This window comes from Enhydra lutris, unplaced genomic scaffold (genome assembly GCF_002288905.1).
Source record: "Enhydra lutris kenyoni isolate GAN:26980312 unplaced genomic scaffold, ASM228890v2 scaffoldscaffold17, whole genome shotgun sequence".
NCBI lineage: Eukaryota > Metazoa > Chordata > Mammalia > Carnivora > Mustelidae > Enhydra > Enhydra lutris.
The window spans coordinates 11,170,068-11,231,113 of record NW_019154101.1 but is presented as its reverse complement, the minus strand read 5'-3'; the positions used below and the strand labels follow the sequence as shown (position 1 = coordinate 11,231,113).

The 61,046-nt window shown below is 48.2% G+C and overlaps 1 long non-coding RNA gene across 1 annotated transcript; it reads right to left on the bottom strand.

The window, feature by feature from the left end:
- Window positions 1-36,978: 36,978 nt before the first annotated feature.
- On the bottom strand, window positions 36,979-43,832 carry LOC111147520. Its single transcript, XR_002640635.1, has 3 exons — window positions 43,713-43,832; window positions 42,337-42,430; window positions 36,979-37,128 (listed from the first exon to the last, which is right to left on the bottom strand). It is a non-coding gene; the product is annotated as an uncharacterized LOC111147520 (long non-coding RNA).
- Window positions 43,833-61,046: the final 17,214 nt, after the last annotated feature.

Genomic DNA, 61,046 nt, shown 5'->3' with positions numbered 1-61,046 from the left:
TGTCAAATAAATAAATAAAATCTTTAAAAAAAAAGAAAGAAAGAAAGAAAGAAAGAAAGAAAGAAAGAAAAGGAACGCCTAGGTAGCTCAGTCGGTTAAGCCGCTGCCTTCAGCTCATGTCATGATTCCAGGGTCCTGGGATGGAGTCTCACATCGGGCTCCCTGCTGAGTACGGAGTCTGCTTCTCTTTCTGCCTCTGCCTGCCACTCTGCCTACTTGTGCTCTCTCTTCCCCTCTCTCTCTCTCTCTGACAAATAAATAAATAAATAAATCTTTTAAAATAAATAAATAAATAATTAAATTAAATTAAATTAAAAAAAAAAGAAAAAAAGGAAATTTTAATAACACCTCATCCCTGGAAGTAACCACGGGCGGCCTGTGTCCCCTGTAGTCTGCAAGGCCCGTGTCCACTGCACACGCTTGGACAGCAACTTAAAGTTTACGGGGTGCCTTCCCAGCCATTCTGTCATCACGATGACCCGAAGAGGGAGAGTGGCTTATCCCCATTTCACAGATGAGGAAACTGAGGGGATCTGAGTCTGCTGGCAGGTCAGGGAGCAGATACTCAGAGCCAAGGCTGCTGACTCCACATCCAAGCTTTTCTCACCACACCAAGGGGCATCTCCTCCCCTCCCCCTCAGATGTCCTCAGATACTGCCGGAGTGCTATCACCAGCCCTCTCTGCTGGAAGGTGAACTAACCTCAGCTGACTCCATGTGTTTCAACTTGTCTATTCATCTCGATGTTTTAACACATGAGGGCTGGGCTCACGGGTTTTCTCGTCCATAGTGCCCAGCACACGGAGGACACAGCAGATGCTCCATAGCAGCTGATGGTTCCCAAAAGCAGTTTTTCAACAATGTAGAACCCACATCCCACCGGAGAGTCCAGAATGGACTTCTCGGCAGCTTTGAAAAATTCCCCTGGGAGTCTGATTACATTCCAGCTTGAAAATCAGATACACAGGCGGCTTATCCAGTCCACTCAACTCTCAAAGACACATCTATGAACCAGGAAATAAGCAAAAAATATGTAAATAAGTAACCAAACCGAATCTCATAAATTCCATGCACAAAAGCTAAAGCATGTTTGCCTTTAAAACAAAAGGCAATACAGAAAAAAAACTGCATATGCCTCACTCTGTGCCTATATGCCCTTACTTTACACGTAATTCTAATGAGGCCGGTCACTTGGATTCTCAACCCAGTATATTGGAAGCGTGCAAAGGAACAGGAATGAGAAACTGAAAGCTGATAGTTTGAGAAAGGAAGTTTCAAAACAGTTATAAACATCAATAATCATAATTGTGCCCTTTATCAAGAGGATTTATCAAGACAAGGTTCATTTGGGGCGCCTGGGTGGCTCAGTGGGTTAAGCCGCTGCCTTCGGCTCAGGTCATGATCCCAGGTCCTGGGTTCAAGCCCCACATTGGGCTTTCTGCTCAGCAGGGAGCCTGCTTCCTGCTCTCTCTCTGCCTGCCTCTCTGCCTACTTGTGATTTCTCTCTGTCAAATAAATAAATAAAGTCTTTAAAAAAAAAAAAAAAAAAAAGACAAGGTTAATTTATGTGCAGCAGGAGTTCCAGAAAGAACTTCTAAAGAGAATGGTTTGGGTGTCTAAAGCGAAGACAGCCAGGGACACCTGGCTGGTTTAGTCCATGGAGCAGTGTGACTCTTGGTCTCGGGGTTTGTGAGTTCGAGCCCCATGTGGGCTGTAGAGATTGCTTAAAAATAAAATCTTTTAAAAATATATTTTAGGGGCGCCTGGGTGGTTCAGTGGGTTGAGCCTCTGCCTTCGGCTCAGGTCATGGTCTCAGGGTCCTGGGATCGAGCCCTTGCTCAGCAGGGGGCCTGCTTCCCCCTTTCCCTCTGCTTGCCTCTCTGCGTACTTGTAATCTCTATCTCTCTGTCAAATAAATAAATAAAATCTTTTGAAAAATAAATAAATAAATAAATAATGTATTTTAAAGGGAAGAGTTCCAGTTGTCCTGAAGATTCACCACCTGTGAAGAAGGAACCCAGTCCTCTCTTTGTGCTCCATTGTTGTCAGTCCTGCCCAGAACGATGGCCTCATTGCACTGCACTGAGAAGGTCCATCTCTCCAAAGTGTGTGTTGTGCAGTAATTAACAGCATGAGCTCTGGAGCCAGATTCACAGGGTTCAGATCCTGGCTCTGTCACTTATAAGCTGTATAACCTTGGGCAATTTAGTTAATCTCTCTGTGCTTGTTTCCTCAGCCATCAAATGAGGATAATAATAGTACTCCGCCCCCGTGACCTGATGTCCTGATCAGGTACGTATAGAGAGCTCTTGTGTATGAGTGTATTGAGAGCAGGGACTGAGTCTTACTCAGCTCTGTATCCCCACCTGTCCCCTAGCCCCTTACTCCTCAAAGTGAGGTCCAACAGCAACTGGGAGATGTTAGGAATGCAGAATATCACACCCAGCCCTATTAAATCAGAACCAGCATCTTAAGATTTTTGTGTGCGCATTAAGGTGTGAGAAGCTCTCAATGAATACTGCCAAGTGAACAAACAAAATTTGGCATTATTTTATATAGAAGTCCCAGAAGCATCCAAGGGACAGAGATGAGGGAGGCGTGGGGTTGGGGGCAGGAAGCTCCAGGGGAAAGAAGAGGAACTCAGTAAGGAGAAAGTGGGGGAGGCTGGGCACTTGGAAGGACTTGGTTCAGCCACTTTCTCAGCTCTGTAACCTTGGGCCTCAGTATCCCCATTTGTGAAATGGAAGGGCTAATGCCCACTTTAGAGATTGTGACCAGAAGTCATAAGTACATAAAACATGTGCCGGGGGGGGGGGGCGCCCAGGCTGTCATTATTCACAGCCTTCCACCTGAAACCCTAAGGTCAGACACGTGTGGGTTTTCAGAGCTTTCCAGATGGTTGAAGGGTCATGTGACGCCCATGCTGACGCTAGGTAACACCCCAGCAGGGTCTGGGGCAGCACCTTCAATTAAACCCAGCAAAGTTTCCGTGGTGAAATGTATGAGCAGTAAGAGACATAATAAAGACTTTAAATAACCTCATGGCAGGCAGACCAGATTTGCAGCCAAATCAGTTTATATCAGGCTCATTTTTTTCCAAGTCTGGTTTCTAGAGCTTGCAGATTTCAGAAGTGCAGAAGAGGGAGTGTGAACCTAGATGACAAAAGAGGAGGGGCAGCCTTGGTGGGGACTATGGGGAGAGCCTGTCCATCTTGAAGTGGGGTGCAGGGAAGGACTGATCAGTTGTCTGCTTGCAGGGGTGAGGAGAGGGCAGAAAGCAAGCCAGCAGATGCTTTGGAGACAGGAGGGACCCTGACACATGAACTGTAGGAAATTGTCAAGGCTAGGGTCTGAGCAAGAGTGTGACCCAGTCAAAGACAGAGCAAAAGATTGATCAGACTTGGGGCGCCTGGGTGGCTCAGTGGGTTAAGCCGCTGCCTTCGGCTCGGGTCATGATCTCAGGTCCCTGGGATCGAGTCCTGCATCGGGCTCTCTGCTCGGCGGGGAGCCTGCTTCCCTCTCTCTGCCTGCCTCTCCATCTACTTGTGATCTCTCTCTGTCAAATAAATAAATAAAATCTTTAAAAAAAAAAAAAAAGATTGATCAGACTTGTCAACAAACAGGAAGAGGGCATCCTGGAGTCACCTCTTGGCCTCAGTCAAATTTCCCAACCTAGAAGGAAGACCCCAGCGTGCTCCACCCCTTTCAAAAGCACACAGGGAAAAGATTTTATTTTATTTATTTATTTTTAGATTTTAATATTCTATTAGACCACCAGGGACAGCCCATAGGGTCTTATCAATTACATAGGTACACATAAAATTATCATAATGTAAACAAAAAATAAGCATAATCAGAGTTTCACTGTGTGCCTGGTGTCATCAACAAGTTAGATATGAATTATTTTTCCATTTTACAGAAGAGAACACTGAGGCTCAGATCTCCTAAGAAAGTCCAGCATCACATGGTTTGTTCATCTAATGCCAATGCCTGAATGACTTCCATTAAACCACATGCTCAGGGAACTATTCTGGCCAAAGAAAAGAAAGGGACAAGTCAGAGGGCTGAGGTCTGGGAGAGGGATCATCCCCCTCCTACAGCCTCTGAGACCCTCCCCCAACTTCAGACTGGTTCCCTTGACCTTTCTGAATCCTTCTGATGTTTTGGATGCATCTCTTATAAGCCCCAGATGGTTTGTCCTCTTTCCATTCTGACAATCTGTATCTTTTTGGGGGAGCAATTAGTCCATTTATATTTAATGTAATGATTAATGTATATTTGGGATTAAATCTACTCTGTGCTTTCTATTGGTTCTGTCTGTTCTGTGGGGCTTTTTTTTTTCTATTCTATTTTTTTTCCTTCTCTGGATTTTTATTATTATTACTATTATTATTATTATTATTATTATTTGCCATTGAACGTTTCCCTCTATTAGTTTGGAGGTTATTCCTCTTTCTCTATTTGGCCCCACCCTCAATATTTTGAGGATTAGATTTGATAGATTTGAGGTAGATAGATAGATGGATAGATAGATAGATAGATAGATATAGACAGATAGATATGAAACTGTTTTGTATCTCTAGTAGGATAGCTTGTGATGATCTTGTAAAAACAAGAGCTTTGGAGTTAGGCAGGCCTGGGCTGGAATCCTGGCTCTAGCACTTTCTATTTGTGTGCTCCTTTCTAGCTGCCTTTCCCCAAGTCTCAGTTTCTCTGGCTGTAAAGTGTGTAAAATGTCACAGAGCTCATTGTGACACTTTAGTGAGCTAAGGGATGCCAAGTGTACTACCCAGGATTTGGCACAGAGAAGAGGCTTGATGTTCCCCTGTCCTCTCTGGGTTTTGCTTCTCTGCATCCGGGAAGAACTGGCCTTGGAAGGGAGCTGCTTAAGAGCCTGGCTGCACAGCTGGGCTTGACCATAGGAACCCTTCCCAGAAGGAGTCCCTCTGCCTCAAGATGTTCCCGGGGTGCAGCCAGTCTGCAGCATCATCGATGACGGACAGCACCGCCTCAGTCTGGGAAGTGGGAGGCTGTTGGGAAATTCTGCTAAAACGCGGAAGGGGGATGGGTTGTATTGATCAGCATCCCAGGGGAGCCCTGGGAAGAGGGAGGGCTCCCCAACAGTGTGTATGTCTCCAGCCTGGCCAGGGAAGGGGGCCTGACCAGTGAGCCAAAGCCTCCCCTCCTGGGAGGCAGGTGTGTCCTCTTGGAGAGCAGAGCGGTGACTCACCAGACTGCCACAGCTCGTTATAAATATCCCCCGAGACACCTAACTCCCTCGGCCCTGGTTCTATATTAGCACAAGCATCGCTCCATAATTCCATAATTAATAAGGTTTCCTAGGCACCCCGAGACTGGGAGAGGGTGTCCCAACCTGTGGACACAAATATTACAAACTATATGTGAACTGAAAATGAAGTTTGCTTTCTCTCTTTTCTATTTGCTTGGCTGGTTTCAAAGCCTCGTACTCCTCCTATTTATACTGGGAAGCTGGAATGGACAGAGGAGAATGCAGGGCTCCTCCCATGCCCAAAAGTCCAAACGGAGTCCAGAAGAACAGGTGGCATTGGAACGGGGCTGGAAGTAATGTCCCCTCTTCATCAACTCTGCCGTGCTTTGATCAGAAACGTCTTTATTTTACCTAAAGGTGCTTTGCAAATCCCAACCCTCTCCACTCCAGATCAGTATTGAAATGAGCTGTTTCCTTGTCTGTTTTGTCCATTAAAGTATAACTTTCTGAAGTCAGGGTGGTGTCTGATCCACCCTTGATCACCTGTCCCCAGCACAGTGCTGGCACACAGTAGGCATGTCACCAACACGTTGAATGAAAACACCTGTGTGCGGTGCCCAGCTCTGTGCAATCCCTCCCTGATGCCTATATCAGCCTGGAGAGACAAGCATTATCATTGCCGCTTGTCATCCCCATTTTAAAGATGAGTAGAGGGTCACCTGGGTGGCTCAGTTGGTGAAGCGGCTGCCTTCGGCTCAGGTAACGATCTTGGGGGTCTGAGATTGAGCCCCGCATCGGGCTCCCTGCTCAGCAGGGAGCCTGCTTCTCCCCCTCCCTCTGCCCCTCCTCCAGCCTGTGCTCGCTCTCTCTTGCTCACTCGAATAAATAAATAAATAACCTTAAAAAAAAAAAAAAGAAAATAAATACAGATGAGTAGACTGGGACCCAGGAAACTAAACAGCCTTGTCTGTGGTCTCACGGTTAACAGGTAGCAGATCTGGGCTTTTAATCAACGTCTGTCAAACCCTAGAGCTTTCACTCTTTTTTTTTTTTTTTAACATTTTATTTATTTATTTGGCAGAGAGAGTGAGAGCACAAGCAGGAGGAATGAGAGAAGAGAAGCAGGGAGGGAGGCCGTCACTGAGCTCGATCCCAGGACCCTGAGATCATGACCTGAACTGAAAGCAGACACTTAACCGACTGAGCTACCCAGGTGCCCCAAATAGTTCCATTTTAAAGATAAGGAAACTGAGATTCGGAGAAGTTCCATAACTTGCCCAAGACCGCACATTGAGTAAGTGGTGGAGCTGGTCGTGTTTGAATCCTGATCTTATCTCGCTTTCCAAGCCATGCACTGACCTCTACGGACACCATCTCTTTTGGGGAGACACCGCTGACCCAGCTCAGCTGCACAACCAGCTTACGTTCTCTTTCGGCAGGGCCCCCCATCTGGAATTTTCTCTTGTTTGTCTCTTCTGGGCAGCACCCAAACTTTCCATCCAGCTTTCCAAGCATGGGCTCCTCCTGCTCAGCACCCCAAGGCAGGCCGCCTCTTTACTTGGCCCTCAGTCATGCCTTGAGGCCCCGCAAATCTCCTTCAACAGAGTCAAACAGCCCCGGCTCTGAACTTGCCAACAATTTCCTCACCAAATTTCTTCACCTTGAGAGAGATGTCAGGAGTACAGTGGTAAGAGGCCACTGAGAAAGGTGACAGGGGCCACATGAGGGGATGTGGCCCCCTGAGAGGACTTTGTTTCTTTTGTGGCATCTTTGAGCCAAAGCAAAGATAGCGGCAGGCTTGGCCTGCCTTCACGGCTCACGTGTGTACCTCTAAAGCCACAGGCCACTGGTGACAGCAGCTCTCGGCAGGTCAAAAGCATTGGTGTCCTGGCCCCACTTTGCTTGGTTCTCCAAGGATGACAAAGAAAACACACTCGCTTGACCAATACTGGGTCAATCTTGTAATCAGACTCAATAAGAGCCTTGCTGGAGCAGTGAGAAGAAATTATAATAGTTTATAAAAAGGGAACCTGTTACTCACACCCATTAGGATGGCTACTCTTAAAAAAAGAAGAACGTCACAAGCATCAGCAAGGATATGGAGAGATTGGAACCATGGTGCACCGTTGGCAGGATTGTGAAATGGGGCAACCACTAGGGATAACAGTCTGGAGGGTCCTCAAACAATAAAAAAAACAGAACTACCGTATGATCCAGCAATCCTACTTCTGGCTATCTATTTAAAGGAATTGAAAGCAGGGTCTCAAAGAGGTATTTGCATACCCATGGTTTTTCAGTGTTATCCTCAATTCCACCAAGAGGGTAAGGTAATCCAAACGTCCACCAAGGATGATTGGATAAACAAAAGGCAGTCCACGCATACAATGAAATATTACCTAGCCTTCAAAAGGAAAGGAATCCTGTCACCTCCTGCAGCATAGATGAACCTTGAGGACATTAAGCTAAGTGAAGTAAGCCAGACACAAAGAGGCAAACACTCCATGATTCTGCTTACAGAAGGTAGCTAAGTTGGTCAAGTTCACAGAAACAGAAAGTAGAATGGTGGTTAGCAGGGGCTGGGGGGAGGAGGGGAAATGGGGAATTGTTGTTGAATGGGTATAGAGTTTCAGTTTCACAAGATAAAAAAGTTCTAGAGATTTATTGCACAATAACATGAATATACTTAACACTGCTGAACTGTATACCTACAAGGCTGAAGATGGTAAATTTTACGTGTTTGGTGTGTGTGTGTGTGTGTGTGTGTGTGTGTGTTTTAACCATAATTAAAAATAAATTAGGGGTACGTCGGGGGGCTCAGTCAGTTGAGCATCTGACTCTTGGGTTCAGCTCAGGTCGTGATCTCAGTGTTGTGAGATCAAGTCCCGCATTGTGGGGGGGGGGCACGCTCAGCAGGGAGTCTGCTTGTGATTCACTCTCTCCCTCTCCCTTTGCCCCTGCCTCAACCCTGAGCACTGTGCTCTCTCTCAAATAAATAAATAAATCTTTAAAAATAAATAAAGTTTATAAAAATAAACTAAAAGCAGGGGGGGACCTTGCTAACTTCCTCACTTTGGAGATATTTATGATACTGACTGTGCTAGGCCCTCTAAATGCGTTATTTTCACCCTTACCCTGACTTAATGTGGCAGGCATTTCTTTTTCACAGCCTAGGAAATTGCAGCCCAGTGAAAGAAATGGACTTATCCACAGTCTCTTGGAATTTATTGAGGTGAAGAAACCCATTTGTGCTCAGGTTTGTCTACCTTCAAACTGGGGCTTGTGCTGCCCCACACTCATGACCGGGGGAGGGTCTCCAGATTCAAGTTGCCGGTCACTGACAGAAAGAAGACAGACTTTTCAGGACCTCTGGGTGGCTCAGTCAGTTAAGCGTCTGCTTTCAGCTCGGGTCATGATCCCAGAGTACCAGGATCTCCTCCGGCTCCCTGCTCAGTGGGGAGTCCGCTTCTCCTTTTGCCCTTCACCTCACGCATGCTCTCTCTCAAATAAATAAATAAAATCTTAAAAAAAAAAAAAAGATGAGTGTTCCATTTCCCCAAATTATGCAGAAGTTCCTTGGCAAGAAGGAACTCTTCTATTTCTTGACCTGCTAGGGGAATTAAGTCAAGTACTGAGCACATATAGTTAGTGGGGAACCAACACTTGAGAACTAGCTTAGTTTTTCAAACTTCTCAAAGCGCCAGAAAGGGTCTTCACTGAAAATACGATTTAAGCACTTTAGCTCGCAAAGCATTTTTCACGTACTTCAACCTCTTTGCTCCCAACAGAATCCCTGGGCAAAAGAGATCTCTATCATCTCCATTTTACAGAGGAGGAGGGAAGCACAGCTCAAACAGACACGTTCAAGGTCCCACAGCTGGGATTGCAATTACTGGAGGCATGACTTAACAGGTGTCTTAGGACCCTGAAATCTGTGATGCTTCTGCAGGCGGCTTTGTAAAGTTAGGGCCAGGTGCCCTATCTCGCTCAAGCCTCTCTGGTGATCGTGCACGGCGCTCACCTGCTGCCCAGAGGGCGGGCCTTGACCTCCAAGGCCAAATAAATTCTGGACAGACCATGTGAAGGCTGGACGTGCCTTTCTTGAGACTGTAGCTTCAGCATCAATACTTAGCCAAGTACCATGTGCCAGTGAGTGAAAGGCCAGGGCATTCCCAGCCCCAGGAAAGCGCTGGTCAGAAGGGGTCTGGCTGGAGTCCAGCTAAGCAGGGAGGCTCAGCGGCTGGCTCAGAGCAGGGAGCACAGAAGAGGTCAAGCTTGGGGAGATAGCTGAGGCCATCATATCGATGGGAGACGACTGGGTCTGCCCCCCAGGGGTCAGAGATTCGTCCAGAGGGGCTGGAGCAAGCAGAGCAGAGGACCAGTGCTTCTTTTTTGTTCTCCACTCTATTTCCCACCCTCTCACCAAGTGTGAGCAGCTGCCAGCCCAAGCATACTGGCCCTCCAGGGAGGGTAGGCGGTGGCCTGCAGGTGGGGGCAGTGGCCAGCCACATCTGTTTGGTCCTCTCATTATGACATGTTTTCCCTGATTCGAAAGCATCTCTTGTTCACGACAAAAAAAAAATTTGAGGACTACCAAAAAAAAACACATATGCGCAAAATAAAAATCACCTGTAATGCTCCTTTTTTAACTGTTAAAAAGGACAAAAATCAAAGAGCAAATACCCTCGTGGTGGTAGAGTCAGTAGAGCTTCCGACTCTTGGTTTCTGCTCAGGTCCTGATCTCAGGGTCCTGAGACGGAGCCCCACATTGGGCTCCCAGCTCAGCATTGAGTCTGCTTGAGATTCTCTCCCTCCCGCTGCCCCTCCCCCCTTCAAAAAAAAAAAAAAAAATCAAATGCCCTCTCCTCTCCCCCAAATGTCCCCTCCCCTACACACCCAAGGTCATCAGTGCTGGCTGCCTGATAGCCTTTGTTAAGGCTCCTTCTCTCCTCTTCCCTTTGGAGGGAGGGATTTTCCCAGGAAGGAAAGCAAAAACTCTGTCACTGTTGTCAATAATGATGTAAACATCCATTTTATTCTAACATCGGTAACAAGGTACCCTGCCTAGGAAGTGTCCTGACTCTGTCCATTCTGGATGCTTCTACCTCCGCCACCTCTAGCCACCCTTACAACCTCCCCCTCGAGGAAAACCAGAGGAGGATGCCTCTGGGGTTTGACTTCAAGGCAGCCAGGAGGCTTTGCTGTCCTCCAAACACCTATGAGATCACTGGCACTGGACATTCCACTGTTAGGATGTCATAACTTCAATAGAAAGCTTCATTTTCCCTGAAACTATAACTCCCTCATGGGAACTATGAATGTTTTAAAAGTGTGGAATAGACAATGTGTTGTAAGTTTTTTTTTCTGAGGACACAGTTTAGGGTTTTGCCAAGTTGGGGTGGGGGGGTTAATGAGAGTTATGTTGGTTATTGTGGTTAATGATAGTTATGTTTTCTTTTCCTAATTACAAAATAACACATTTGTTGTAAAAATGTAGAAAAAGAGAAGAGCATAAATAAGAAAACAAAACAAAATTTGCTCATATACCCCGAAAATAACCACCACTACTATTTTTCTATGAATAACTTCTAGTTTTTGCCCATATAAATTATGTATGTGTAGATAAATGTACACAAACACATTTGCATACACACATATAAATAAGCCAAATCGGCATTTAAAAAAATATTTTACCACGTCATTAAATATTATTTGTTTGCCTAACTCTTAATGTATACTGGCTCACTGTCTCATAAATAGACCCAAATACAGCCCAATGAGCTAGTCCCTGCTCTGCTTAACAGAGGAGCTGGTTCCAATTTTTCTCTGCTCTATCCAGCACGGAGGTGAGCATCCTCGTGGGGAAATACTACAAGCAGGTTTCAGTGGCAGGATCAGGGAGCATATGCAACAATGCCAGCGGCCGGGGTCAGGGGCCGTGGAGAAGAGAGTTGTCGTGTACCCGGGAAACTTGCAGATAGCGGACACAGAGGGCAGGACCACCTTCCCGGAATGCGCAGCTCGGACCGCGGCTGGCGGTCACTGGGTGGCACATGAGACATGACAGGCAGGTCCTGTTTGCTGACCAGCTGACATACCTTAGCGCTGTCCTCCTTCTATAAAAATAGCTTGCATTCTCCAATGGACCGTCTGCACGATTCTCTCCGAGGGCAAGCCACAGCCGCAGCCCCCACAGGCGCAACCTCCCGCAGCCGGGCCGCAGGAGCCCACACCCTGGCCACCATGGTCCCGGCCAAGATTTGGCCTGACACAAAGCAGCCATTTACAGGCTGGATGTGCAGGAGGGGCCTGTGGGCGGGGCAGCTCAGCATTCAAATTCTGCCTGGGGAGGGGGGCCTTCTAGATTGGACAGTGGCTTCCCAAGCTGGCTCCCCCTCCCAGAGATGCTTAAAAAAACCAGGAACTGCTAAGTGGGCAGAAGGTGAAGGCTACTTGAGGAGAAGGCAGTGGACAGGAGCCAAGAGGTGGAAGCCAGGAGGCAGCAGGAGACATTAGGTAGAGAGTCCATGACCATGTTTGGTAGAAGCGTCCAAGGATTCCAGAAGGAGGACCCAGTTGTACCAGAGGGCTACTTTCTGTCTGATCAGACCGCCTCCTGGGCTCCTTACCTTCCCTGCACAACTTTATTATAAAGCCTCATGAGGCGCCTGAGGAGCTCAGCCTGTTAAGCATCCAACTCTTGGTTTCGGCCCAGGTCATGAAGTCATGGGTCGTGGGATCGAGCCCCACATCAGGCTCCCTGCTTGGCTTGGAGTCTGTTTGGGATTCTGTCTCTCCACTCCCCTGCTCATGCACTCTCTCTCTCAAATAAAGAAATCTTTAAAAAAAAGAAAGAAGGGGCGCCTGGGTGGCTCAGTGGGATAAAGCCTCTGCCTTCAGCTCAGGTCATGATCCCAGGGTCCTGGGATCGAGTCCCACATCGGGCTCTCTGCTCAGCAGGGAACCTGCTTCCTCCTCTCTCTCTGCCTGCCTCTCTGCCTACTTGTCATCTCTGTCAAATAAATAAATAAAATCTTTAAAAAAAAAGAAAGAAAGAAAGAAAGAAAGAAAGAAAGAAAAGGAACGCCTAGGTAGCTCAGTCGGTTAAGCCGCTGCCTTCAGCTCATGTCATGATTCCAGGGTCCTGGGATGGAGTCTCACATCGGGCTCCCTGCTGAGTACGGAGTCTGCTTCTCTTTCTGCCTCTGCCTGCCACTCTGCCTACTTGTGCTCTCTCTTCCCCTCTCTCTCTCTCTCTGACAAATAAATAAATAAATAAATCTTTTAAAATAAATAAATAAATAATTAAATTAAATTAAATTAAAAAAAAAAGAAAAAAAGGAAATTTTAATAACACCTCATCCCTGGAAGTAACCACGGGCGGCCTGTGTCCCCTGTAGTCTGCAAGGCCCGTGTCCACTGCACACGCTTGGACAGCAACTTAAAGTTTACGGGGTGCCTTCCCAGCCATTCTGTCATCACGATGACCCGAAGAGGGAGAGTGGCTTATCCCCATTTCACAGATGAGGAAACTGAGGGGATCTGAGTCTGCTGGCAGGTCAGGGAGCAGATACTCAGAGCCAAGGCTGCTGACTCCACATCCAAGCTTTTCTCACCACACCAAGGGGCATCTCCTCCCCTCCCCCTCAGATGTCCTCAGATACTGCCGGAGTGCTATCACCAGCCCTCTCTGCTGGAAGGTGAACTAACCTCAGCTGACTCCATGTGTTTCAACTTGTCTATTCATCTCGATGTTTTAACACATGAGGGCTGGGCTCACGGGTTTTCTCGTCCATAGTGCCCAGCACACGGAGGACACAGCAGATGCTCCATAGCAGCTGATGGTTCCCAAAAGCAGTTTTTCAACAATGTAGAACCCACATCCCACCGGAGAGTCCAGAATGGACTTCTCGGCAGCTTTGAAAAATTCCCCTGGGAGTCTGATTACATTCCAGCTTGAAAATCAGATACACAGGCGGCTTATCCAGTCCACTCAACTCTCAAAGACACATCTATGAACCAGGAAATAAGCAAAAAATATGTAAATAAGTAACCAAACCGAATCTCATAAATTCCATGCACAAAAGCTAAAGCATGTTTGCCTTTAAAACAAAAGGCAATACAGAAAAAAAACTGCATATGCCTCACTCTGTGCCTATATGCCCTTACTTTACACGTAATTCTAATGAGGCCGGTCACTTGGATTCTCAACCCAGTATATTGGAAGCGTGCAAAGGAACAGGAATGAGAAACTGAAAGCTGATAGTTTGAGAAAGGAAGTTTCAAAACAGTTATAAACATCAATAATCATAATTGTGCCCTTTATCAAGAGGATTTATCAAGACAAGGTTCATTTGGGGCGCCTGGGTGGCTCAGTGGGTTAAGCCGCTGCCTTCGGCTCAGGTCATGATCCCAGGTCCTGGGTTCAAGCCCCACATTGGGCTTTCTGCTCAGCAGGGAGCCTGCTTCCTGCTCTCTCTCTGCCTGCCTCTCTGCCTACTTGTGATTTCTCTCTGTCAAATAAATAAATAAAGTCTTTAAAAAAAAAAAAAAAAAAAGACAAGGTTAATTTATGTGCAGCAGGAGTTCCAGAAAGAACTTCTAAAGAGAATGGTTTGGGTGTCTAAAGCGAAGACAGCCAGGGACACCTGGCTGGTTTAGTCCATGGAGCAGTGTGACTCTTGGTCTCGGGGTTTGTGAGTTCGAGCCCCATGTGGGCTGTAGAGATTGCTTAAAAATAAAATCTTTTAAAAATATATTTTAGGGGCGCCTGGGTGGTTCAGTGGGTTGAGCCTCTGCCTTCGGCTCAGGTCATGGTCTCAGGGTCCTGGGATCGAGCCCTTGCTCAGCAGGGGGCCTGCTTCCCCCTTTCCCTCTGCTTGCCTCTCTGCGTACTTGTAATCTCTATCTCTCTGTCAAATAAATAAATAAAATCTTTTGAAAAATAAATAAATAAATAAATAATGTATTTTAAAGGGAAGAGTTCCAGTTGTCCTGAAGATTCACCACCTGTGAAGAAGGAACCCAGTCCTCTCTTTGTGCTCCATTGTTGTCAGTCCTGCCCAGAACGATGGCCTCATTGCACTGCACTGAGAAGGTCCATCTCTCCAAAGTGTGTGTTGTGCAGTAATTAACAGCATGAGCTCTGGAGCCAGATTCACAGGGTTCAGATCCTGGCTCTGTCACTTATAAGCTGTATAACCTTGGGCAATTTAGTTAATCTCTCTGTGCTTGTTTCCTCAGCCATCAAATGAGGATAATAATAGTACTCCGCCCCCGTGACCTGATGTCCTGATCAGGTACGTATAGAGAGCTCTTGTGTATGAGTGTATTGAGAGCAGGGACTGAGTCTTACTCAGCTCTGTATCCCCACCTGTCCCCTAGCCCCTTACTCCTCAAAGTGAGGTCCAACAGCAACTGGGAGATGTTAGGAATGCAGAATATCACACCCAGCCCTATTAAATCAGAACCAGCATCTTAAGATTTTTGTGTGCGCATTAAGGTGTGAGAAGCTCTCAATGAATACTGCCAAGTGAACAAACAAAATTTGGCATTATTTTATATAGAAGTCCCAGAAGCATCCAAGGGACAGAGATGAGGGAGGCGTGGGGTTGGGGGCAGGAAGCTCCAGGGGAAAGAAGAGGAACTCAGTAAGGAGAAAGTGGGGGAGGCTGGGCACTTGGAAGGACTTGGTTCAGCCACTTTCTCAGCTCTGTAACCTTGGGCCTCAGTATCCCCATTTGTGAAATGGAAGGGCTAATGCCCACTTTAGAGATTGTGACCAGAAGTCATAAGTACATAAAACATGTGCCGGGGGGGGGGGGCGCCCAGGCTGTCATTATTCACAGCCTTCCACCTGAAACCCTAAGGTCAGACACGTGTGGGTTTTCAGAGCTTTCCAGATGGTTGAAGGGTCATGTGACGCCCATGCTGACGCTAGGTAACACCCCAGCAGGGTCTGGGGCAGCACCTTCAATTAAACCCAGCAAAGTTTCCGTGGTGAAATGTATGAGCAGTAAGAGACATAATAAAGACTTTAAATAACCTCATGGCAGGCAGACCAGATTTGCAGCCAAATCAGTTTATATCAGGCTCATTTTTTTCCAAGTCTGGTTTCTAGAGCTTGCAGATTTCAGAAGTGCAGAAGAGGGAGTGTGAACCTAGATGACAAAAGAGGAGGGGCAGCCTTGGTGGGGACTATGGGGAGAGCCTGTCCATCTTGAAGTGGGGTGCAGGGAAGGACTGATCAGTTGTCTGCTTGCAGGGGTGAGGAGAGGGCAGAAAGCAAGCCAGCAGATGCTTTGGAGACAGGAGGGACCCTGACACATGAACTGTAGGAAATTGTCAAGGCTAGGGTCTGAGCAAGAGTGTGACCCAGTCAAAGACAGAGCAAAAGATTGATCAGACTTGGGGCGCCTGGGTGGCTCAGTGGGTTAAGCCGCTGCCTTCGGCTCGGGTCATGATCTCAGGTCCCTGGGATCGAGTCCTGCATCGGGCTCTCTGCTCGGCGGGGAGCCTGCTTCCCTCTCTCTGCCTGCCTCTCCATCTACTTGTGATCTCTCTCTGTCAAATAAATAAATAAAATCTTAAAAAAAAAAAAAAAGATTGATCAGACTTGTCAACAAACAGGAAGAGGGCATCCTGGAGTCACCTCTTGGCCTCAGTCAAATTTCCCAACCTAGAAGGAAGACCCCAGCGTGCTCCACCCCTTTCAAAAGCACACAGGGAAAAGATTTTATTTTATTTATTTATTTTTAGATTTTAATATTCTATTAGACCACCAGGGACAGCCCATAGGGTCTTATCAATTACATAGGTACACATAAAATTATCATAATGTAAACAAAAAATAAGCATAATCAGAGTTTCACTGTGTGCCTGGTGTCATCAACAAGTTAGATATGAATTATTTTTCCATTTTACAGAAGAGAACACTGAGGCTCAGATCTCCTAAGAAAGTCCAGCATCACATGGTTTGTTCATCTAATGCCAATGCCTGAATGACTTCCATTAAACCACATGCTCAGGGAACTATTCTGGCCAAAGAAAAGAAAGGGACAAGTCAGAGGGCTGAGGTCTGGGAGAGGGATCATCCCCCTCCTACAGCCTCTGAGACCCTCCCCCAACTTCAGACTGGTTCCCTTGACCTTTCTGAATCCTTCTGATGTTTTGGATGCATCTCTTATAAGCCCCAGATGGTTTGTCCTCTTTCCATTCTGACAATCTGTATCTTTTTGGGGGAGCAATTAGTCCATTTATATTTAATGTAATGATTAATGTATATTTGGGATTAAATCTACTCTGTGCTTTCTATTGGTTCTGTCTGTTCTGTGGGGCTTTTTTTTTTCTATTCTATTTTTTTTCCTTCTCTGGATTTTTATTATTATTACTATTATTATTATTATTATTATTATTTGCCATTGAACGTTTCCCTCTATTAGTTTGGAGGTTATTCCTCTTTCTCTATTTGGCCCCACCCTCAATATTTTGAGGATTAGATTTGATAGATTTGAGGTAGATAGATAGATGGATAGATAGATAGATAGATAGATATAGACAGATAGATATGAAACTGTTTTGTATCTCTAGTAGGATAGCTTGTGATGATCTTGTAAAAACAAGAGCTTTGGAGTTAGGCAGGCCTGGGCTGGAATCCTGGCTCTAGCACTTTCTATTTGTGTGCTCCTTTCTAGCTGCCTTTCCCCAAGTCTCAGTTTCTCTGGCTGTAAAGTGTGTAAAATGTCACAGAGCTCATTGTGACACTTTAGTGAGCTAAGGGATGCCAAGTGTACTACCCAGGATTTGGCACAGAGAAGAGGCTTGATGTTCCCCTGTCCTCTCTGGGTTTTGCTTCTCTGCATCCGGGAAGAACTGGCCTTGGAAGGGAGCTGCTTAAGAGCCTGGCTGCACAGCTGGGCTTGACCATAGGAACCCTTCCCAGAAGGAGTCCCTCTGCCTCAAGATGTTCCCGGGGTGCAGCCAGTCTGCAGCATCATCGATGACGGACAGCACCGCCTCAGTCTGGGAAGTGGGAGGCTGTTGGGAAATTCTGCTAAAACGCGGAAGGGGGATGGGTTGTATTGATCAGCATCCCAGGGGAGCCCTGGGAAGAGGGAGGGCTCCCCAACAGTGTGTATGTCTCCAGCCTGGCCAGGGAAGGGGGCCTGACCAGTGAGCCAAAGCCTCCCCTCCTGGGAGGCAGGTGTGTCCTCTTGGAGAGCAGAGCGGTGACTCACCAGACTGCCACAGCTCGTTATAAATATCCCCCGAGACACCTAACTCCCTCGGCCCTGGTTCTATATTAGCACAAGCATCGCTCCATAATTCCATAATTAATAAGGTTTCCTAGGCACCCCGAGACTGGGAGAGGGTGTCCCAACCTGTGGACACAAATATTACAAACTATATGTGAACTGAAAATGAAGTTTGCTTTCTCTCTTTTCTATTTGCTTATTTCCAAATCAGCATCGTGGACATTTTGAGAAGTGAGGGCCAGCCAGATGTCCCCTACTTGAATAATGTGAAAATGTTCTGATGGGCCCAGTAGCCCAAACCAATTTCCCTTAACCCATTTGGGGAAACTGAGGTGCAGGGGGTGGGGAGAGCACCTAGATGGAAGAATATGGCAAACAGTGAACTCAGGGTTCCTGCCTCCCCCATTTCCAAATCAGCATCGTGGACATTTTGAGAAGTGAGGGCCAGCCAGATGTCCCCTACTTGAATAATGTGAAAATGTTCTGATGGGCCCAGTAGCCCAAACCAATTTCCCTTAACCCATTTGGGGAAACTGAGGTGCAGGGGGTGGGGAGAGCACCTAGATGGAAGAATATGGCAAACAGTGAACTCAGGGTTCCTGCCTCCCCCTTGCTTCAGCTCTCAGACTCTTAGATGCCTCACCTGTGAATAGAGGTACCAGTTCCTGCTCTGACCACTGCCCGGACACTGAAGGTAAGAGAGGGTGAAAGTGTCCAGGTGGTGGGAATCCAGCCCGTGGAGGGGCTAAAGAACACAGGGTCCCTTTGTCTGGTCCCTCCTCCTCATTTTCTCTTTCTGGACCAGTATCTTTCTCTATTTCCTTCTATGACACCTGGCGGTCAGTCACTGGGCACAAAAGTCCTGATAACATGATTAGAGATTGTACTTTGCCAGCAACAACTCTAGGCTTTAATAATAGTAGATGTTATTGACTGTATATACACTATGTGCTAGGCACTGTTTTTCATTCAGTACCTCATTTAATCCTTTAAATCTGAGCTGTCCAATATCATAGTCACTAGCCATATGTGGCTATCGAGCACTTGAAAAGTGCCTAGGGCCACTAAGGAACTCTCTCTCTCATATATATACTTTTTAAAAAGTAGTTTCCACAACTAACATGGAGCCCAACTCGGGTCTTGAACTCACAACCCTGAGATCCAGACGTGAGCTGACATCAAGAGTCAGATGCCTAACTGACAGAGCTACCCAGCAGCTGCAAGGAGCTACATTTTTTATTTAATTTGATATAATTTTAAATTTAAAAATTGATAATTCAGTTCTCAGAAAACTTCTAAGTATGTTTAGAACCATTTGGGTATGTTAGTCTACTACAGGGAAAGAATCAGCAAGGCTGCTAAAGCCCTAAGTTAACGGGCCCCAAAGGCGACAACTAATGACACCACAGGGGCAGAGCCTGGGACCAGCGTAAGGAAACAGCAGTGAGTCTTCTCCAAGCCTCCCAGCCTGCCACCCCAAGGCTTGGCCACCGGAAGCCCAGGCAATCCCTGTTCCTATCATTCGTCCTTTGAGCAGGTCCTGAAGCTACCCTCTGCTCCCCATCCTGGCAGGTCCCCAGGACCCAGCCCAGGCCTCCCAGAGGGAGAGTGCGCGTGAGCGCACCATGCATGGGGTCCAGAGGCCCTGCCCCTCCTCTGGGCCTCACCCCAAGCCCAGCGTGGGAGGCGTCAGGGGGCCTGGGTCTCCCTGGCCAGGGAGGGCGCTGCTCTGCTGGCTTGCAGAGGCCAAGGCCAGCCTGGCTGGCAGTGCACTGTCTGCGGCCAGCCGCCCACCAGCTTCCCACTTCCAGATGCCTCAGAGCACGCCGGGCGGCCCTGTCCTGACGTGCCCCTTCCCCTCTGCTGCCCTGCCTCGAGCTTCGCGGAGAGGCGGCCAGATGTGCCGGCATTGGTGCGGCGGCCCCTAACGAGGTCCAGATGTGCGGCCTGGCCGGGGCCGGTGGCGGCTACCAAAGGAGAGGGAGGCCCTGGGAGGGAGGGGCGCGGCTGCAGCTGGACGCGGCGGCGCTGGAAGAGGAATGCGCTGGGAAGGATTCCCATTGGAATGCGAGCTTGGGATGTCTCCTGCCTAAATAAGGGCCTGGCCTCTCCTGGAGCTGGAGGCCAGGCGACTCTAGGTGCCGCAGGGCCGCAGACGCGCCTTCCGCGGTCCCAGGATCCTCGACAAGCTTTTCTCTCTTCTTTCTTCCTTACTGCTTCTTTTCTTCTTTCATTTCTTTTCCTTTCCTTTCCTCCCTTTCTTTTTCTAATTGTGAAAGATACACAGCAATTAAAGGCAGGTTCATAAACCCCAAATAAGCTAAAAGATGGAAAAAAAAAAGATAAAAATCACCTATCATTCTACAACCCCAACCACCATTAAAGTTCTGGGGAGCGTAGGGCTGTATTTTTTTTAAATACAAGTATTTCCTATGTTAGTTTGTATCAGTCGTGCTGCAGAGACTCTCGGAACCTGTATTTTTCACTTGGCTCTTCCCACGTGGGTCAGATATCTCGGTCCCACAGAACCCCCTAGAGCCATTCTGCTATTAATAGGAGAGTCCCTCCCCACCTGCTTGCCGTGTCCTGACTTACGCCAACTTTAAACGGGCTTCTTTTCTGGAGGATTTCTCCGAGTCTTTAATTTACCAATGTACATTCTGAATCATCAAGAGGAGCCTGGCATTTCCTAAGCATATGTCACTGTGAAATCCCTTGAGGGATCCTCTCGAGGCTTGGGTCTGTGGAATGTCATGTAGGAGATACTGTTCTGTAACATTCTTCATCCGGATGCATCGAAACCAAATGCATGCGTCTGAGGTCTCCCTCAGTGGGCGGGCATTATGGTTGTCGCCCATGTATTGCTATCCCAAATAATTCTGCGATGGCCATCCTCGTGCTCCCCCTTTGTCATACCCAGAACATTCCAAGAAATAGGACGGTTGCCGACATGAAAGGTCGTCTTTAACTCTCAGGTTCCAGGGTCCCGTTTCTTTCTTTTTTTTTTTTTTTAAATATTTTATTTATTTATTTGACAGAGAGAGATTACAAGTAGGCAGAGAGGCAGGCAGATTGAGAGAGAGAGAGGAGGAAGCAGGCTCCCTGCTGAGCAGAGAGCCCAGATGTGGGGCTCGATCCCAGGACCCTGGGATCATGACCTGAGCCGAAGGCAGAGGCTTTAACCCACTGAGCCACCCAGGAGCCCCAAGGGTCCCGTTTCTTTTGCCCCAGTTCCTTCCTCAGCTCTTTCAGGACAGCAAAAGAGTTTACCCCTCTACCACAAAAGGGGGGCATTGGAGAACGTGAGGAGTGGGGTCCACAAATCTTGAGCACTCACTGGGCCTCGGGGATTACAGTGAAAAATAACTTTTCTTGGACTATTGTAAGTAACCCTGTAACATCTGTGAACAACTCTTCACCAAAGAACTGTTGCCACCACAGAGTAAAACCATATTTGGGGTACAGAGAGCTTTTTACTGGGTCCCCAGAAGGCTACATAGCCCCAGAGCAGCATGGGTGCCTCAGAGGTGGAATGATGCTGCTACTTCTGGTGTTTGACTGGGCGCACCATAGTATGTCAGAAGTGCAGTCCAGAGGTGTGTAGGCCTTGTCGTTGACATCTCCCTCCACATCATTTCACTCCGTCCTCACAACACTCTGTGAAGTAGGGAGTAACAGGCTCCATAAATTTATGCCACAGATGAGGAGACAAAGACTCTGGGCAGGAGACTTGCCCAAGGTCATACAACTAAGTAGTGGAGGGGAACTAGGCCCCAGCAACCCCACCCCATGCCTCTGAGCCACACGTCACCTTGACATCTGCAGGCTGCTGCCAGCAAAGAATGCCTTCCTGCCTTTACTTTGGGCTTTATTGACATGGGACACAGGACTTGTGTTGCTGGGAGGTGGGGGGATAGGATCCAAAAGGTTTGGAGCCTGAGGTCTGCATGGCGAGACCACTGCTGGTGTGTGTTTCTTTGGGGCAGAGGAAGAGGAGGACAGACATGAGCAGTGAGCTCATCAGAGAGAAGGAATATGGCCCCCCCCACAGGCCTCACAGATCTTCTGCATCTTAATGGCCCTGGAGCCAGGCACAAAGTAGGTGCTCTGCACGGGCACCTGAGTGGAAGTCGTAACCCCCTGCCCCTAGGAGAGTCTGTTCTGGGCTCAGCCCTGCGCGGGGGTCTGTGTGTATTGTCTTCCTGCCCACCCCCAAATCTCCCCAACACCCTAATCCTAACCGTCACTCCTCTTCATGCTCCTTCTCCCCACCTAAATCTCTGCCTTGTTTGCCCCTTCCCACCCCCTGCCCCAACAGTCACTGAGAATCTGTCATCAGATTCTGGTCCCTCAGAGATCCCAGGCCACAACTGAGGGGCTCTGACTAAGCACTACTTGGGTCCTCAAGGACACTGTCCAACTGGGCTCTTAACCTTCTTTGTGTAGCAGATCTGTTTTGAAAATCTAAGCAAAGATAGGGATCCCAGAAAAACCCCCAAATGCACAGGTCCATGATGAAGATTTGCCTTCAATGTCAGAAGTTCACGCGCAGATCGCCTGAGCGGCCTGACCCAAGATCTGGCTTGAACACACTCCAGTGAAGGCGGCTGCTTTCTGAAACCTTCTGTCAGCGCTAGAACCTCATACTACCCAGTAAATGTGCCTCACCCGGAGCCCAAACCTTATCAGGAACTAACAGGTCCGCCATCCCTTACTCCCAGTTTCAAAATCCCCAAACTGCCTTTTTTTTTTTTCCATCATAAGGTGTTTTATGACAAAGCCTAACCTGATGTGAACTCATTTGTCAGCAAAATGGACCTCAATTAATGTGAAGCTATTTACAGCCTTTGTTTCCACCACTAAGGGTGTGAACATTAGTGGACTTCGTTCAGCACAGTTTCTGTGTTTACTGGGCGCTGTCCTACACCCTGCTGGGGCTGCTTTCCAACACCCAGACAAAGTGAACCCGTCATGGCTCCTCTCTAAACTATGAAAAATTCATATTCTTGGGGCACCTGGGTGGCTCAGTCGGTTAAGTGTCTGCCTTCCGCTCAGGTCATGATTCCAGAGTCCCAGAATTGAGCCCCATGTCGGGTTCCCTGCATAGCGGGAAGTCTGCTTCTCCTCTCCCCTCCCCCACCCTTCTTTCATGCTCGCTCACTCTCAAATAAATAAATAAACTCTTTTTTTTTTTTAAAGTCTGAATTCTGAAACCTATCTGGTCCCAATGCTTTTAGGTCAAGGATTGTGGGTCTGTTTTTACAAAATTTTCCTTAAACAAACTTCACAGGCTTACAAGTAAGAGGAGTCAGACACAGAGCATAGATATGGTATAATCCCATTTATAAGAAGTTGAGGAACAGAAAAAGAAACAGTGGTAGAAATCAGAACTGCAATTATCTCTGGGGAGAAGAACAGATCAGGAGGGAGCATGATGGAACCTTCTAGTGTGCCGGAAATGTTCTGTACCTGACCTGTGTGGAGATTACCTGGGTACATGTACACATAAAAATTCACGAGCTACAGCAGGGAGCCTGCTTCCTCCTCTCTCTCTGCCTGCCTCTCTGCCTGCTTGTGATCTCTGTCTGTCAAATAAATAAATTTAAAAAAAATTATTTAAAAAAAATTCACGAGCTATACATTAAACATTAAAGTTGACTGCACTTTGCTATAAGTCTGCTATACCTCAAAATAAAAGTAGAAATATAAATGATGGGAATATATTATCTCAAATTAAGAGAGAAGCTTCTCCCCTTGGCACCTCACCCCCCCATGATGTTTTTGAACATCAAAACTTAATGTCACCTTAATATATGTTTGGATTGTCTTTAATCCTGAGAAGCAAGTTCAACACAAAAGTCAAATTTAGTAAACAGTTTTAAAATACTCCAGTGTGCCTTCCAAAAGAGCCATCCCCAGAGTGTGTCTTTGCTTTGAAAGTATCACAGGCAACCAGCACTCACGGCCTGCCTCCCTTAGGTGAGAGCCTCTCCATTTACATGACCCCCCACCACCGCCCCAGGACAGTTCTCAACCCTGCCACCTCCAGCGAGGCTGCTAGAACACACTCCAGCCAGGGACTGAGCCCAAATCCAGGCCTGGCATCCTGGCCACAGGTCTGCCAAGTCGGAACTTGCACCCAACCAACAATATTCTTTAATTGCATCTGATTAGCTGGAATTTAGAGTTGATATCTGAGAACAGAAGGGCACAAGGGACTCCTTGATTAAACAGGTCAGATAAGCATATATTACTGAGAGCAATGAACTGCTTTCCTGTAGCTTCTTTCCCGTAGCTTGCTCATTGCTCAATACCTGCTCACGGCCTTGCCCTTTGACACTCACCCCAATCGCTTGCCCACCTCCGCTTTCCCTCCCACTTCCTATCTGCGCACCCCATCTCCCCCGGTTCAGAGCTTGGCTCCACTGGGGCCTGGCCTTTGTCTGCTGCTCCACTTGTGACCAGGGTCAGCCCATATGCCAACCTTGCCATCTCCAGCCAGAAGGCACCGGTCTAATGGCCTCTGGCCGTCCTCCACAACCTCTGATCCTTTCAGGAACAAGTCAGGGTATAAACAAACAAACAGACCCACTTGAGCTTCCCCTCATCTTTCTAGAGCATGCAGTCTAATAGAAGAGTCTGTGCTGATGGATAGATTCTATACCTGTGTTGTCCCATTCCATAGCCACTAGCTACTGAAGCAGCACTCACTGTGTGCCTAAGTACAACTTAGGAAATGAACCTTCTCTTTTTTTCTTTAAAGATTTTATTTATTTATTTGACAGAGAGAAAGAGATCACAAGTAGGCAGAGAGGCAGGCAGAGGGAGAGGGGGAAGCAGGCTCTCTACTGAGTAGAGAGCCCAATGCAGGGCTTGATCCCAGGACCCTGGGATCATGACCTGAGCTGAAGGCAGAGGCGTAACCCATTGAGCCACCCAGGCGCCCCCTGAATCTTTTTTAAAAAGATTTATTTATTTATTTGAGAGAGAGAGAACTGGGAGAGGGGCAGAGAAAGAGGGAGAGAACATCAAGCAGACTCCCAGCTGGACGCAGAGCCCGATGTGGGGTTTGATCCCAGGACCCTGAGAACCACAACCTGAGCAGAAACCAAGAGTCAGGCATTCAACTGACTGAGCCACCCAGGTGCCCCAGGCACTGAATTTTTAATAAAAAAAAATATTTGGCAAGAGGGGGCATCTGGGTGTCTCAGCTGGTTGAACATCTGACTCTTGGTTTTAGCTCAGGTCATGATCTCACGGTCCTGGGATCGAGCCCACGTCTGGCTCCACATTGGACAGAGTGTGCTTAGGATTTCAATCTCTCCTTCTGCCCCTCCCCCTACTTGCGCCCTCTCTCTCTTAAATAAAATCTTTAAAAAAAATTTTTTTAAGGGTGCCTAAGTGCACAGTTGGTTAAGCGACCAACTCTTGGTTTTAGTTCAGAACTGGATCTCAGGGTCGTGAGATCAAGCCCCCCATGGGGCTCAGAGCTCAGTGCTCAACAGAGTCTGCTTAAGATTCTGTCTCCCTTTGGGAACCTGGGTGGCTGAGTTCGTTAAGCCTCTGATTCTTGATTTCAGCTAGGGTCATGGTCTCAGGGTCCTGGGATTAAGCCCCACGTCGGGCTCTGCCCTCAGTGTGCAGTCTGTTTGCCCCTCTCCCTCCTTCTGTGTATTCTTTCTCTTTGCACTCTTTCTCTCTCTTGCAAATAAATAAAACCTTTAAAATTAAAAAAAAAAAAAGATTTTCTCTCACTCTCCCTCCACCCCTCCCTCCCACCACTCCCTATTTTAATTAAAAATGTTTTTAATTTAAATGTAAATATTATATGTGATTAGTGGCTAATAGTGGGCAGTGCAGCTCTATAGAGAGTGACGGGTCTGATACTCCTTTAACCAAGCCCAGCGTCCTGGTATCTCAGGAAAGTGTTGTGTCTGCTCTTCAGAGATACCCAGCAGCCGGGTCTGTCTTCTTCCAGAATAATAACTGGGAGCATTTGCTGAGCCCCTACAATGAGACTGACGTTTTGCTGATGGAACCTGGATGCATTGGCCACCTCAAGGTCTATGACAGCATTCCAGAGCTCAGGATTCTAACACAGCTTGGAAAGTAACACAGTAAGTCTTTTCTGAAAACCTCCCAAGGAAGCACAAGGGGGAAAATTTATCACCAGAGGGACTTAACTTCTTTGTCCCACTGTTCAGCCCTGCTGCTCTGGCCCTCTCCTCCCACACCCGCACAACCAGTTATGGTTCTGTTGGCCTGTCTACCTCCCTCCCACTTCATCTTTCTCTTCCTTTCTTCTTCTCCTTCTTCTTTCTCCTTCTCCTCCTTCTTCTTCTTCGATGTTAATTTATTTGAGAGAGAGAGAGTGAGCAGGAGCAGAGGGGAGTGGGAGAGGAGAAGCAGAAACCCTGCTGAGTAGGGAGCCGGAAGTGGGACTCGATCCCAGGACCCTAGGATCATGATCTGAGCGGAAGGCAGATGCTTAACCGACTGAGCCACCCAGGCGTCCCTTTTCTTTCTTTCTCTTTCTCTCTCTCTTTCTCCCTCCCTCCCTTCCTTCCTTTCTTCCTCCCTCCCTTTTCCCCTCCCTTCCTCTTTCTTTCTTAGCTCTGAGCCCAAGGTGGGGCTTGAACTCACAATTCCCAGAGCAGGAGTTGCATGTTCTACTGACAGAGCCAGCCAGGTGCCCCCACCCTTTTTTATTTTATCCCTGCTCCACAAGGTCACTAGTATCTCCAGTTTACAGATGAGGAAACTGAGGCACAGAACACTTCAAGGCACACAGATAGTGAATGGAGAAATCATGAGCTCAGAGTTGTGAGAATCCTAGGACAACGTGGGGTCTCTCCAACCTTCCTCGGCACGCCTTACCCATGCAGAGAGCAGGCCACCTGTCCTCACTCCAACCACCGACCCATGACCAATGGCTAATGGACAAAACTTTCCTCACTAAATAAGCCAGCTATGCAAGTTCCTGGGTCTCCCCCTCCCACACACCCCAGGAAATTGTTCAGTCTGAACAGGAGACAAAGGCTGAATCCCAAGGAGTGACTCAGTGAGGATCTCAAATCCCAGTTTCTCAGCCTAAATTTCAAGGCTCATCAGGACAGGCTGAGCTTCCCCTCCCATCTCCTCTGGGCTCTGCTGGGGCCAGCCTACTCTCCAGCTCATCCTGACTCAGCTGTCCATCCCGCCCAGGCCCTTCCCACCACTGAACAGCAAGCTGCTCCATTTGCTGGTTAATTATGGTAAAATATACACAACACAAAATTTACCAACCATTTTCAGGTGTACAGGTTTATGGAAAGACATTTCACTTATGTCCTGGTTCAACTGTCACCACCAACCACATACCTCCTCTAAGTGGAATCATATAGTATTTGTTCTTTCGCGTCACTCCGTATCACGTCTTCAAGCTCATCTGTGTTGGAGCCAGTGTCAGAATTTCATGTTTAAGGACGAAGAACATCCCGTTGTATGCATAGACCACATTTGCTTTATCCGTTCATCCATCAGTAGACACTTGGGCTGTTCCCAACCTTTTGGTTATTTTAAATAATGTCACTATGAACATGGGTATGCAATTACGTGTTTGATTCTCTGCCTTCCATTCTTTGGGGTCTACACACAGGAATGGGACTCTTGGATCATGTGGTAATTCTCTAATTTTTGAGGAATTGCCATTCAATTTTCCACAGCTGGTGCTCTACTTTTACTCTCAACCCACGCTCCTCTGGCAGTTTCCACATTAGCCAGCATAATAGCTGTCATGCTCAAAAATGTAGGGCTAAACTCATTGCTTTCAACCCCAGGAATGCAGATCAATCTGGAGGAAACTCAGTGGTAGTGCGCCGTGGGGTTGGTTTTGACCCGGCTCATTTCAGTGTTTATATTAGAAATTCCGGGGCACCTGGCTGGCTCCGTTGGAAGGGGGTGACTCTTGAGCTCGGGATCGTGAGTTCGAGCCCCACATTGGGTGTAGAGATTATGTAAATAAATAAAACTTACAAAAAAAAAAAAAGAAATTCCAATAAAGGTATGTAGGCCTGCTAACCAAACACAGAAAGCATGTTATAAGATGAGAGGTGTGGCATACACAGAGCAATGATTTCAAAATATTGTGACAGGAAGGAGTGATGCAGTTATAAAATGAGCTTCTTGGCGCCTGGGTGGCTCAGTTGGTTGGGCGACTGCCTTCAGCTCTGGTCATGGTCCCAGAGTACCAGGATCGAGTCCAGCATTGGGTTCCCAGCTCCACGAGGAGTCTGCTTCTCCCTCTGACCTTCTCTCCCATGCTCTCTCTCACTGTCTCTTTCTCAAATAAATAAATACAATCCTTAAAAAAAAAAAATTAGCTTCTCTTCATTGAGTACCTCAATGGGCCAAGCACCGCACTAAGTTCCTTTATGTATCATTTAATTGTCACACCTCTATAAGATGGGAAATAGGGACCCACTGGGACTTCTGGGTGGTTCAGTCGGTTGAGCCTCTGACTTCGGCTCCAGTCATGATCTTGGGGTCCTGGGATCGAGTCCCATGTCCAGCTCCCTGCTTAGCAGGGAGTCTGCTTATCCCTCTCTCTCTGCCCCTCTCATGTGTGTGCACTCTCTCTCAAATAAATAAATAAATAAAATATTTTATAAATATTTGTGCCATAAATAAAACCTTAAAAAAAAAAATAGGGGCACCTGGGTGGCTCAGATGGTTAAGCATCTGCCTTCAGCACAGGTCATGATCCCAAGGTCCTGGGATCGAGTCCTGCATCAGGCTCCCTGCCCAGCGGGAAGCCTGTTTCTCCCTCTCCCACTCTCCCTGCTTGTGTTCCTGCTCTCGCTGTCTCTCTCTCTCTGTCAAATAAATCTATAAAAATAAATAAATAAAATAAAAAATAATGACCTGCTTCACAGTTGAGGAAATCAAGACTCAAAGAAGCTGAGTGATTGACCCGCCCTGAGCTTCCAGTCAAAGGAATCAGACCCCAGAGTGCATGCTCTTTCCACCACACCATGCCATCTCCTACTCAATTGCACCAACAAAATGAACATGAAAAAGAGTAAATGACCTTGATACAATTCACAGTAAAGCTAGAGGACACCTGGCTTGTTAAGCATTCATGACATCAAAAGCTCGGCTTTTCTGCTGAACTTCAAGGACCGTGATCGAACTCTTAAAAGAGATCACATAACCCTGGGCTCCCCCAGTGAGTACAGTGACCATATTCAAGGGGATAGCTCTCCTGCTGGGCACCCCACCAGCCACTGACATAGAGAGGATGAGGCCAGTTCCAGATAGCAAGCTCTCTAACCAGCTTTCTCGAGGTATCATAGACATATAACAAACGGCGTGTGTTTAAAGTACACAGTTTGAGAAGTTCTGCCATATGTGTAATCTGCAAAACCATCATCCCACAGTTTCCTTGTGCCCTTCCTAGTGCTTGCCCCCCTCCACCCTGTCTCCACAGTCCCCAGAAACCACTAAGGCGTTTTGGTCACTATCGATTCCTTTGAGCTATTTACAATGTTGTATAAACAAAATCACCCAGCACGGAGGCTTGTTTGTTTTCAGCTGGCTTCTTTTACCAAGTATAATTATTTTGAGATTCATCAGAATTGTTAAGTATAACAATAGGTTTGGTTTGGTTTTTGTTTTGTTGATTAGTATTCCTTTTTAAAAAAAAATTTTTTTTAAGATTTTATTTATTTGAGAGGAAGATAGGACGCACAAGCAGGGGGAGTGGCAGGCAGAGGGAGAAGGAGAAGCAGGCTCCCCACTGAGCAGGGAGTGCAACGTGGGACTCAATCCCAGGACACTGAGAGCATGACCTGAGCCAAAGGCAAATGCTTAACTGACTGAGTCACCCAGGTGTCTTTTTTTTTTTTTTAAGATTTTATTTATTTATCTGAGACACAGAACACAAGTATGGGGAAGGGTAGAGGGAGAAGCAGACTCTGTGCAGAGCAGGGAGCCCGACTCGGGGCTTGATCCCACAATATTGAGTCATGACCTGAGCCAGAGGCAGATGCTTAACCGACTGAGCCACCCAGGCATCCTGCAAACCAGTGTTCCGTTGCATGGATATACCACAGTCTGTTTACCCATTCCCTGTTCGCGGACACTTGGGTTGTCTTCAGATCTCGATTATTACAGATAAAGCTGCTATGAACGATCACTGTCGTTAAGTGGACAAACACTCTAATCTATCCTGGGAGAAATATCTTGCAGGTGAATGGCTAGGCCATATGTTTAACTTTTTAAAAAACCTGCCAGCTCCTTGTGGAAATCCCTGTCCCAATTTCCATTCCCACTGGCAGCTGGAGTTTGAGTTGCTCCAATGCTCACCAGTACTTGGTAGGGCCTGTGTTTGAATTTGAGCCATTCTAATAAGTCAGACAGCGAGTTTAAAAAAATGGTCATGTGACGGGGGTGCCGGGCTGGCCCAGTGTGTGGAGCAGAAGACTCTTGATCTCAGGGTTGTAAGTTTGAGCCCCATGGTGGGTGTGAAGCTTACTTTGAAAAAAAGGATGGGGCCCCTGGGTGACATAGTGGGTTAAGGAGCCAACTCTTGATTTCGGCTCAGGTCGTGAACACAGCGCTATGGGATTGAGCCCTGTGTCCGGCTCCAAGCTCTGCTGGGAGTCCGCTTGAGGTTTCTCTCCTTCTCCCTCTGCCCGTCCCCTGGCTCGCTTGCGCTCTCTCTCAAATAAATAAATAATCCTCCCCCCGCCCCCCGCTTTTTTAAAAGGTGACATTACAGAGCAAAAAGTGTACAGGAGAAAAAGCTAGAAGGGGAAGGATCCAGAACCAGGACCCACAGAGAACTGGGAGGATTTGGTTTGGAGAAAGATGGATATCTTAAATATCAGAAAAAAGGATTTAGTTTCCATGTTGTTTGAGAAGATGCCCTAGAACCTGCGGGAAAAGTCACAGGCAGAGAGACTTTGCTTCATCTGCGGACCTTTCCATACAGCCTCTCGAAGGCAGAATGGGTGTTTGAGGAAGTGGGATCTCTGTCATTAGAAGGTTCTGGTGCCGGATTTGGAGCTTTTTCCTCTCAGGGATGGTCAATTCAATTCCGTTCACCTCGGTTGAGCACCTACTATGTGCTGTGAGGGGATGGGATGAAAAGATACAAAAGCAGATGTTATCACATCATTGCCTAAATACTAACAAGTAATTAGAGCTCAGGTGCAGCTTTGGGCAAGGGTGATGGGAGGGAGAAGGAGGTGGCGCTTCCCAGAGGAGGCAACATTGACCCAGGTCTCCCGAGGGCAGTCGGATGTTCTGGAAGAACTCCTAAGCAGGGTGGGAATGTGGACCTTCCAGTTTCCACCAGTCTATGATAAAGCTGCATTAAAAAATACATACATACAAACATACATACATACGTACATATGCTGGCAGTCCATCAGTAGGGGCCTGGCAATGTAAAGGAAGGTCTCTTCTTAAAGTGGAATAACATTCAGCTAAAATACAATCTGGGGCATGATTACACAGGATATAAAATGATCTCCAAGATACATTAAGTGAAAAAAGCAAAGTCTAGGGGCACCTGGTGGCTCAGTCGGTTAAATGTCTGCCTTCAGCCCAGGTCATGATCCCAGGGTCTTGGGATCGATCCCCACGTCGGGCTCCCTGCTCAATGGGGAACCTGCTTGTCCCTGTGCCCTTCCCCTGCTCATGCTCTCTTTCTCTTTCTCTCAAATAAATAAACAAAATTAAAAAAAAAAAATCTTGAAAAAAAAGAAAAAAGCAAGGTCTAGACACTGTGTATGGTAAACTACCATTTGTTTAAAAGGGGTGTGATGAGCTAAACACACATATACACAACAACAACAAACACACACACAGAGTTTTATTTGCATAATATCTTAGACTTCTCGCCTAGTAGCATAGGTTGCTTTAGAGAGAGGAAGTGGCTGGGAGACAGGTGTGGGAAAGAAACTGGCTGACATACCCTTGTGTCTTTAGAATTTTAACTCTGTAAGTGAATTGCCAAGAAAAATAAAATTGAAACTAAAAATGTAAAAGGCACCTTCTTATTTCAGCATGTTTTCCTGGAGCACCTTCCTTAGCCTTTTCCTTCCTGTTCACATCCCTCCATTGAACCAGGCGTGTGGACAAGTCTTCCCCTCAGGGGAGGCCCCCCCTCTATTTCTTTCCTCCTACCCCTGCAAGGCATGCATCAGCCAGACCAATTTTTCTTGAACATGAATGTTCATTAATGCGATCAACTTGGTATCTTGTAAAAATCCGGATTCTGATTTAGTCACCTTCTCTGGCTCCCGGAATTCTGCATTTCCAAGTGGCTCCTGGGGGAGCCAATCCAGAGTCTCCTGACCACGCTCTGAGCAGAGAGGGGCGAGGGTTCCATGTGCTCCGTGGTGAGGCTCATGGATTAAGTACTGACAGGTCTCCAGAAGCGGCACTGCTCCGAAGAAGAGGAAGGGGTAGGATGGTGGGGATTCTGGTGGAGAAAGAGACATGTCCACCCCCAGGCTGGGCTGAGTCTGTTAGCACTGCCAACAGAGTGCAGACCACTGACCATCACCCTAGGTTTCCACCTCCACCTGGCGCACAGGCTGACACCCCCCACCTCACTGCCTCCCTTAAAGGGAGGCCCAGACTGCAGGTGGGGACGCATGGGGCCTCAGAGGGAGCTGGAAGGGAAGATGCCTGGGTTACAGCACTGCACCCCACAGGGCCACTTCACCAGCCGAGAAATAAATGCCTTTCCTCCTTCCTTCCCTCCTTCTTTCCTTCCTTCCTTCTTCCCTCTCTTCCTTCCTTCCTCTTCTTTCCTACCTTCATTTTCTTCCCTCTTTCCTTCCTTCTTTCCCTACCCATAATGTGGAGCTTGAATTTACAACCTCGCAATCAAGAGTCACATGCCTTTCTTAGTTCTGATGGGCTAAAGGCAGCTCCAGGCCACCCCCTCTCATGCCCTCCCTGCAAATTCAGAAGCCAAACCAAGCCTCCTACAGAAAATGAAACCAGACAGCAGCTGGCAAAGCCATTCTCCCTGGGTGAAAAGCAGATGTCTTGAATCCAGGTGTGGAGGGACCACCTGGCCTGGCAGAAAGCCGATGGGCCTCCAGCAGAGCTCTCCTCTCTTGCCCAGGACGAGTACTGCCCTGTGAACATGGAAGTCGACCTGCTGAGCGCCCCACCACACCCCATCCCCCGGGCAACAGGGTAGTTTCCTAGGCCACACACGTGGCTTTCCCTGATGAGGCATTTTTTTGTATGACAAAACTCTGCTCCTGCCCACTGCCAGAGAGAAATCAGTGTGCTGTGAGTTCTGGAGGGAAACCAACAGGAACATTCCCTCAGGGTTGACATCAACCCAGGCTGGAGCAGCACCCACCCCTGACCAGGGACCCCTGGAGAAATGCCAGGAAAGGCACCCCCTTCTCCCCACACCATCCCCACCCACAGGGGACCATGCTTAAAATTGCACCACGCACATTCATTCTTTGGGGATGAGAAATGGCCTCTCTTAAAATACTCCCACCCACAGGAGAGGTAATACATTAAGCTGTTGTCATCTATACCTCAGTGTGAATTAGTTGATTAGTCCTGGAATGTTTCACCTGGAATTGGTCTGGTCCAATCCCTCTTTTTGCAAGTGAGGAAAACCTCAGCCCAGAGCAGAGGTGATGTCCCAAAGGACAAGCAACAAGGGGGTGACCCAGTAATGGCAGGGAAGAGGTGGGAGGTAAGGATTGTACAGGGGTGACTGGGGCAACAGGGGACCCCCAGTGTCACTAAGAGGAGCAGGGGCATCATCAAGCTTGCACTTAAGAGATGAACTCAGAACAGCACCAAGGTTTCCCCCATGAGAAGGTAGGAGACGGAGTCAGAAGCCAGTCTCCCCACCCCACCACACCCTTGAACATAAAATTTCTTTGAAGTCTCTGGTTTTATCTTAGAGTTCATTCAGAGGCAACATTCTACACTAAAATATATTTTGGGTTGTTTTCATATAAAAATAATAGGACAACTGGTGGTTGCCCAAGGGGAGGGTGGGGGATGGGCAAAAAGGTGAAGAGGATTAAGAGGTACAAACTTCCAGTTATAAAATATTTTTTATGTTATGTATTTATTTATATTTTTATTTTTCATTTATTTATTTAAAAAAAAAAGATTTTATTTATTTGACAGACAGAGATCACAGGTAGGCAGAGAGGCAAGCAGAGAGAGGGAGGAGGAAGCAGGCTCTCCACTGAGCAGAGAGCCTGATACGGGGCTCGATCCCAGGATCCTGAGTTCATGACCTGAGCTGAAGGCAGAGGCTTAATCCACTGAGCCACCCAGGCGCCCCTATTTATTTATATTTATATTTTTTAAAGATTTTATTTATTTATTTGACACAGAGAGAGAGAGACAGTGAGAGAGGGAACACAAGTCGGGGAGTGGGAGGTGGAGAAGCAGGCTTCTCACTGAGCTGGGAGCCCAATGTGGGACTTGATCCTAGGACCCTGGGATCATGACCTGAGCCGAAGGCAGATGCTTAACCGAATGAGCCACCCAGACGCCCCTAAAAAAGAGTTTTAAACAGGGCCACCTGGGTGGCTCAGTTGGTTAAGTGTCCGAGTCTTGATTTCAGTTTCAGGTCATGATCTCATGGATCCTGGGATCCAGACCCATGTCAGTTTCAGAGCTTAGGGAGGAGTCTGCTTCTCTCCTTCTCCCTCTCCCTCTGCCCCTCCACGATCTCTCTCTCTCTCTCTCTCAAATCAATCAATCACTCTTTTCTTTTAAATCTTTAAACATAAAATTTTCTTTAAATAGTTAGATTGAGGGGCTCCTGGGTGGCTCAGTCATTAAGCATCTGCCTTCAGCTCAGGTCATGATCCCAGGGTCCTGGGATTGAGCCCCACATCGGGCTCCCTGCTCGGCAGGAAGCCTACTTCTCCCTCTTCATCTGCTGCTCCCCTGCTTGTGTTCCCTCTCTCACCGTGTCTCTCTGTCAAATAAATAAATAAAATCTTTAAAAATAAATAACTAAATAAAAATAAAAATAAAGAAATAAATAGTTAGATTTACTTAGCCAGATATCACTTTCCACTTGGCCGATAGGCTGAGTTTGTGTTTCTGAGGAAGATATCTGGATGGCTGGGATGGGGTGAGGAGGCTTCTCACTGTACGCCCCTTTGCCTCTGCTTCTTTATTTTTTATTTTTTAATTTGGAAGTAATCTCTATACCCGCTGAGATCAAGAGTTGCGTGCTCTTCGCACCTTTTAAAATTTTGTGCCCTCTGCAAATACGACCTGGCCAAAAAGTTAATAAAATTGAAACTTAAAAGAAGGTAGGTGGGGGGGCGCCTGGGTGGCTCAGTGGGTTAAGCCGCTGCCTTTGGCTCTGGTCATGATCTCAGGGTCCTGGGATCGAGCCCCGCATCGGGCTCTCTGCTCAGCAGGGAGCCTACTTCCTCCTCTCTCTCTGCCTGCCTCTCTGCCTGCTTGTGATCTCTCTCTGTCAAATAAATAAATAAAATCTTAAAAAAAAAAAAAAAAAGAAGGTAGGTGAGTTGGTGTAGGGCAAGACAGACCTTTTTGCTCTGATGGAAAAGAATGAAAGCAGGAACATATGGATGCTGGACCACTCTGATATTCACCCACGTTCAATGTGCGCCCCTGTACCTACCAAGGTCTGCTCTGGGGAGTTAGCCCCCAGCCGGGGGTGGGGGGTGGGGGGAAATGGCACGCAGGCTACCTCATCTGGGCTGACCCTGAGAGGCTGGGCCTGAGCGGCTCGCTGCCTTTGAAGGCCTCGCTGACTCAGAACCAAGACCAGGAGCTAGATTTCTTCCTTCCCAGTCTGGTGACCTCCTCACACCACCCCCTTAAGCACTGCTCAATAAATAATAGTAAAACATGGGGCGCCTGGGTGGCTCAGTCGGTTGGCTGCCTTTGGCTCAGGTTATGATCCCAGAGTCCTGGGATTGAGCCCTGCATGGGGCTCCCTGCTCAATGGGGAGTCTGCTTCTCCTTTTCCCTCTGCTGCTCCCCCTGCTTGCGTGTGTACTCTCTCCTAAATAAGTAAAAAAAATCATAGTGAAACAAGAGCTGCTGCCCACAGAGTGTGCAGTTTGTGCCCAGCTCTGGTACACAGACAGCTCCTTCAGCCTCACGGCTGCCTCACTAAGCAGCTGCTGTCTCCTCAGCCATGTGGTAGACAAGGACTTGAGGGTCTGTCTATGCTAACCTCGCCCACTGTCATACTCCCTAACCCAGCCAGGGGCAGACAGAAGATTCGAACCAGAGGCACATGCATACATACCCATTACCATTTATTAAGCGCCTTCTGTGTGCTGAGCCACTGTGTGCGTCGCTTAGAGGTGTTTTTACGAGGTCATATCATCGACCTGCGTTGAACGCAAGAAGTGATGGGGGTGAGGGGTGTCACTGAGGGAGGGGACTGTCCCTGCCCTGGAGAAGCTGACCATCTGTGTCAGTGTCTTAGATGACCACAACAATTCCTCCATCTGTGCCACACTCCACAGCTTTCAAAGCCCTTGATCTATCTCATTTAATCATCTTGACAATCCTGCCAAATCATGTTCACGATCTCTGCTCTGGGATGAGGAAACCCAAGCTCTCCAGGTCACACGGGGCCACCCCCAAGATCATCCAACCAGCCTGGGGAGGGGCTGGAACCTGACCTCAGGTCTCATGACTAGGTCTCTGCAGAGCAGGGACAACATGCTGCCTCCACAGCCTGGGCTCAGTGGCTTCCAACCTGCTCCAGCGGGAGGACTCCCTCCCCCCAGCTTGGAAATTGTTGCAGTCCTGCAAATGAAAGGGTCTGTTATTTAGGGTTTTAGTCAACCGGGGAAATTCACAGTGGAAAAACGACCAGGGATTCAGCACAGCTGAAAAGCAGTAGCACAGTCATACCCAGACATTACTTATCCAGTCGGCAGACGGTATCTGGAATACAAATAGACACTGAGACTTCTTGCAACAAACCTGCAGCCCCTGGGCAGGCAGCAGCTGGCTGAGACTCCAGTGCTGGGGCGGTTCAGAGGAGGACACAGCTCCCAAGTCCATCCTCTCGGTCAGAGCACAGTGTTGTGGGGAGGGTGGGGCGGGTTGATGTTCAATGGCATTGAGGGAAAATAGCATGGGGGGGGGGGGGGGTGGGGGGCAAGGGGGGGGGGGGAAAAGGGGCGGGGGGGGGGGGATCGTGGGGAGCAAAGGGGCTTGGGGGAGGGCCACAGAACAGTGGGGAGGCTCACAGGGTATATGGATGTGTGTATATTTCTTTTGGAGGAAAAGGTTGACTCTAGATGTTCAAGAGCCATTAGAGAGAGCAGTTGGGTAGGAAGCAGACCAGAAGGGGAGAGAGTGGTCTAGAGGGGAGATAATGTAAGAGGTTTGAACCTGCAATGAAATTACCTTTCAAGAAACAAAGAGAACTAACATCCAAGGCTGTGGTAATGGGTTCTCACTTGTCATTGAGTGACTGGGTGCCATGCCCTGGACTATGTAGGCCTCTAAGCTTGGTGATCGTTCACTCACAGTTCCAGAATCTGCTGCAGGCAGGAGGGTACAGCAGTGAAGCTCATCGATGTTAGAACTCAGAGGCCCCAGTGCATGTCCCAGCTCTGTAAAGGTCTCAGGGCTTTAGCTTCCTCACCTGCAAAATGGAAGTGACAATAGTACTTGCCATGTTGCTATTTTGAAAATTAAGCCCAAGAGCATATGTTAAATACTGAGAACAGAGCTGTCCTAGAATAAACGTTTGATATTATTCCTGTGAAAAAGCCTTTCCCACTCCACACCGATCATACCCCTCTCCCCTGCACACTTGGATCTCCAAGCTCTTCTGCCACTTTTTTTTTACTTATTTGTCTATTTGTATGTGTTTCTTGATATTAAACTGTAAACACCTGGCGCATCATGGACATTTATTAAGTGAGGAAGGAAGGATGAAAGGAAGGAAGGGAGGGAGTGAAGGAGGGAGGAAAGGAGGGAGGGGGGAAGAAAGGGACGAAGGAAGGGAGTGGGAAAGGGTCCTACCTGCAAAAGCTTATAATTTTACTACGGAGGGGCACCTGGGGGTTCAGTCGTTAAGTGTCTGCCTTTGGCTAGAGTCATAATCCCAGGGTTCTGGGATCAAGACCCACATTGGGCTCCCTGCTCAGCCGGAAGCCTGTTTCTCCCTCTCCAACTCCTCCTGCTTGTGTTCCCTCTCTTTGCTGTGTCTCTGACAAACAAACAAAATCTTAAAAAAATTTTTTTTTTTTTACTATGGAATGGGGCACCTGGCTGGCCCAGTCTATAGAGCATGCAACTCTTGATCTCGGGTTAATGAGTTCAAACCCCAGGTTGGACACAGAGCTTACTTAAAAATAAGCTTACTGTGGAAAACTGGGATGCCCAGGTGGCTCAGATAGTTAAGCAGCTGCCTTTGGCTCAGGTCATGATCTCTGGGTCCTGGGATCGAGCCCCACATCAGGGTCCCTGCTCAGTGGGGACCTTGTTCCCCCCTCCCTCTACCCCTCCACCTCACTCATGCGCACTCACGCACGCTCTCTCACTCTCTCTCTCAAATAAATCTTTTTTTATTTTATTTATTTATTTGAGAGAGAGAGAGAGAGCACAGGCAGGGGGAATGGTAGAGGGAGAAGCAGGTACCCCACTGAGCAGGGAGCCCGATACAGGGCTTGATCCCAGCACCCAGGGATTATGACCTGAGCCGAAGGCAGACATTTAACCCAATGAGCTACCCAGGTGCCCCTAAATTTAAAAAAAAAAAAAAAAAAAAATTTTTAAGTTTACTACGAAAAGTCATCAAGGTGAAAAGAAACCATATGATCTTCATCTTCTATAGGCATATCTTCAGACCCTTCCCACAAAGCCATGGGGAATGGAGTTTACAAAACTCACATAAGTTGCAATTCTAGCCTTCGTGGAACTGACGATCTATGCTGGGCGATGGGACAGGACATGTGAAAAATAGCTGTAGAGCAAGGCTATGGTGCTTGCCCGCCAAGGGACAGTCAGAGCCGCTGGCAGTCCATAGCTGGGAGAAGGCAGAACAATATGGGATGAGTCACAAGTGTGTGTCATCCTTGCTCAAGGTGAAATAGGGTTGTTGGGTAACAATAGGAAAATGTCACAAAGCCGGAGGAGCCAGTGCACGCCTCAGATTGGGGGGCACAGTCTTGGGTGTGGGGTTCAGAGGACGAGAGAAAGAGAAGGCTCTGTGGGGGTGGTCAGGGCAAGCTTAGTGGGATGGTGGCTGGGATCAAACTTCAGAATCAGGGTCACGTGAAACTCTTACTGGCTTGGAGCCCCAAGTGTTCAGAGTTGGCCTTCTATCTTCCCTGTGCTGTGAGCTCTCCTAGATGTTGATTTCTGGTAACTTTATTTTATTTATTTGAGAGACAGAGCACGAGCGGGGAGCAGGGGACACAGAAGGAGAGAGAGAGGAAGAGAATCCTAACTAAACCCCCTCCTGAGTGCGGAGCTCTACTTGGGCTCAATGTTATGACAGATCATGACCTAAGCCAAACCCAAGAGTCGGGTGCTTTAGCTGACTGAGCCACCCAGGCATCCCTCTGCTAAATATTATTATGCAAGTAATATGCTTTCGGAGAAGAAAGGAGGAGGAAGAAAAGGAATACAAAGAACCAAAGAGGAAAAAATAGGTCCCATCACCCTCTGCCAAAATTCACTCCCAAGTTTTGGTGCCTGTCCATTCACAACCCCCCTTATGTACCCGCCCACCCTTCAAGCTACCTATTCGTCCATCCATCCATGTGCATCAGAGTTCTCAGCTGCAAACAACAGGATCCACTCTAACAGAAAAGGAATTGATTAAAAAACATTCAAGGGTCGCCTGAGTGGCTCAGTTGGTTGAACGACCAACTCCAGATTTTGGCTCAGGTCATGATCTCAAAGTCCCAGTATCAAGGCCTTCATTGGGCTCTACACTCAGGAGTCTGCTCCAGATTCTCTCTCTCCCTTTGGCCCTTCCTCCACTCATGTGCTCTCTCTCTCTCTCTCTCTCAGATAAATAGAAAAAAAATCTTTAAATAAAACAAAACATTCAGAGGCACCTGGGTAGCTCAGTGGGTTAAGCCTCTGCCTTTGGCTCAGGTCATGATCTCGGGGTCCTAGGATCAAACCCTGCATCAGGCTCTCTGCTCAGTAGGGAGACTGCTTCCCCCACCCCCTCTGCCTGCCTCTCTGCCTACTTGTGATCTCTCTCTCTGTCAAATAAATAAATAAAATCTTAAAAAAACAAAATAAAATAAAACATTCAGTGACTCACAGAAGAATCCAGAAAGGAAAACATTCAGGCTCAGAAGTCAGAGATGATGCCCAAACCACCCCACGGTACTTTGCTAGTCAAGCCACCACGGCAGCTATCGGCATGAATTCTGCAACTTGCTTCAACTCACCCTCTTCAATGATGGTAGAAACCGGGCCTCAGAACATCCCTCCCGTTGCTCTGAAGGCCAGATGCCTCCTCCAGCCCCCTTCCCCGGGATGCCTGCTATCTCTTACTGTCTTCCAAAGCAAAACCCATGTGGTGGCATCAGATTGGTGGAGCCTGGGTCATGTGCAGACACCTGAGCTGCAAAGGGGTCTGGGAAAGTAAATTTCTGGCCTTTAGAGGAGTGAAATTGATGATCCAGGGAAAACCCACAGGCACCAGAAAGTTAATCAAAAAGTTACCGGTGGGGGCACCCTGGGTGGCTCAGTGGGTTAAAGCCTCTGCCTTCGGCTCAGGTCATGATCACAGGGTCCTGGGATCGAGCCCCACATCGGCGGGGGGGGGGTGTCTCTGCTCAGCGGGAAGCCTGCTTCCTCCTCTCTCTTTGCCTGCCTCTCTACCTACTTGTGAACTCTGTCAATTAAATAAATTAAATCTTAAAAAAGAAAAAAAAAAGGTACCGGTGACCATAATGTATGGCAAATGTCCCTTACGCTAGGCATTGTTTTTTTCCTCACAACTACAGGATGGCATCAGTTTCATCATTCTCTGAATCTCCAGGGCCTGGCCCACGGTAGGCACTTGATACATGAGGAAGGAAAGGAGAAAGAGAAGGGAGAGATCACATATGTACACGTTGCTTTACTAAACGAGATTGGAGGAAGACCTTGTGTTAATAGAGTCCACTGGGCTCCCAAGGCCTCCTGTGGATTCTGAAGGAAGGAGACTCCCTTGCCCAGCGTGCAAGTACAAGGCTGTCCTCCCACCCCCGTCAGACTTGTGCTCTGCCCCTGGCCTGTAGCATCTGGACCACAGGGAATGACGTCCTGGGGAGTCACTTACTTTCTTGGTAGCCCACCTGTTGGCCTAATGTCACTCAGGCTGTCACTGAATCTCCTTCCCTCCCCAATCCCAGAGTTCATGAGGTTTTAAGTGGTCTCTGAAGGCCAATCTAGAACAGTTGCTGCAAAGGCAACATCCGAGGTCTCCCCAAGGTGATAAAGATCACAGGTACCACATTCAAGCGGCTCTATTAAAATCAGGCTCGTTCTTCGTCACAGAATTATATGGGTCCTGGCTTTTAGAAGTTTACGCTGTTGTTTAACTGTTAAGAGGCTAGATACACACGCTTAAATGACAAGCTCTCTTGCTGTGAAATAAGGTAGGAAAAAGTCGCGAGCTCCCAGGTCTCAGGGCGTGGGGATGGCCAGGCCTCACAGGCTGGGTGAGGGAGAGGAGAGAGGAGAGGAGGAGAGGCTGGGGGATGAAGGGGTCCGGGAGCCACCGCTGATGGGCATTCTCCCCTAGCCCCTCCAAGCAGGTCAGACCCTGTAACTTCCATGAATTGCTATAACATTGTGAATCCCTCCTCCTCGTGGCTGAATGTTTCGGTGGTTATCTGGTTGTCCTCTGCCCCCTCCCCTCCATCCCGGACCTGGCTATGGTGACCTAGGAAGGTGCTGGGTGGGCAGAGGCTGGTGGGGACCAAATCAGGGCGAGGCTGCAAGGAGGGCGAGGCTGCAAGGAGGGCGAGGCTGAGACCCATCACAAAGCCTGTCTGAAGCCTCCCCCTCACACTCCTTTCCCCCAGGGAGGAGCTGCTGATGTGTTTCTGGAGTGTTCAATCCAATTAGTGCCCTCCCCTGCTCCAAGGAGGGGCCCAAGCCACCACTCCCCTCCCTGAGGTGGAGACTGGCTGGCAGGGGGTGCCGAGGAGGTCTGAACACCCTGACCCGGCTCCTCCTGCCAGCGCTGCTGGCTCGCTGCCACACAGAGGCTGCTATGACAGCGCCCGTTTCTAGGCGACTGTTCTGGGGAATGGTCTGTTTTGGCAACCAGAGGGCCCCTGGGTAAAGGGGGCCGCTGGCCGCCGCGCATTTGCATAGCAACCTCCTCTCTTCCCGGAGCCAGAGCCGGAGCCGGGTGCTGCTCCGTGGAGGGCGCCTAGCGACTGGGCGGCTCCGGCCAGCCGCAGCCCCTGCCTTCCACCCGGCCCGGCCTCAGCCAGCAGGCCCGCCCGGTGCAGGTGCCCTCCCTGCCTTGGCGCCCCCTCTTACCTATCGGGGAGGTAGAGGCTGCCTACAGAGCTAGGGCATTTCCGGAAAGGCTGGTGCCCTAGGGAAGTGGGGAAATGATGCTTGGGGACCAAACACAGAAACGGGGGGGGGGCGGAGGGGGATGAAATATCATCTTTTACAAAGAGTCAAAGTCACATGCCTTGGTAGCGTCAAAATGCCTTCTGGATAACAGGGTTGGCGCACCACATATTTATTTAAGTGACCCCCCCCAACCCGGCAAAGGAAGCCCCAGGGGGTACTCAGATCATGTCATTTGGATCATTACATTGCAAGCGTTTGTGTGAATTCGGAAATGGGTAGGCCTGGAAAAAACATTTGTTACCTAGAAAAATCAGGCAGTGATATTCCTGGGAAATAATTTCAGATACTTGTAGGAGGAACTTGGTGGCACAGTAGCGTCTGCATTTCAGAAGAAACTGAAAGGGAAAATAAATGAGATACTCCAGGAGGACCCCCCCCATCCTGCACAGACCCACCCCAACCCCAACCACATCTGCTATCTTGAGTCTATGATGCCAACGGAGATACCAGGCTCTGAGCACACAGACAGTAACTGCCCAAGGACACATGCCCTGGGCTGGAACCCGAGAAGGGGGTTGGGCAGGGGCAGGTCACCTCAGCTGAGGGATCACATTCCCTGGCAGCTGTCCAAGGGGCAGCACTGGCTGCACCTGTTTGTGGGGAGATTTGCTTTTATCAGTGTTGACACAGCAGCCTGGCCAGGGAGTAGGAGAGTAATAAATAAATGAGAGAGGGAGGGTGGGGGGAAAGGCAGGAGCCACCGAGGCGAGGCAAAAATGCTGAGGTCTTTTTTTTCCCTTGTTGTATGTCAGCGCGTTCAATCCAGTTTCCCCACCCTTGAAATCTCCGAGGATTGTGGACCGGCCTTGGCATGGGAGCTCTGGGTCTTAAAGAGATAGAATTGCAGATCGGAAGCACCTGAAGATCCTTGTGTACCGATGTCCCTCACCGACAGATCTCAAGGTTACTTGGTATCCTCACCTGCCACTTAACAGTTTGTCAGGAAGCTCGGCAGGAAGGGATTTCCTTCCTCCGGCTGCCAAGTTTCAGCATCGGGGAGACAAGTATGATTAAAGTGTTAGGTTTAGGAGTTAGTCAAACCTAGGATCAGACCCCGGTGCTGTCTAGCTGTGTTATTTGGGGTGCGCTAACTAACCAGTCTGAGCCTCAGCTCCTCCCCAGAAATGGGGGAGCAAAACAAACTTCTGCCCAAGGATGCAAGTGAGGACAGAAGCTAAGGCTTGGAATAATCCCTCCATATATATGTTCACTTGGTTGCTCTTTTTTCTTTTTTTAAGGTTTTATTTATTTGTTTGACAGAGAGAGATCACAAACAGGCAGAGAGGCAGGCAGAGAGAGGGGAGAAGCAGAGAGAAAGAGCCCGATGCGGGGCTCGATCCCAGGACCCCGAGAACATGACCTGAGCCCAAGGCAGAGGCTTAACCCACTGAGCCACCCAGATGCCCCTTGGTTGCTCTTATTACCTATCAACAGCAAATTTTTCTCAAGTTTTTCTCGAAAATGTCCCTCCCCTCAACAAAAAAAGAAAAAAAAAAGATCTGTTCCAGAAATGGCAGAAAGAACCTGCAGCGCTCTTTGTCTCCCAGATGGGACCAAATGGGACCTCTTAGTTTCTCGGCTTTGCTTCTGGTCTTCAGGGGCTACAAAGCAGCTCACCTCCATTCTAGTCCAGTTTGGTGCCTAAGCGGGATGCAAAACACACCTGATCATCAGAAGCTGCCTGACCAAGCCCAGCAATAAACTGCGTTTGTAACAATTACCACAGTGAGTCACTCCTGCCTTTCCGACACGGAGGCAGCTAAGAAGGCAGGTTGCCGCTGTCAGACCACTGAACTCTAACCCAGCCTTGGCAGCTCCCAGAGACAGGTTATTTAACTTTCCTAAGACTTGCTCTCCTTGGGCGCCTGGGTGGCTCAGTGGGTTAAGCCTCTGCCTTTGGCTCAGGTCATGATCTCGGGGTCCTGGGATCGAGCCCCACATCGGGCTCTCTGCTCGGCAGGAAGCCAGCTTCCTGCCGCCCCTCCACCCCGCCTGCCTCTCTGCCTGCTTGTGATCTCTGTCAAATAAATAAATAAAATCTTAAAAAAAAAAAAACAAACTTGCTCTCCTTATCTGTAAAATGGGCATAATAAAGAACTGCAAGCTTGTCTGGAGGATTGAATGCGTGAAAAAAGCATGTAGTGAGAGCAGAACCCAGAGAAAGGGCTTAATCGTGTCCGCACTGGCGGTCATTTGCTGTCTGTGACTGTGACTGTGTCATACTCATCCCTGTATCCCCAGGTCCTCAAACAAAGCCTGGTGTTGAGTGGAGTCCAGTAACATTTGATGAATGAATGAATGCAAGGCCCCTGCCCTCAAGAAGTTAAATCTACCCAGGAAATAGAAGGTGTAGGAGGCAGCAGAGGGTTAAAAGCCATTCTACCAGTCCCAAAGCCCCAGAGGCAGACGGTCCCTTTGATCCCTGTTTCATCTATCCAGGATGCTTTCAAGAGAGGAAAACAGGAAGTATCCCCGATAGCCCAGCCTCGCTCTGTTTTGTTTTGGTTTTTTTTTTAAATGATGAGGGGTGGGGGGAGAATGGTCCTCTGGGTCACATTTTACCAGTAAATCAGCCTCCTTCCTATCACATCCTGGGGCTTCCAAAGGGGCAGATAAATAGCTTCTTGCTCAGTGCTGAGAGAGAGAGATGTGGTCCAGAAATGGCAAAGCTGACAGGTTGGGGTTCCTTAGCTAAAGCGTCTCTTTTGCATTCACTTCCTCCCTCCCTCACTGTTGAACAAGCGCCTGGCCTTGATCAGGGGACCCTAGGGTTACAGCTCAGTGTCTAGTGTCCAGGGTATAAACTGTCCAAAACAAAGGACAGTGAACTCAGAGAGGATGGGCCAAACACGGAAAAGCGAGAATGCTCCAAAAGGAGATAGCCACGTGATGAGCAAGCAGTCATAGGAAAGAAAAACAGAGTGGAACAAAAGAAAAAACCTGGAGAATAAGTATTTCGGAAAAACAAAAGAGAGCTGCTTCTTCTTTTTTTTTTTTAAGTTTATGTATTTCTTTTTAGTTAAAATAAACATGGGGCTCTAACTCACAATCCTGAGATCAAGAGTCACATGCTCCTCTGACAAAGCCAGCCAGGCGCCCCAAAACATTGCTTCTACGGATTTGCAGCTAGGGTTGTAAAGGCCTTGTAATAGGATAACTGGACACAGAGACCGTGCAGAAGGCCATCACGTCTAGGGACACACAGGATGGCAAGAGTGCACAGAAGCAGGGAGGGGAAGAAGAGCTTAAGACAGCAGATCCGACTCTGACCTAGCCAGCCTGAAGACAGCAGGTGCTACCCCTCAGAGTGCTAAACTCACATCCGTGTTTGTTTCGTAAATTCAGTTATTTATTTGCCCATGCTGGACAGGAGAGAACTTTCCAGAAAGGTGCAAATATTCTATATTGGAATAGAGATATAGTTTACACGGACAAATCTATTTTTCGATTATTTTTCGATGTTACACAGTTAAGCCTTCTGCATGTCTGTGTTTGTAAATTTCACCCAGGAAAAGAACTATACAAAGTAACCAAGTGGGAGGGGCTGGAGGTACAGATGAAACAAGAGACAGAACAGTTAATGACAGACTAAGCATCCGTGGGGGTTCATTATATCATTTGGTTGACATTAAATGTGGTTTGAAGTTTTTCATAATAAAAAAGCGTTCTTTTTTTTTTTTTAAGTGCCTATAACACGTCACTGGTGTCCTTAAGCAAGTCCTTTTTGGGTTATCAGCAAGGCAGCTGAGACATAATCTCTTTTCTTATACATGAGGAAACAGAGGTGCACCTTGACTTGCTCAAGGTGTTCTCAGATATCCCGCAGCAGAGCTGACACTGAACTATCAAGACGGAGCAGTGCCCTTCTGACCTTTTCAGACGTCACCCACTTGCGGGGAGTCAGCTGGAAGTCGCCCCTCACCCAGGGCTGCCTTTGCAACCCCCAGGCCCAAGGAGGTGCTGGGAGGCCGCATGGGCTGGAAGGAGGGTCTGTAGGCTACAAACCCACTTTGCTCTCCAATGTTTTCATTCTGAAAGGTAATCCTGAGCATGCGAAGAATTCCGTTAGGTCCCTTAGCTGTGCTTTCCAAAGGCAGAGAGGGAAACCTGGACAATGAAAGATTTCCAGTCACCAAGAGTTGAAAGAACAAGAGGGCCGGAGTCCCAGCTCAGTGGCCAACAGAGGTGTTGCCTTAGGGTGGTCCCCTCTCTTGCCTTGGTTTCCACTCATCTGTAAGTCAAGAGTGAAGAAGGGGTGCCGGGGTGGCTCAGTCGGTTAAGCATCTGCCTTCCACTCAGGTCATGATCTCAGGGTCCTGGGACGGAGGCCCTCATCAGGCTCCCTGCTCCGTGGGGAGTCTGCTTCTCCCTCTCTCTCTGCCTGCTGCTCTGCCTACTTGTGCTGTGTCAAATAAAGAAAATCTTTTAAAAATATATTTTTTTATTAAAAAATAATTTATTAAAAAAATAAGATTGCTAAAAGACTTTTGGGTTCTATTACCCTATGGGGTTGTCGGAAAGATCCCAAGAGGTGTGGCTAGGAAAAGTAAAAAGAGCAGTAGCAAGGGGTAGCATTATGGGGAAGCAATGAGGCTTTGGCAGGATTCATAAATAACTCTTTCGGGTGTGCCTTAAGGAAAAGACTTTTTTGGGGGGGTGGAGGAGACACAACATTTATGGATGTCTCTGCACTAGGCCAGATGTGGTGTTTTGCTTTCTCCATAATATCTCATTTACTCTCAAAATACCTTATGGGGACTCAGGTACTATGATTTTGCTCATTTTCCAGATGAGGAAAGAGGCACAGAGACCCTTAGGCTGCCCAAGGCCAGACAGCTGGAATGGGCCAACCCGGACCTGGAGCGGGGCTGTCCTGTGGGGGGAAGGCCACACCCTCCTCTGAGGGCCGGGTGGCTGCCAAGGCTCCCGGTCACCTGGGCGTCGGACTCAGCATCAGGAGACCCAGCCTGGAGTTCCAGCTCAGCCGCTTATTAGCCCCGTGACTGGGCCGAGTCACATGGCCTCCCAGACCCTCCATCTCCCCAGCTGTATCCCAGTGATAATAAAACCTACTCCACCTACCTCTCCAGAAGGAGGTGAGGATTCCTTGAAATCACTGATACTGCAAGGGTTTGGAAACAGCTGCAAAGGGCAACAGAAAAATGAAGACATCACGATTATTTTTTCAGAGACACATTCCTGGCTTATCACATGGGGACATTTCAGCCCCTCATCCACCCCCTCCCAGTCCACTCCCAAGCCAACGGTGGTGGTCAGAACCGGAGGCCTGGGTGTCTCTTCCAATACTATTCTGGTCCAAAGGTGGGGAAGAAAGGCATCTCAAATGGCCTCAGCTTCAGGATTCCCTGAACAAACATAGTAGAGGGTTGGCTTCAGACTCCGCCCTGGGCCCGAACTTCAATGAGGGCCCCTTTTCCTGTTTGTCATAAAACAAACAGGCTTTCAGCCACTTGGGCAGGATTTAACTGGCAATCAGCCCTAGAGATAAGTGGGTCACACTCCGCAAGCTCACATGGGAGTAATTTGTACCCAAGAGCAGCTTATCATTTATATTTTTGAATCCAGGCCCCCGGGTGGCTCAGCTGGTTGGGCATCTGCCTTTGGGGTGGGTCATGATCCCGGGATCCTGGGATCGAGTCCCACTTCAGGCTCCCTGCTCAGCAGGAAGTCTGCTTCTCCCTCTCTCTGCTCATGCTCTCTCTCTCTCTGTCTCTCAAGTAAATAAAATCTTAAAAAAAAAAAAATAATGGTAAAAAGGTGAAGACAGGATGTTTCAGTTTATCTGTTTTGTATACCCCTCATTCCCTTCCCCTGTGTACCTGAAGCCCTTAGCACAGCCTGTCACAGCAGAGCACAGAGAATGTTCAAGAAATGAATGGAATTAGGGGGAGAGAGTGCAGGGGTTTTACAAGCATCCTGGAAGGTATGGCTTTTCCAGAGGGCTTGTGTCCTTTTGTTATGCGCACCCCCCCCCACCCCAGACACTCACTGTCCACCCACTTCTGCTGCTTTCAACTCTAAGCTTAGAGGGACCATGTGTTTCTAAACCTCAAATCAGGAAACAAGGGCTGACCAAGTATTTGAAACCAGGAATCTATATTCCAGAAGGATTTGTGCCCTTTGTTTTGCACTCGAATTTGTAATAAGTATCCTTCTGCATTTGGCAGACTCTTTGCTCAGCCCAGTTTGCCAATGGACAGTCTATCTTACAGAGATAAGGCTGAATCAATACAAATAGGGAGATCCCGGGGACTCATCAGCCGACCTTCTAATTCACTTGCCCCGTGGCTTGGTGGTCCTCTGCTAGGCTACCATGCACTACTCAGCACAGGTGAAGTGGATAACCGAGTAGGGTCAGGGTTGTTCCCAAGGGGAGAGCCCTCAGGTGCTGGGTGGGGCAGGAGAAGCCTCGGATTGGATTCTTGCCCCACGTCTGCTTCTAATTGGCGGTGTGTCCTTGGGGAGGTCGCTTCTCTCTGGTCTCACTGAGAAGTGAAGGGGTGTGGCGGATGGCACAGGCTCAAAACCTGACTGACATCTTGCAGTTCAAGCCCTGGGATGTGAGAATTTACCCACATACTCTGCTTTTCCTCCTGCAGTTTGGGGATAAACCGTCTGGCTCCTATCTAAGGCAAACACCTTCACTGGCCCCTGGATCCCATCCCCTCCCACTAGCAATGCTCTCTCCTCGCCCCTGCATCATCTGTTTTTCTCTCTTCGCTAAATCATTTAAAACAGTATATCGATATATTTAAATGTGGGCAACTGGGTGGCTCAGTCAGTAAGGTAAGCAATATCACTAATCCCTCAAGCCTTTCAGCTCAGGTCATGATCCTGGGGTTCTGGGATTGAGCCCCACGTCGGGGGTCTCTACTCAGGGAGGAGCCTGCTTCTCCCTCTCCCCCTGCCTGCTGTTCCCCTGCTTGTGCTCTCTCTGTGTCAAATAAGTAATAAAATCTTTAAAAAATATATTTAAATGTGCTATAATTCCACCCATCTTTAAAAAAGTCTCTCCTGGGGTGCCTGGGTGGCTCCATGGGTTAAACCCTCTGCCTTCAGCTCAGGTCATGATCCCAGGGTCCTGGGATCGAGCCCCACATCAGGCTCTCTGCTCAGCGGGGAGCCTGCCTCCCCCTCTCTCTCTGCCTGTCTCTCTGCCTACCTGTGATCTCTGTCTGTCAAACAAATAAATAAAATCTTTTTAAAAAAATAAAATAAAAATTAAAAAGTCTCTCCTGACCCTACTTCCCCTCTAGCTTCTCTCTCGGGCAAGTTCAATCACTATACAACTCTGTTCAAACTGCTCTTTGTTAAGGTCAACAGTCCTACCCCCTGCCCCCTCCCCCGCCCTGCCCCGTCCCCCAATGTGGTTAAACCTAAAGGTCATTGTTACTCTTCATCTTACTTGACTGACAACAAGGATCAGCTGATCATTCCTTCTCCCTTTGACACTTGTTTCTCTTGTCTTCCAAGACACTACATTTCCTAGGTGATTCTTCGGGGTAGGTTCTCCTCATTTCCTTCACCTCTAAATGTTAGAGGCTCCTGCGGCTCAATCCTGGTATCTGTACTCAATCGTCACCAAGCCACCGATGATCTCATTCAGTCCCATTGTGTTAAATGCCATGTGGCTTAGCCTAGGTTCCTCTAGAAGCAGAACCCTAATCAAAGGTTTGCATGCAGGTAGTTTATTTGGGAATAAAATTCCAGGGAGCAGAAATGAGAGACAGGGTGACACAGAAAGAGAGAAGAAAAGATAAATCAAGTCAAGAGTGCATTATTGAGCTGACCACCACCACTATGGGATATAGACCTTTTTCTCCACAGACGCTTCTAAGGAGATTCAGAACTGTCAAGGGATAAAAAGGGATCCACACTCACCCATCAGCTTCCTTTCACCATTGGTTAAGGGCGGCCCCATGAGCATCAATGCCCTCATAGTTCTGAGTTATACATATGGCGGCACTGAGGAAGTTTCCAGGGTTATCCTACAGTTACCCTTGTACAGGTAGCAAGAGGTACACAGAGAGGTAGGGGTGAGGCACTTGTCCATTCATACCCGTTGCAAATCTGCATGATATCAAGCTGGAGGAAGACTCAGGGCCAAGAGAATTTAAGGAAATGTCTGAAATGCCACCTATAACGCAATGGCTCTCAGCTTTCTATCTCTAGCTGGAGCCTCCCCCCTTAAATTCCAGACTCATGTATCCACTGTTTACTCCAGATTTCCACCTGGTTGTCTCCTCAAAACCTGCTCCATTCAGTCTCCCCCTCATTCTCCACCCCCCACGCATTTTCATTAATGGCAACTCTATCCTCCCAGATGTTCCTTCCTTCCAAAGCAAAGACCTTGGACTCATCCTTGAGTCTGCTCTACATACAATCCATCAGTAAATTAAGCTGGCTTGACCTTCAAAATATACCCAAAATCAGACCACTTCTAACCTCTACTCCTTGACCAAGCCACACCGCCAGCCCTTGACGGGATTGCTGTAATTACCTGCTCATGAGCCTTCCTGCTTCCTCACTTATCCACTCACATCTCTTCTCCATCCTCTACAGCGGCTAGTGAGTCTTCTAAAATACAAGTCAGATAATGTCGCTCCTCGCCATTTCCTTTCCTCTTCCCTGCTCTGTATTTCTCCAACACACTTATCACTATCTGACATAATACAGACCTTCCCTATTTACATATTTACTCTATTGTTGTCTCCTTCTACTAGAATAACAGCAAGCATTTTTGTCTATTTTATCCCCAGGACCTAGAAAGGTGCCTGGTACATGGGGGGAGTACAATAAATATTCATTGACTAAAGATCATCTAGTTTAAGCCCATGCACTTGGCACATGAGAAAACTGTAGCCCAGAGATATGACTAGGCTAATTACACTGCACAGCCTTTTTTTTTTTTTTCTTTTCTTTTGCAAGGCCTTCTTGATGCCTCTACTGGTGTTCTGAATAAATGGTCTCCATTTTCAGCAACATTAATCCTTAGTTGTTATTATTATGGATGTTGCCATCTAGCCAATCTGAGTAGCAGTCTGTAGTCAGGCTCCAATGCACCTCCACGAAATCACTAGAGAACAATCCCAAGGCACTGGAAGCATAAGTAATCATACAATATAAAGATCATACAAGATCTTTATCTTACAATATCATACAATATACATACAATATAGATCATACAATATAAAGGCAGCAAGCAACAACTGAGGGGATTCAAGGTGAAGGAGAGTCTCAGGGGTGTTTTGAGAGAGAAGTGCAACACTGAGATTCCTGAGGGAAAAAGTGAGCGTTTCAGGTGTGGGAGAAGCAAGAGCAAGGAAGACAATATCACTAACCCCTCATGCATGCCATTCTCTGCCCCTCCGTTCAGCAGGGTGGAATGGCCAGTGTGAGATGACTTTGGCATTGACCTGGGGGGTTAGTTCTACTCAGCTATGTTCTAGCTGTGTGATGTGGGCAAGTTACTTAACCTCGCTAAACCTACAAAATGAGGATGATGTTCACGACCCCATTGTGCTGTGAGCATTACATGGAATAACATAAAAAGGTACTTAAAGGGGCACCTGTGTGGCTCAGTGGGTTAAAGCCTCTGCCTTCCACTCAGGTCATGATCCCAGGGTCCTGGGATCGAGCCCCACATGGGGCTTTCCGTTCAGAGGGGAGCCTGCTTCCCTTCCTCTCTCACTCTCTGCCTGCCTCTCCACCTACTTGTGATCTCTATCAAATAAATAAATAAAATCTTTTTAAAAAAAGGTACTAAAACAAAAAAAGTACTTAGTAGAATGACGTGGACAAGCAGTAAGTAAGTAATATCAAGGTTCTTGCTACGACTCTTTGAATGGAATCATGGGAGTGTGCAGCAGTGTCGGGCCCAATCAGGAGAACATTGTGACTGCATCAGGCACCATTAAGACGCAGAGGCCAGATAATGGAGGACACTGAATACCAAGCTGGAGTCTTGGCACTGTGATGTTACTAAAGGATCTTTTTTTTTAATTGCATAAGGACTTTTTTTTTTTTTTTTTTTAAGATTTTATTTATTTGAGAGAGAGTGAGCGTGAGCGGGGGAGAGGACGGGCAGAGAGAGAGGGAGAAGCAGACTCCCCAATGAGCAGGGAGCCTGATGCAGGGCTCGATCCCAGGACCCTGGGATCATGACCTGAGCCAAAGGCAGACGCTTAACTGACTGAGCCAGCCAGGTGTCCCTGTTACTAAAGGATCTTGACCAGGGAACACACAAGACTCAGTACCTGTGATGAAGACAACCTGATGTCCAGAAGACCAACAGAAAGGAGCAGCCTGCTATAACCTAGCCCCCCGCAGGGCCCTGTTCATCTCCACCACTGTTCTTTCTCATCCTGTTGCAGGGACAGGTTTCAAGTCTTTGTATCTCCTGAAGTTCAGGACACAGTCATCCCTACTGTCAGAGCACAAGGCCTGGCCCATAGTCGGGCTCCCGGAGCATTCATTCTAGTCTCACTAACCTACACTGACCGCTATGGGAAAAATTCAAGTGTGTGATGATGGAAGCCTGTGTGGGGATTGTGGCCATGAGAATGGGCAGGGTCAAATCACAGAAAACACTGGGGAGAGACAGTGATTGTTGCAATTCTTTTTACACAGAAATTCAAGAAAGCACAAGGGCACGTGGGTGTCTCAGTCAGTTACAGAGTTAAGCGTCTGCCTTAGGCTCAGGTCATGATCTTGGGTCCTGGGATGGAGCCCTGAATCAGGCTCCCTGCTCAGTGGGAAATCTGCTTCTCCCTCTGCCTGCAGCTCCCCCTGCTTGTGCTCATGCGCTCTCTCTCAAATAAATAAACAAAATCTTTTAAAAGTAATAGGCTTATGATTAATTCCCCCCATCCCATTCTGGTCAATTCTTCATTTAAAATTATGAGGGGAACTGTCTCTGAAGTTTTCCCAAGCTAAGTCACTTCACAAACACTTATACAAGTTTTGTTTTTCTTTCTCTGTAAAGAGAAGAATCAAAGACCTCAAGGCTTTAGGTCAAGTGATTGGTAGGCAAGTGGCTGGTCTGCAGCTCCCAGGCCACGACAGAGAATAATAGCAAGAAACCAGAATGTCTAGGTGCCTGAGTGGCTCAGTTGGTTAAGTGTCTGCCTTCGGCTCAGGTCATGACCCTGGAGTCCTGAGTTCAAGTCCCATCTCGGGCTCCCCCTGCTCTGCAGGGAGCCTGCTTCTCCTTCTCCCTCTGCCTGCCTGCTTGTGTGCGCTCTCACTCTCTGTCAAATAAATAAATAAAATCTTAAAAACAAAACAAAACAAACAAAAAAAAAACCAACCAGAATGTCTAACCCTTGACCCCCCAGGTGAGTGAAGGTGCCCGTGGTGAGATTCTGCCCCCTTGCTGCTTTAGGAAGCTACCACCAGGCGCTCCACTCCTCACCCAGGGACTAAAACGGAAGATTGCCCATCTGAACATTAAATTATAAATTAACATTGTCAGAACTAGAGCGGAGATAAGAAAGACATTCTTTTAAAGGGCTCAGTGGCTCTGGGAGGCTAGGTAGTCCTGAAGGAATTTGGGCATACATTAAAATTGCAAGTTCCCAGGCCCCACCCCAAACCTCCTGAATCCCGATCTGTACTTAACAAGATTCCCAGGTGATTCCCGTGCAGATTACAATTGTAAAGCTGCCATGAAAGGGAAGGTCAGAGGCAAGGAAAAGGAGGCGTTAAGAAGGCTCAGGTGGCCCGTGTGTATCCAAGCACTACCTGGCCAGAGAAGGGGGTCTTGGCCAAAAGGCTGGGGATATTAAGGTCCATTGGCAAGGTCATCCCTGCTGTGGGGATGGGTGAGTGTAGATACCCAGCCCAATGCTCTTCAGCTTCCAAGTCATCTGACCGCTCCTCGCAATCAACCTGTGCTCCCCAAACCCTACTCCAGTTACCACTTGGCTTCATTCAACCCCTAGGACACAACGTGCTAGGCATGTTGATGCAAAGATATTTTTGCATCTGACAGACATTTTTCTAGTTGAAAACTAAACTGGCATCTTCGATATACAAATCAAACCAAGTCAGAGGAGGGCACACTTCTGGAGTCTGATCAACGAAACTGGGTGATAATTAGCCCTGTCCCGAAACAGCCCAGTCAGCCAGCAGGCTTCTTCCAATAAACATATCTCATCTCCACCCTGCCCCGATCCTAGAATTTCTACCTGTATCACATAATTTGGCTCAGCTAGTCCTCTGGCGTCACTGGGCTGAATTCCGCACTACCATCTGCTAAGTTCCCTGAGGGCAGCCAAGGTCCTCCACGGAAAACAAATCTGAAAGGATCGGTGGCCTGGGTGCCAAGAACTTAAACCCAGAAAGGAAAGGAAGTGCCTGCAATAGAAGAAACCACCATTTCTTGTCTGGGGAGTATTTCGCTGAGGTTTTGGCATGGAAAAAACGGGAAGCAGAGTAAATGTAGACCAGTGACGGAATCGCTAAGTGCATTAAGGCATAGGTATACCCCGAATATATCCAACACGGTGCTATGCGGTTATAGTCCACGCGGATTCCGTGTAGGAATCTGGAAAACACTCCTGATATATATTCTGCGACCATCAGAGTCTCAGCAGGAAACAGATGGCGCAATCAAAATGGGGAACTTTGGAGAGAGCTTAATAAAGGGACTATTTGCAAAGGTGTGAGCCGCATTCGGAAAAGCAACAGAGCAAAGGGGAGCTGTTTCCACTTCCAGGCAGTGTCTGAAGGGGTAAATGGGGCCCTTAGAGCAACAGGGAGAGAGAACTACCTGGAGAAAAGCCTCGCGGGGCCCCAGCCAGGAGCTGTGGCCTTCTTCCCTGGACTCAGCTCGTCTGCGGGGACCTGGAAGGGAAGGAGGTGGGGAAGGAATAGGTCTCAAACCCAGCCAGAAGCCAAGGAGGCAAAAAGGTACCCAGCAGACCGCTGGAGTGCAGAGCAGGGTGAAGGCGTTTGGTGAGAAAAACCTGCAAGAGCAAAGGATGGAAGATGCCCAGCACGGTGAACTTCTGGGGAGGGAAAGCAAACCACGAGGCGAAACTGCAGTCCGGATACTCCAGAGATGTCAACACCACATACGCATCAGAGAGATCGAAGGGAAATCTACCCAAAAGGCAATCATTACCGTAGGAAGGCACTGGGATCGGACTGCGGATTTGGGTAAGATGGAGGGTTGCTGACTTTCAACGACTGAGAACGTGGCTACGTTCCTTTTTTAATCAAGCGCAGTTAATAGAGGCGAGCTTAGGAAGAGCGTCTAGGGAGGGGGTGGGGTCAGGCAGCCCCTGGGGGCACCTTCTGGTATCCTTCCAATCGCTTCGCTGAACCAGAGGGAGAACTGACTTGTGCAGAGTCAGAGAGCAGGTTAGTGGCAGGCTGGGAGGCAATCCGGATGGGCTCTCCCCAAACCCACGCAGGCTTCCAAGCGCTCCTCGCCTCCATTCGGCCCCACGCCACCCCTCCGCGCCTACCCCCTCCTCGGCCCCCTCCCCCCTTTCTCTGCTTCAGCAAATCCTTGAGCTACTCGGAGACTCGGAGACTCGAAGCAGCTCAACAACCTCACACCCTTAATCTCACTGTCTGAATGATAAATCCTGCAGGACAGCTCGTTCCATTCAAGCCCTTCACACTCTCCTTTGAGTAGCTGGGTGGTCTCTTCCGCCGAAGCGGGGGCTGCTTGCCCTTCCTTCCACTTAGCATTCCCCCAGGAGTCGAGGACTTCCCGGGAGCCAGGCATTCGCCTCCAAAACAATATCCAGCTACGACACGGCCCTCCCAACCCCCTTTCAGGGCCAGACCATAAAATAAAGCCGCGTGGGCCTTGCACCCCTGGACAGAATCCTTTGTCTGGGTTGGAAACAGCCTGAAAAGATGAAAGGAGGCCTCCACTCCGACCTCTTCACCTCTTGTTATCTTGTGCCCACTCCCTTTAGACTCTCTGAGGCAGACAGCAGCATTTTCCCATGGTCGCCGGGGTTAACAACGTCTTAGCAGCTAGCAGAGAGCGGAATGTGAGGAATGTACCTGCCTAAGGGGCGATTATTTTCATCAAGGACAGGCTGAAATGGATAATGAGGTCAAAAACAAACGCCATCTCTTTCTCAAAGCACTCTGTAAAGAGAGGCTATTAGATATAGTTCATTAGCTAGGGGGGGTGGGGGGATAGAGAGCTACTTTTTCGACTGCTGCTTGAAGAGAGAGGAAGGCATTTTGCCAAGCTGAGATTCTTTCCAAGTGGGGGGGGGGGGCTAAGTTTAGATGCAGATTCAAGCCTTTATAGATCCGAGTTTCAGGTATCGGCAACAGGTGACATCTGGACTAGAAGAGAAGATTTGCAGAAGAATGTATCACAACGACACAAGTGGGGTCCGTGGTAAAACACACACACACACACACACACACACACACACACACAACACCTAATACCCCAAAATCGAATTTGGAAAACTGACGAACCAGAGTTTACGTGTCAAAATACATGTATCATGTGTTAGCATCTTCCTACAATGGTCCCCTTCTCCATCATCGCAGTTCAGGCACTAACTCCCCACCCCGCACCCCCAGATTTTATCATGACTTGTAAACTGGAACCTCCTCAGCCCTTTCCCTTCCAACCCATCCTGCATCCCCACACAGGCTCATCTTAAACCACATGTTATCTGCACCCTCAAAAACCTTCATGGCTCACCAAGGCGGAATATGGAAAAATGGTATGTGCTTCCCTTTTTCTTGATATCACCACAAAATGGAAATTTAAACTCTAGATACCATGTAAAGCTTTTCAAAATCGGAGCCTAAGTAACTTTCAATTTGGAACAGCCCCCCCCCCCCCACGCTATCCCCCCACCACACACATATTTCAAAGACCACTTGCCCATAATACTCCCCAACTTTGCGACCGAGTTCTCAAGGCAAATGCCCTGGGCTGTGTCAGTGGACAGTAAACTCTTCTTTGGGGTTAATTTTACCATGGCAAAAAAAACAACACACGGAACTTCAGGCTGGGCTTAATTTACGCACATTCACTTGCTGGAACGCCGTGGGGAGGTAAAGGCTAAAACCAAACGGGGTGGCCTCCCAAGATTGGCCCTTCAGACAGGAGGGGGCCTGGACGTGAACACACAAAAACACATGTGAGAAAAATGTGCACACCTCCAAAATACAAATCCACAAAGTAAAGGGAAAGGAACCAATCGGGAAGATAGGCTGCAGTGGGTAAGAGTGCAGGTGTTTCCTAACCTGGGCGAGTCTCTTCACGGCTCCTGGGCCTCAGCTTCCTCACCGATAAAATGGATTGTTGTTTTAAAATAGGAGATGTAGGGGACGCCTGAGTGGCTCAGTTGGTTAAGCGGCTGCCTTCAGCTCAGGTCATGATCCCAGCGTCCTGGGATTGAGTCCCACATTGGGCTCCTTGCTCATCAGGAAGCCTGCTTCTCCCTCTGCCTTTGCCTGCCACTCTGTCTGCCTGTCCTCACTCTCTCTGACAAAAAATAAATAAAATAAAATAGGAGATGTAGGAGCGCCTGAGTGGCTCAGTCATTAAGCATCTGCCTTCGGCTCAGGTCATGATCCCAGGGTCCTGGGATCGAGTCCCATATTGGGGTCCCTGTTCTGCGGGGAGCCTGCTTCTCCCTCTCCCACTCCCCTTGCTTGTGTTCCCTCTCTCGCTGGCTCTCTCTCTGTCAAATAAATAAAATCTTTAAAAAAAATAAATAAAATAGGATATGAGTAAAGCACTTAGCAGGCTGCCTGGCATACACAGTCGGTAAGTTCTATGAATGTTAGGTTTGATGACGATGATATAGACGAACACTTGCAAAAGTTCTTTGCAGAAAAAAACAAGTTCCCTGACCAGGCTTGTGCTCATTCAGGCTTTGTACCTTTGCCCCAGCTCCTCTCTGGGTTTGGAATGTACTCTCCCCTCCTCCTATCTCTCTGTTCAAAGGACACCTTCGTGGCCCAGCCCCTCACTCCCAGACCAGCCAAAGGAATTCCTCCCCCTATTAAGGGACCATAGCTCCATGATGGCATTTCTCACTTTGTATTAATAATAACTTGCCTCGATGTTGGTCTCCAGAGTTAGAATATTAACCTCTAACCCTATTATTAGCTTTGGAATTCTCAGTGTCCAGCACAATTCCAGATCTAACTCGCCCATGTGGGTGCTTTGAAAGTATCTGTGGAAGGAATGCACAAAGAAAGAACAAAGAAGTGGCCGTACATTGCGTGGTTTCACACCAAATCCCAGCCACCTCATCTCTCCACTGTCAGATCCCTGCAGACACCTGTTTGAGAGAATTCCCGCTCCTAGAGGCTCTCTGGGACCTAGGAGGGCATGACTGCATTTTCAGCTGTTGCCTCCACCCCACCTTGCGTGACCTGCTGACCAGCTGGAGATGCCACAAGGAGCATGACTCGGGGTGGCCAAAAGATGGTTTTGTCCCCAAATGACAGAATTCAGTTACAGGTTAGTGCCCAAGCTGCTACTGTAGGAAGTGCCTGCAAATCGATCTGTAGAACGTAGTTTACCAACACCAACAACTCGGTGGGCTGGCATTCTCTTTAGCTCCCAGAAGGCTCAGAGGAAGAAGGTGATAACTGATCGCTTTCCATTTTTGTCCACTAGTCACGAAAGGCACAAACGATCCTGGTTCTTCTCCCTAATTCCGAGTATTCATCAAATTCAAGGGGACGGACAGTCTGTGGTCTTGCAATAGGACAAAGATACTGGGTCCTCACGGGAATAAAGCCAGTGACCTCCAGCTCATTAGCACCTGTGACATCAAAGCAAACTTAATGGGCCCCAGCCAGAGCTTTGGGGCTGCTGGAGACCTAACACAGGGAGGTAATACTGGAGAGGGGATATAAGAAGTGATTATTATGGGACACCTGGGTGGCTCAGTTGGTTATGCACCTGCCTTCAGCTCAGATCATGATCCCAGGACCCTGGGATTAAGTCCTGCATCAGGCTCCTTTCTTGGCAGGGAGCCTGCTTCTCCCTCTTCCTGCTGCTCGCCGTGCTTGTGCTCTCTCTCTCTCTCATTCTGACAAATAGATAAATAAATCTTTTTAAAAAGAAAGAAAGAAATGATTAGTTATGAAATGATCCTGTTAGATTCACTTTAGAAATTTACCACATATTCATTGTGGGAATATGCAGGTATGTAAAGGTAAATCAGAGGATGGCGGTAGGAGGATTAAGTGTGACCATGTAACCTGCATGTAATGAGTGACACCTTATTAAAAGGTAGTGGAAAGCTCCAGACATACAGCCAGAGTAGTGGTGGTCCAGTAAATAAGCAGAAATTAGGAAATGTGCATGCCTGTGGGTTGGGAAGGGAAGGGAAAGGGGAGGATCCCTGCTCTAGGAAAAATGTTGGTCTCCAGGCAAGGCAGGGGGAAGGACTGAAGTGAAGAGATGGGTGTCAAAGGTGATGAAGTCATCTGTCACAGAGTCTGGGAGTTCCCTGCTCTCTAACAGTCCCCACCTTCCTCTTTTTTTTTTTTTTTAAGATTTTATTTGTTTATTTATTTCCAAGAGAGAGAGAGAAAGCCCAAGTGGGGCCGCAGCAGGCTCCCCACTGAGCAGAGAGCCCGATGTGAGATCTGATCCCAAGACCCTGGGATCATGACTTCAGCCAAAGGCAGACACTTAACAGACAGACCCACCCAGGCGCCCTATATTTTAAGTTCTTGAGGGAAATCTTGGACATCATTAAATCCGACCACACCATTTTATCAGGGAGGGAACTGGGGCTCAGAGAAAAGGATGAACTTTGCCCCAGGTCATGGTTCTAGTCCTGCCTCTGCCACCAAGGAGCTGTGAGGCTTTGGGCAAGTCACTTTCCCTTTCCCAGCCTGCAGTTTCCTCCTCAGTAAAAGGAGAGGTTTGCAGTATTTAGAGATCGAAGTTGCCTCCTACTGACTTTTGCTGTATTAAAATAATAGTTCTGGGGTGCCTGGGTGGCTCAGTGGGTTAAAGCCTCTGCCTTCAGGTCAGGTCATGATCTTAGGGTCCTGGGACCAAGCCCCACATCGGGCTCTCTGCTCCACAGGGAGCCTGCTTCCTCCTCTCTCTATGCCTGCCTCTCTGCCTACTTGTGATCTCTGTCTGTCAAATAAATAAAATCTTAAAAAAAAAAACCAATAAAATAAAAAATAAAATAATAGTTCTTTCTACCGCTCTCAAGTGTAGACATCAGATGCCTCCCTCCCTGTTCCCCAACCCCCCCCCACACACACCCATCCCACACACAAAAAGTCAAGAAAGACATGTCTGGATACCTTTTGAGCTTAATTTTAACGGAATGATAGTTTTCATTGGGGGTAAGGACAAGAAGAGAGTGGTCCCAGAGAAGAAAGTGCCAGATGCTGAGGGCTCCTGGGTGCGTGCCCAGTCAGCGTGCCCAGCCCCTGTGATCCGGTCCCCGCAGGGCCAAGTGCCAGCAGCACAGCGGGGATAAATAAGGCCAGCGATCACCCCTTACATGGCCATCCCCGAGCTGCCCGGAATCCCTGGGATTACGCAGACTTCTGGAGGACTTGGAGCAAGTGCACATCACCTGCTGTGGCCACAAGTGTGCCTGGACTTCGGCAGCCTCCGTCTTGTGACTGAGGAATCTTTAAATGGAAGCTCTGAGCTCACAAAAAAAGAACATGTCTCTCTGATGTCACACAGTTGCTGCCAATTCATCAGCTCCAGTTAAAGGTCAGAGAGGGGGAAGCCACTGCTCCAGGGTCCTGCGGCTGCTCCCTGGGATGGGGCTTCCCTTCCAGCAGGCTTCCCGCCAGCCACCCAGGCCGGGCCAGCGGTGGAAGCCGAGCCGAAGGCTGTTTGCATTTCCAGGGCACGCACAGAGGCAGTCCTAAGGCCGCTTAGCTGCTGCTGCTGCCTGTCGTAGTCCTGAAGCCCTTCATCCCCCCCCCCCC